The following is a 72089-nucleotide window of genomic DNA, read 5'->3' as shown; positions in this document are numbered from 1 at the left end:
CTAAAATTTATTTTAGATTTGAAGATGTCATGTGGGGTTTGATTTGGATCTAGATTTGTTGTAGAATTTAATTCACATATATGATTGCATGCATAGATGATTAGATCTAATATTTAATCTGATGCATATTTGATATGTTAGATTAGATCTCTTAGTAGTTTAGTACTCAGAATGGGATAATCACCATGGTCGTTCGATCATAAGAGGAAGTAGGGATTAAAGTCCCTCTCTTACCCAATCGATGGATTCTCTTATGACGTGTAGGGATGCCGCTTGTGATATTTTCCATAAAGAAGAACCACAAACAAAAAATTGTATATGATACATGTTTTAGATTTAGATCTTTTTATGCATGTATTATATATATATATATATATTTATTAGTTTTAAATCAAAAAATGATATATGTGATATATAATTTTTGGTAATTGATCTGAAACTTAATTTTCTATAAAATCCTAAATCCAATAATCTTAGGATCTATTTGCATGAAATCTTGAAATTATGGCAGCATGCCTATGGAGTCGACTTAATTTTTGTTTGAGTCGACTCGAGTCATTGGCGAGTTGACTCTAGTGTTGACTTGAGACCCTGGCAAGATGGCTCATTTGCAGATGAGCTGACTCAATTATGCAGGTCAGGCTTACAGGTTTCTGATCATCATAGGTGAGTCGACTCAGTCTCAATGTCGAACCAACTCACTGTGATGAGCTGACTCGAGTACCAGGATGAGTCGATTCGATTCTACAGACAGTAAATTGTATGAGATACAATTTAAATTAGTTTAGATTAAAAATTATTTTGACATCTAAACTAAAAATCTATGTTCATAATGCACTTAATTGAAAATTAAGATTTAAAATTAAAAGATCTAAAGTTGTAAATTTAAGATCTAAATTTTATTGCATAAAATATGAGATTTGGGTATGGGTTGAACAAATTAGGTCTAGTGACTTAACTACAATTAGGGTCATTAATTAGATCAGGCTAGTATCCTTGTCGATTTGAGCAGTTGATCGAACCTGATCAATTGTTAATCAGGATTAGGTCAAAGGAGTTCAAAATTGAGTTTAGTTATAGTTGGTCAAATTGATTCACATGTGATTTGAGTTGATTAAATCAAGATCAAATTTAGCTCAATGGTCCGAGCCTGAGTAACTAGGCTGACTTATTCAATTCTGATTAATCAATTAGTATTTAAGATAAGTTTGACAGCTCGATCGGTGGTTTTTAATTGAAAGCATGCTTATTTGATCATTTCAAAGGTATCTAAGGCAAGCATCGGCATACCCTCCCACTGATCTCACTTACTTGACCAATTTGATCAAGTATGAATTGAATAAGGTTGCTTGGTCATTCATGTTCACTCATACTGACTAGGTTAGTCAGACATGAGATTGTGCTGACCTGAACTTGCTCAATCAAACATCAGATGTGCTGACTTAGAAGAGATCTGAACTTAAATCTCCTCATTAATATTAAGTCTAGCAGTCTTCCACCATTGTAGAGATATGGGTGCCTTTTTCGGTGTTGATCGTTCTTGACTGGTCATAATGATTCGATTGTATCAAGAAGGTATAACCACTCTATTGGCATTAGATACCCCAAGGTAAAGATGGAGTTGGACCCAATAACTATTAGATGAGGGACTCAATGATGACTTTGCATCCGCTGGTGAACAGTGGGTCGGACTTAACTAAGGAGTATGGTCAATAACTGTTAGATGAGCCCACATGACTTAGAGATCAAGTCACTGCAATATGTTTAGAGAAGCATCTGGATAAAGAGTTATCCATGCACTAGTATACGTATTATCAATAATTGTTAGATGAGATGCTATATATCGATGGGACCGCAGCACTTACTAGAAGCCCAATTGTCGCATTTAGGTTTTCGTTTCTTCACCCAAAGAGTGTGAGAGACTTAAAAAATTAGTGAGAGCCTTTATTTATTTTTAAAATCCTTAAAATAAATTTTTACAAGTATAATCATCTAATTAAATCTTTACTCTATGGTTTATTGTATCAGCTTCTAACCCTCTAGCTCGAGTTCTAAATATCAATCGATTAATCGAAACCAATTACATACTCTGGCTCAGAAATCTAAAAATTATTCTATTTTCTAAAAAATTAAGCCATGTTCTTCACCAAATTATCCTCATGTCATCAGCTTGTCCGATCCATAGTCAACGACCTATACTTGACAAATGGCTGGACAATGACAATAAAATTATGCTATAAATTGGAGTCCATATTTGATGAACTCTAATGTGTGCATAAAGATATGTAATCTGCCAATGACTCACTCACTCATTTATGACAGTTGTGAGGTGATCAAAGTCACATGGTGCATGAGATGTGTGATGAAAAGTTTGTCCATGATCATTATTTGATAATGATCAAAGACATTGAGGAGCTTGAGAAGCTCGACATGACCATACATAAGGAATTGTTAGTTGATTTGATCTTGCAATCTCTTCTTATTTTATATAGATTATTTATGAAACTATTATATGAATAATCATTATAGCACCTTATCTGAATTGATCAATATATTGATAATCAAGGAACCTTAAAAAGTTCAAAAGTATATACCTGGACACATCTGAAAAAATAAGGACATGCCTTTGGAAGGCATGTCAAAATTACTCAAAATTGATCTTACGATTTTCTTTTCCCCCAGTCGAGTATTAGACTGTAGTGCTTGCTTATGCACTTCAGTATAGGGTCTAAGGGAAGGTAAAGGGCTAATGGAAGGTGAAGTAACCCTTCGAGTCGGCTATGGGGCAAGAGTTGCACTGTGATCATGGGCACTTTAACCTCTGCGACTATCGTTTGAATTTAGTTCTTAGAGAAAGTTTCTACTATTTACATGGTGATGCATCTGTGAACTTATTTAAGCAAACAGTAAATACCATTAGATTGGAAAGATCCAGAGATCAGACAAACCTGAAGTATATATATATGGTACCCAAGGCTAGATCATATAGGAGAAGAAATGATTTACCGACTGAAGAAATATGGGCTGTTGGGCTCATTGACTATTAAGTCATATATGATCAGTGAATCATTTCTTTGAGGATTAATAACCAAGCTGTCTTTTATGAGATAAGAGGATAGGACTGTTAAGATATTTATCCTGGTACATATTTGTACACATTCGATGTATGTGGCCCATTTGATGAGCCAAACAAGAGAGATTATCTCTATTTTATTACCTTTATCGATAATTAGTCATAATATGGGTGTGATGAGATACAAATTCGAAGCATTTAAAAAGTTTAAAGTAATCAGATGTGAAGTAGAGAAGTAAATCAAAAAAATCTTAAAGGTACTTTAATCAGATCGAGGAAGTAATATCAAATAAAAAATTTCTCAGTTATCTCAAGAAAATGGCATAGTTTCATGATGGAATCCTTCCTGTACACCTCAACTCAATGAGATATCTGAGAAGAGGAATAGCATTATATGAAATATGATCCGAACCATCATAAACATTACTAATTTAATCTTTATTTCTTTAGGTACATGCTTTGCTTTCTGAAATTTGAGTTAGGTTTCCTCTAAATCTATTCGTACCACATTATATGAGATAAGGCATAGTGGATAAGTTAGAGGCTAGATCTATAAGAGCTCGTTCCATGGGATATCCTAAGAGGTTTGGGATACCACTTTCTCTTTCTAATGGTTCACAATATGATTGTAAGCAATCATGATGTTTTCTTGAAAATAATGGTAGAATAAACTCAAAGAGAGAGCCTCTGAAGAGCAATGAGTCATAGAACCTATTCATGATGAGCTTGTACATGTAGTACCTCCTCCATCTTGTAGATCTAATAGGATCTTTCATTCTTCTGAAAGATAATTGGTATTCTTATAGAAGATCTAGAGAAAGTATTTCTCATGAGAGATGGGGAATATAGAGATGATCCCAAGACCTACAATGAGGTGATATTTAATGTCGACCCCGAGAATTGAAAGTATCGATAGCCCTCCTAAATGGATATCTTGGAAACATATCTATTTGGAGCGGTCTGTGGATTTCACTTCCTATGATGGAGATCATATTGCAAAGATCCATTTATGGATTTATGCAAGTATCTAAGAGTTGGAATACTTGTTCTAATGTTGTGATCAAATTATTTGATTTTATCAAAAATAAAGAAGAATATATAGTTACATGAACGTCAATGGGAGTGTCCCATGTTGACATCGATTAAAGTATGGCCGTATATAGAATTTTCATAAAAGTCCTAGGGCAAGCATCCCATATTCTAGAAATAAAGATCTATAGAGATAGATCCAATAGGGTGTTTGGGTTTTATAGAGAATTACATAGAAGAGGTGCTGAAAGAATTTAGTATAGAACCTCTAAGAGAGGTCTACCTCTTGGGCACAAAGTGTATGCCATGCTATGTACTTGACTTAATATATCTTTTGCTGTGCGAGTCACGAGCAAGTATCAATTGAATCTAGGCTAGGAGCATTGGATTACTGTGAAAACATCTATAGGTACTTGAGAAGCACTAAGGGCTTATTCCTGATCTTTGATAAAGGGTCAGAGCTAAGAGTGAGAGGATACATTGATGCTGATGGTAGAATATCTACATCAGTATGTACTCTTGAGTTATATTGGTATGGTATGTTGGAAGGATTTCAAGCAACCATCAATGGAAGCTGAGTATGATGTAGATATGCAGGATGTATTTTGGTTCTTATGATAGTTGCAGAACTGGATGTCGTGCCATCGGATGTCATGATACTGTACTACAAAGATGATGGTCCTATAGTCCTCACTAAGGAGCTAAGGTTTTATCAAAAATTCAAGCACATAGAGCAGGGATATATGCGATTACCTCGAGCAATAATTCATAGAGATATAGAGAATAGACTCCACATGAGATATAGTAGACCCAAGTCACTTAGCCAACCAAAGATTAAAGCCTGCCTTTAGAAGATGAGACTTAAGTAAATGGTAGATTAGCTTTAGTACAAGTGAAAGATTGTTAGATGTATACTCTAAAAGTCAATCTTGACTAATGCATACCTTTCTCTAGAATATATTTTTGTACTTGACAGATAGTTTTTGTAACCATTTATATTGTATGTGTCCATAAATTATCTTAAAAAATAATAAAGATAATTTTATATATTCTCAAGGTATTGAAAATTTGAGACATACATTATTAGTGGTTAATTTTTGAATGCTTCCGATCGGAGGATCATCACGAAAGATAGTGACCAATCCATTTAGATCGGTGCATGGATTATATCCCTTCTGGGTAGATGGATCTTGAGTCTGTAATATGGAGACACTGGGGTGAGAGTGTATGTGGTTGTTAGAGAATAACTTGCATTGGGCATGACCAGCATGAGAAACCACTTGGATGTCTACTTACTCATCAGTGGTTTTCTCGATGCTACAGTGGTATGACTGGTCCTTTGACCTATGATGTGTTGGTTATTCACAGTGAGGCTTAATTTGACTGCATATTTTTTTAGTCCCTAATCATTCAGATCCTTGCTATGTATGTTTGCTATTGTAGGTTCAAGTTTGCTATTTGAGTAGGATGCACCTAGATGAAATTTATCGATTTTGATAGAAAAGGAGTAGTCCTATGCAATTTACAAGATTGAGTTCAGAAATTCTTTGACCAGAGTAAGTGTGAATACTAAAAAAGAGTTTCTATGAAATTCATAAATGAACTCGAATCAAGCCAATCTGGTATATGACTGATGATGGGGTTTGATAAGTTCTTTATGACCACCATTTAGTTGGGACTCATGATAGAATGACTATATCACACAATAACTGCACCTAGAGGTTCATTCTTCTATTTTGCTAGGTTATCACTATATACTACTAGGTATCACCAGTGGAACATGAGAACTCATTAGAATTATTTTTGGATCAACAATCCTTGTTGGGATGAGTTGGAATCATTCCAACCCATTGAAAGGAGTTTCGATCATGTTATGATGAAGATCACAATATGTCTCACCATCGGACAGAATAAAATCTAAGAGGTCGCACACAAAAGAAGCATGACCTGATCAACAGCTTACATTACTTTTAAATTATCAATTGGATTGATGATTTGAATTTAAAAACTACTAATTTATAAGTATTACAGATGTAGCAACTGCTAATTATTAGTAGAGGGACTTAATTGTAATTATTATAATTTAATTGAGCTTGGTTAAATTATGGATCAAGTTCTAATTAATTTAAATTAAATTTAATTTAATTGAACTTGATTTAATTTAAAGCTAATTGGGTTTAATTATCCAAGTCAGACTTAGATTTTAATCCTAATTGGATCAGGGTTGATAACCCTTCGAATTGGATTTGAATCGGACTCAAATTGGGCTTGATTTAAATCCAGATTGAACTCAATTAATTCTATCCACCTGAGCCCATGTTTACTTGGGCTTCTCTCTCTTCTTGACTGACCAAGTTGGAAGGAAAGGCATGAGAAAGCATGTTGATTCCTCTTGTGCACTTGAAAGATGAGGAGGGCCTCCCCTTGGGCGTTTGGATAAGATTTGATCCTATTTAAGTTCAAATTTGATTTGAATTATTTTAGGATCAGGTTCTTATCTAGTTGGGCATTGGATAGGGAGTTGGTTTGGCATTTTGTTTTGTGCAACAAAACAAGGAAGGAAAGGAGGGGGCGCATGAGGTATTCTTCCATGGGGTTTTTTCTTCGTATTGCATGCATTCTTCTTTCTCATCACCATCCTTTCCAGATAAGGATCAATCAAATTCAAATTTGATTTGAATTAAACTAGATTAGATCCAATCTAGTTGGGGTAGTGGCAAGTGTTTTTTTTTGTGCGACAAAAATAAGAAGAGTGTGTGTGAGCATGTGCCAAGGTTTCTCCATGGGGGTTTTCATCTTGCCGCACCTCCTCTCTTCTGGACACCCTCTACTCCTTCTTCCTTCTATTTCCACACCCCTTGTTCCTCCTCCAGATAGGGATCTAAGAGAGGCTTTAGAGAGAGAAAGAAAATCAAGAAGGGGTTCTTGATTTTTCTTGATGATCAGGTTCAATCCCTAGAAACTACTATAGGGCTTCTTCAAGTAACATAAGGAAAAGGGCCCTGATCCAAAGCTAAGGAGCGAGACTTACAAGGTGCTAGCATATCGGTGGCCTCAATATTTCTATCGGACATCTTCATATAGATACCAGTAAAGATCGGATGCTTGCACGGCTCAGATGCGAACTCAGGACATCCACAGGATCCGATCAAGTATAAAGATTCAATCTCCTGTTCATCTTTTTATTTTAGATTTTAGATTTTAGATTTTGATGATATGTTCATATGAAGATCCTTGCATGGTTTATAGATGAGATCTGATATGTGATTTAAATTAGAAAGATTTTAATTTATTTTATTTTTACTGTACATGAACTATCATGCTTTGAAAATTTTAAAACGACACATATAAAACCATCGCTCTTTCTAATATAGTCAACAATTGGCTTTTTAGGTCATATATCTAATAGTTGGTTCGACCTATAGGATAAAATTTCTTAAGAAACTCATGCTACATTTTAGTCTAAGTTCGGATTGGTCTCTCCATTATGCCAAGCTAGTATTTGGCTTTGTCCTTAAGTGGGAAGGAGAATAGGGTCAGTCTAAGTGCATCATCAGTAAAGTTCTAAATATTTATAGCAGAATATATTTCTAAGAACTCATTCAGATATTTATAAGGATCTTTATTGGTGTTCCATAGAAAGATATGAGCATCTGGATTATGATCAACTTGATCTCATATTGACTCATTGGGATTTCAGATAAGTAGATACAAGTCGATGGGTTATAGGAGGAAGGAATAAAGTATTCCTTCATCTGTCTAGATAGTTCTTCAAAATTTTTAGCCATTTGATTATCAGATTTAATGTGTATTAGCTGTTCAATTTTAGGATTAGGTTCAATTAGGTTAGAAAAAAGTGATCTCCTACTGTGCATATACCAGTGCAATCTTAATGTGTGGTACAGATTTTTTTTAATATTTTTATTATATTTTTTTCAATCACAAGCAAATTAGCAAATAATTAAACCTAAGACACTTACGGGTTACTTAGATCTAATAGTTTGATGTAATGTGAATCAATCTGGATGCGAGTTAAGTTTAATCTCACTTCAACTAGCTAGGTAAGAGGTGGGGTCATGGGAAGCTCCCTATGCTTTCACAATAGACCTAATTAAATAACCACGAGTCTACTTAAGCTTAGTCTTTTTAACTTCTTGCTTTAGACATCAGTTTCAAGGGTGAGTCCAAACTTACTTTGCACTTGATTTCATCATAAAACTCAAACTGAACTTAATTGATCCTAAGGGTCAACTTCTACTTTGTTTTAATTAGGCTTAGGTTAATATGGGATGCTGGTTGGTTATTTTTGGACTAAGAAAGGATGATGAAATCCTCATCTTATTTTGTAATAGTGTTGTCCTTAAGATGATTTAAAATAAATATGCACAACCAATTTCAAACAAGGATTTCTATGCAACTAGATTATATGGATGAAACTACATGACTTGCAATGCTTATTTTGTCTCCAGCAATCATCAAAAATAAATAAAATAAAATAAATATAAATGATAAATACTCTAAGTAATTAGGATATCTACTCTTATCATAAAGTTTTTATTAGGTTCGAGTGGATTATTTCTAAGTTAATTTGAAAATAAAGCAACCAATACTAAAAATGAAAGCAGTTTAGAGTTAAGATTGATCTCATCAAACAAGATGGGCAACCTTTCCTTCTCCTTTTATTTTTTTCTTTTTCTTTCTTTTTTCTATAAGAAAAATAAGAAAAAGTTAGTAAGTTGTATTCATAATAAATTAAAGAAATTAAAAATTTTAGCGTTCATGCCTTCCTCGACAATGGTGCCAAAAACTTGATAGATTGCGATGTTGTCGTTAGGATACCATATTTATCAGTTTAAATATCTAAATTCTTAAAAAATTAAAAATAAGTAGAGAATAGTGAGTTGGGTCAAATCTGTAGAGAAGGCAATGGTTTGATTTGATAAATTTGACTTTTATAAAAAGAAAAAAAATTTGAAAATAAAATTATAAACAAAAGACAGGAATTAAATGATGCAGAAAGATAAATTCGATACTAAGATCTACTATTTATATCTTAGCTTCTACTTACAATAAAAATTAATTTTAAAAATTTAAATCTTATATTAATTAAAATCTAAATCTTATTGCAAGAATTTTAAAAGAAACACAGCAATCAAAAATTAAAAATGCATAAAAGAAAGTTTGGTACTAAATTCTACTAACTAGATCTTAGCATCTATGCGCAATAAAAATAAAATTTATAACTAAAAAGATAAAAATTTAAAGAACATAAAATTGACTTTTCATTAATTAAAATCAGAATTTAATTATAAAAAAATTAAAGGAACGTAAAAGCAAAGAACAGAAAATAAATAGAAAGCTTATAACAAAGATTCTTGAAGCAGATTCTGCAGCCTCATCGGAAAGATGGTTGATGACCTCCTTCTTTCTTCAAACTTTTTAAAGAATACTAATTTTCTCTCTTCTTTCTTTTTGAATCTTGATCTCATATCGATATTGGCATGGAGATGGCATAGGAGATAAAACTATTTTTCTCAGCACCTCTTGCCTTGAAGCAGCCTTCAACCCAAGCCTTGCACCCTGTCTCCTTGATGAGATCCAATTGCTAGTGTTTTGTGGTCTTTAAATAGAGCTAGGGTTATGGTTAAGGTGGTATTTTTTTCATGATTTTATTTCATATATAACTTTCTTTATTTGGTAGATTATTTCTCCTCCATTGGAATTATTTTTGCATGAAATCTTGCCTTCCTTGTGCTTGCTGCCTCCTTCTTGTTTTGCTACTCATGCTGAATCTTTTTGGACTCCCATTTGCTATCATTTATTCCTTTCCAGGTTATCTCCTTGCCACCCAAAAAATATCTTCCATTTTAGGTTACTGCGCTAAGAAGAAACTAGGAGGAATTTGGGTGTATCGGGTGTTTCTTATTTTATCCAACACTATTATCAATTTTAATTTGATGTAGCTATCTCATCTAAAATTTAAACTAAATTTTATAAATTATAATCTTCTTCTCTCAAGATTCTGTAGGATCTGATCTTGCTTAATTTGGAGTCCTGTAGCCTACCTTTCAGGGGTCCTTATGCCAAAGGTATCAGAATCAAGGGAGTCTGGCCAAAGAAGAGATTAACTGCCTTTTTCTTGCTTTCTATGCCTCCTAGCTCCTTTCCTGGCTGATGGCATCAATAAGAAGAAGGTGTGAGATTAGAGTTTCAAGTGGTGGTTGGCTGGCTAGGATTTCGAAGTCCCGAGGTTTTGAATGTCTCCCGCGATTTGAGTATACCTGCCAAATAAGGAAGAAATGTAAATTATTTTTCTTTTAAATCTCTAGTGAGTATGAAATTTTTTTGGTGCTTAGATCGATTAGTCAACTTGACATGTACTTTCCATAAAAGTGCTCTAATTTCATATTTTTCAAAAAATATTATTAAAAATATTTAATTTGCAAGAAAGTCCAACTTAGTTATGAAATTAGGATTTTTAGAAGATGTTAGCACCATTAACTACCTAAAATACTTAAAATAATTGTAAAAATATATGACTTATTAGGCAGCCATCAGATGGCACCACATGACCCAATTTGACATCAAATTGATAGAGTCCAAAGTGGAATGGACTCTATCTTATCTTGGTGCATATAATTGTGAGCGGCAGAACTTTTTGGCATGAAGGGGTTTGGAAAGTCCTTCTTAGTTGGGTTTAAGATCCATGTGGTCCTTATCCAACCAACCATCAGATTAGTATGAGTTTTATGGTATTTGATGGTTTGATATGGCATGGAAGAGGGAGATTGCAAGGCGTGCACACGTAGAACTTACAAAGAGTGACCTAAGAGTCCTTTTGCTTTAAGGCAGAAGGAGGCTCATCTCTAACTAATTTTAGGCATCCATTTATATCAGATAAAACTTTGAGAAACCTCCATTTGCATGTGGCAAAATCAGAGATTTTCTAATTTAAAATTGGGATGCCAAAGGTTTCTGTTCGTGGGCACGTGCGTTAGAAAGTTGTGAAGCATCATATAAATTTCGAAGAGGCCTTATCATATAGTCTCTTGGTTTTTAATATGCCTTTTGATGGGGCAATTGGAATTCATGAAGAGATATTTCGCACGCCTCCTCTTCAAAAATAAATAGGGGTCGGCAGATGGGAGGAGAGCATTGGAATCAAATCTTCTCTCTTATCTTGTTAAGACAAGGATTCCTCTCCCTCTCTCTCTTACACCCCTAGCCTTTTTAGGACAAGCTCTTCTAGCCTAATCTAAGCCTAATTAGATTTAGGACAAAGCTCTAGAGAGTCTTAAAAAGTACTAGACAAGTTGCCAAAAGCCAACCGAAGGTCCAAGTTAGGTTTGAGAAGTGGTTTGACCAAACCGAGTCAGGGTGCACTCGAGTCGGTGTTCAGGTTCAAAAGGAGCATCTCTTTGAACCAATTCTTGTGTGGATTACTAGTTGGAGGGTATACACTTGTGTACCTATGAAAATATTGAAAATAGTGATTGAGGTATTTATATGATTATATGCTTCATTTCATTATAGTTTATTAATTTGATTGAATGCATCAAGGGGATCCTAGGGTTTAGGGTTTTAGATGTTCTTGGATTTCATAAATGATTTTGAAATCCAACCTTCCGCTTCTTGATGTAAACCCAACATCGTCTAAAATCGAGTCGAATCATACTAAGACCAACTCGACTCAACAGCATATAGATCATAGATTTTCCAAAACACAGCTCTCTATTTGGCTGCTCCTCTGAGATCGAGCAACTCATACTGAGATCGAGTCAACTCGGCTACCCTGAAGCTGCTTCTTCCCTGCAGTCTTTATCCTTAGCTAGTTCCTTACTCCACCTTGTGTCTCTAAGTCTCCGAAGCACCAGCTAAGCCTCTCAAAGTCCTCAACACCCAGACCTCAAGCTCGTGAAGAGCTACATGCCTCCACCCTAGGACCACTCTTGTCCTAGCCCTAGGACCACATCTGTCCTAATCTCTCAAAGCCAATACCTAGACTCCTCTCTTGTGATCTCTCAAGGCTTGGGAGTACCACACCAACTCCTATAAAAGCTTGCACTTACTGAAATAGCAGGTGAAATTGCTCTGCGCTGACAGTGGCCATTTGATGGGGAGGGGGCTGTAGGATCTCCAGCAATGGTGATGCCAGAGTCTACTAGCCGATTGCATTTTCTATTGGTTGAGAAGCTGTAGTGGCTCTAGATTGCTGGGAGGATGTTCTACACGGTGCCATAATCTTAAGCCTATGCTCCTTCTCACACTTAGGTCAATAACCCCTTCCTCTAGCACCAATTTGTTATCGCTAAAATTCAGATCATGATCGAAGAAGCTAGAGCGGTGGTGCATCCTTTGAAAAAAAAATCTGCAAGCAAGTCTTGAGAAGAGTTGGCTCCGACGAGGACCTTCCGATGCTCAAGTTAGATCACAATGTAAACAAAGTGAGGAGGAGTATATGGAAGAATGGTCATACATACCTTGGGGGGTCCTCTGGAGAGCCTTTTGTAGACAAAGGTTGAATATCAATTTTAGAAAGGTTACATGGTCGATTAGGGTGCGATGTGGTGAGATTTTTGATCCAAATTTGTGAGGCGGTTATTGCACCTCTCTTTTCCATTTTGAAGCCGATTAAATATCATGGGTACTTTTGAATTCTGAAATAAGGATGCTGATGGAATCGACACTGATGGGATTGGACCAATTACACTTGTAGAAGCTTCATTGTGGTCTGAAGGAGACATATACCAAAGGAGGAAGATGCCTGAAAATGATTGGGTTTAGCAAAATAAGATCGATGGAGGATGAAGCAGGTTTCCGACTAGAGTCGGGGATCAGCTAATTTAGGTACTCATTCGTCTGCAGGTGTTGGATATATATCAGATGTCGGTTGTTAAGAAGATTGAGACAAGCATGAGGTCTAAGTCAAGATTAGGTCGGAGTTGGAATAAAGCTAAAGTTAGGATCGGTCGATACAATATTTAGCTTAGATGGGAGTGCTAGAAGCTGGGGATTGTTAGGAGTCGAAGCTAAAATTAAGTCAAAGTCATCTGCCCTTCTGCTAGTTTATGTCTTCGGCCCAAGGGGTAAATATCCCTCCAACACTTGCTAACAACAAGTCATAGAAAAATCAAGATAATGACATCAATCATTACATACTGATCTTGAAGAGATAGAGAGACCTTACAACATAGGAACAACATATTTTACATTATTGGAAAAAAGCTTCAAATTGATCATGACTTTTTCCTCGACCAGATGATTCTCTAAATTACTTGATCGTATATGAATGATCAGAACTATTAGATGATTTATGAGTTCTTTTAACTTATAAAAGAAACAATCATAAATTACAAATTGCTGATGGCGATGAATCAAAAATTGTTCACGACCTCTATAAAAATACTCATAGATTGGTGATAGTATATATTTCTATTAGTGATGTAGGTGTTCACTATAACTTTATCATCCTTGATTGTCTAATGCCTATTTTATATAAACTAGTGTATGAATCAGAGATCCAAACAAATTATGAAAACCTCGAGAAGAGAGAGGGAGAGGGTAATGGAAGAGGAAGAGGGATGCTTGCTTCACGGAAGTAGTGATTTCAAGGCCAACGCTGTGAAACCCAACCCTTTCGTGCCCATTTTGGGTTGAAGTCAGCAAGGTTTGCCAACTTCAGCTTAAAAATTCAAAAAATTTTGATCGAAATAGGAGAACCTTATCCCCTATCCGATCCCATTCCTTGGAGGAGTTAAGGCGGTGTGAATGGCTGCAATGGATGTTGTGGGCCAATGAGGAATGATCGTAGGCTGTTTAGAGTGGTTGCACCAACAAATGGTTAGACATATCTTCCATTGAACAGAGCCTCATTCCCTTCCAAGTCCCTCTATTTAAACCCCACTGCCTCTTGGTTAATCCACCACCAAAGCCCCTACCACCACCCTTTCCCTTCCTCACCTCCAATAGCCCCCGAGCCACCATAGCTAAGCACCGCCACCATTTCTCCTCTTAAAAGTTATTGATTTTTGATTTTTCTTCTCCTATTTCATCTTCGATCAACCTCTTTTGTCGCTGAAATTCTCCACCGTCGATCGTGACCCACCACTGCCATCACCTCTGGTAAGCTCTCCTCCCTTCCTTCCCTTCATTTTGACCTTGAGTGCTGAAGCCTTGGTAGTAAGGGGCAACATCTCTTTTCTCTCTCTCCACTCCCCTAGGCATGGTCGGACCATCAGCACTTCAGCCGCGCCACCATTGTCGGCCACCACCAACCCCACCCTCCGCCCCTTTGCTCTCCCTAAAGGAGTCTTAGTGAAACCCATGGATTAGCATGTGAAGAGAGGAAGTAAGAAAAGAAGGAAGAAAGAAAGAAAGAGGGAGGAGAGAGAAAGACAAGAAGAAGGAGAGAGGAAGAGAGAAAAAGAAGGATAGAGAGAGAAAGGAAGAGAAAGAGAGAGAGAGAGAAAGAGATCTAAAGTTTAAATCAAGCGGACTCGTGAATCAACCCCATGAAGCAAACTCCAATTCGATTGAGTTTAAATCAATCTAAACTGTATAGATCTGACTCACGAACCAACTCAAATCTTGATCTAGACCGGAGCTAGACTGAGAGTCTCTTTTTATTCATCTTAATTTTTTCTCGAATTGAAGGCTAATAAAACTTGAGAATTACTACAGTAAAGCTTGTATTGTCAGAAGAGCACTGAATCTAGAGATCGAACTGTGAATCGGAGAACATAAATTTCATATTTGATCAACTGTAAGTTTCATTTATCTTTGAAATTTTATTTACTATATTTCATGTATTTTTAAATTAAAAATTATATAAAAATTATTAAAATATATAGAAAATTAAAGTTTGAAAAAGTATGTATCTTATGTATAAAATAAATTAAAATCATAGATCAAGCATAGTGTTATCCTGGTATAATTGTAAAATTCTTTTAAATAGGATGATTCTTCTATGTTGCATGGTATTATACTTACATGAACTTCTGTATAGAAATTATTTTATTATTTTCAGAAGTGAAATGTGAAAATATATTTAAAAATATTATGGTTGTATATGTTGGTTATTATTAAAACTATGAAGAAAAAATTTCTAGTTAGACTATGATCTGGATCTGGCCAATGGGATGATTGTTGGCCACATGATTAGAAACTAGTTTCTTCTGGGCCTATCCAGTCAAGGCTCATTAGCATACTTAGTCCTTCTAGAAGTAGCCAGTTGGGGCTAATCACTGGCGCACATCGATGTATAGTATTTTTTTTTCAAGATTAATCTCTTTATCCTATTACGAGATTAATCATGGCCGTATGGATCAGAGCTAATTTTTTTCTGGGCCTAGCCAGTGGAGCTGATCACTGGTACATGTTGATGGATCGTGTATTTGTATTTTGGGCTACTCTCTTCTGAACCTTGTCATAGAGTTGACCATGGCCATAGTCATCAAAAATTGAGAGAGCATTTTATGATTTTTTATTATGCATGACATATTTTTAAAAATTAAGGTTATATGTATCTATTATTAATAATTACTATATTTAAAAAATTTAAAAAATAATTATGCTTAATTGCTCAAAAATATTGATAACTTATTGAGGCGTAAAGCTCACTCCTATTTTTTATTTTTTTTAGACCCAAAAGAGAATATGGGACTTGGTCCCGAGTAGTGAGGAGCATAGGACCTTAGTTGCATTTTATAATTTGATTTGGAATATTTGATGATTTACACTTACTAATCTTTGTGAACAATTTTTATTTGAATAAATATATATATAAGTTTGTTTTTATTATCACTACCAAAGATTATTATGAATGCATATGAATAAGAAGGCAGGCCTTGCATGTCCTATGGGTTTCAACTCTAGGGATGTACAACCATCTGTCACATATCTAGCTCGGCCCTCATGTCAAGGTATGATAGATCAAATGGTATTAGAGCTTACATTCAAGATCTTAGTATTTTGATCAGTAATGACAGAGCGATAGAATAAGGGTTTTGATTGCAATATTACAAATAGAAGTATTTTTCTTATTGACAGAATTAATCCTGCGGTGAAATCTTGAGAGCCTATGTCTTGGATTTTCTATTAAATCTTAGAACTAGACTTTTGTGTTGAATTATTTTAAAATTTAAAATTGAATTTATGAGTTGATCATGGATCTTTTACCATCATTGTTGACTGCTAGCAGGATTTCTTGAAATAATTTTGAGAGGCTTAAATGAGCTTGGCCTAGAAGAAGAAGAAGATTCTAAAGGGTTAAATATACTTACAAGCAAGTTGATTTGGGATCTTTTAATTCATTGGAATATAAAGATATTTTTTTCTCCAAAGAGAGAGATTGAGTGTAAATCATTTAATTACTTGGTCAAGGTAATCCAGAGTTGATCGGATCTGGAATTTAAAATCTTTTATGGAAATTATCTTGAGGGTTAATCAGGGTCCAGTATACTTAAAAAATAAGGATAAAATTTTTAGCTTGGATTTTAGAAAAAAATGGATTTGGGATCACAAAGAAATTTTGTAGAATATTGATTAGAGTTGCATAGCAGAAGTATGATGGATTGAATCATTCAAAAATTAATTAAAAATATTGATTATGATTTGAAATGTGTTATGGTAGAAGGTTTGATTTTTTAATAAAATAGAATTTTGATTCTTAGGCTAATTGTGATATAGTTAGGTTATACTCTCTGATATGGTTGCACAAAGGAAAACTCAGAGCACTTCATATCTTGGATTAGTTGTTTGTTAAATAAATTTGATCTATTTATCAAGTATCTGAATAAATCCAATGTGATTTGCTCTCTTCTTATGATCTCAACTCTAATATAGGAATTATGATATTGATACTTTATCTTCTCGAATTTACTTTTATGATTCAATTCTGAGATCATTTCCATATGATAGACTATTGTTGCCTAAAGCCATTTCCACATAATCATAATCACCTTCACAATTGTCTGATGATTTTATTTTAATTAAGGTGGGCCATTATTTTTTATGGGATCAAAACTTTACCACAGTATGTGTGCTAAATCAATGTCAAGTTCTACTCCAAATATAATTGATCTTCATCTATCTTGCCATGAGGACCCAACATCAAATTGATCCCAATCCAATCTTGTATAAATCTACACTCACATTAAGATGATGATTTTAATCTCAGACTCTTAGTCACTTAATCAATGCTAATCTCTATATCTCAATTTTAAATCTGATAGAAAACTTTTGATCTAGTAATCATATTGATTTTGATTGAGGAGAGATGAGATCTAGGATTGTATATCAAAGGGGAAAAATTCTAAAATTGATGTAGAGATGCCGAATTATGAAACATTCTTAAAAAGAGTCTGAGTTTTGGTATAGAAATGTGCATGAGCATTATAGTTGACCCGAGTGTTTGGATTGCTTGTAGACATTTGAGGAGGTCATATGAATTCAATTTGATAGAATTGTAAAGTAAGGGGCATGGAGGTGCATGTGAATTTTGGGTGAAATACTTTTAGCTTTGGAGGACCAAGATTTCTCAAATTTTGAGGACATTTTTTTTAAGGATGGGAGAATGTGAAATCCAACCCTTTTGTGCCTGTCTCAGGCTGTACTCGGCAAGGCTTACCAACTTCAGCCTAAAATTCAAAGAATTTTGATCAAAGTAGGGGAACCTTATCCTTCACCCGCTCCCATGCCTTAGAGGAGTTAAGGCCGCATGAACGGCTGGAAGGGATGTCAGTGGGCCGGTGAGGAATGATTGGAGGCCATTTGGAGTGGTTGCACCGACGAATGGCTGGACTTATTTGCTGTTGAATCACGCCTTATCTCCTTCCAGTTTTCCTCTATTAAACCCCTCCCCCTCTTGTTTGATCTGCCACCTAAGCCCCTATTACCTCTCTCTCACTTCTTCGTCACCTGGCAACCACCAAGCTACCATAGCCATGCACTGCCACCATTTCTCCTCCTAAAAACCATTGATTCTCAATTTTTTTTTTCTTGTTTCATGTTTGATCATCCTCTCTTGCCACCAAATTCTCCACTGTCAATTGTGACCACCGCTGCCACCACCACCTCCAATAAGTTCTCCTTCCTCCCTTCCCTTTAATTTGGCCTTGAATGCCAAAGCCTTGGCAACAAGGGGCAGCACTCCTTTTCCCTTTCTTGGCTCTCCTATGCATGGCCAGACTGCCGGCACTTCGGCTGTGCCACCACCATTGGCCACCGCCGACCCCACCCCTCCTCCCATCTGGTCCCCTAAAGGAGTCCCAGTGAAACCCATAGATCGGCATGTGAAGAGAGGAAGAAAGAAAAGAAGAAAGAAAGAAAGGAAGAGGGAGCAGAGAGAAAGAGAGGAAGAGAGAGAAAGGAAGAAAGAGAGAGAAAGGAAGAGAGAGAGGGAAAGGAAAGAGATTGAATCATTCAGTGAACCCACCTTATGAAGCAAACCCCAATTCGATTGAGTTTAGATCAACCTAAACCATATAGATCTGACTCATGAATCGATCCAGACCTTAATTGACCTAGATCGGGTTTAGACTAGGCTTTCTATTCATCTTAATTTTTTCTCAAATTGAAGGCTAATAAAATTTATAAATTGCTTGTGCTAGAGCTTTCATCACTAGAGAAGCACCAGATCTAGAGAGCAGGCTATGAGTAGAACGTAAATTTCAGATTTGATCGACTGTCAGTTCCATTTATCTCCGAGTTTTTATTTAATAAATTTCATGCATTCGTAAATTAGAAATTATACAATAATTATTAAAATATCAAAAAGTTAAAAGTTTGGAAAGTATGTATCTTATGCATAAAAAAAAATTTAAAATTATGAATCAAATATAGTGTTACCCTAGCATGATTGTAAATTTTTTTTTAAATAGGATGATTCCTCCATGTTGCATGGTATTATGCTTGCATGAACTTTTAAATAAAAATTATTTTATTATTTTTAGAAGTATGTGAAAATATATTGAAAAATATTATGGAAGTAAGGATGTTGGTTATTATGAAAATTTTGAGAAAAACTCTCAAGTTAGAATATAATCCGGATCTAGCCAATGGGACAGATTGTTGGCCACACAATTATAAATTAGTTTCTACTGGACCTAGCCAATCGGGGCTGATCGATGGTAAAGCTAGTCTTTCTGGATCTTGCCAATCGGAACTGATCACTAGCATATGCTAATGCAACATATATTTATTTTCAAAATTAATCTCTTTGTCCTGTTATAGGGTTAATAATGTCTGTGTGAATCAGACATAGTTTCTTTCTGAGTCTAGATAGTGATGCTGATCACTAGTACATATTGATGGATCGCATGTTTATATACAGAGGCTAATTTTTTTAGGCATTATCATAAGATTGATCATGGCCATAGTCATCAAAAATTGAAAGTGCAATTTGTGATTTATTATTATGCATGGCATGCTTTGAAAATTAAAGTTATATGTATCTATTATTGTCAATTATTGTATTTGAAAAAAATAATTTAATTATACTGGATCTCTCAAAGATATTGGTAACTTACTTCCACAAAGCTCACTCCCATTTTCTATTTCTTTAATTTTCAGAAGAGTATGTGGGGCTTGGGGCCGAGTAGTGAGGAGCATTAGATCTTAGTTGCAATTTGCTTAATTTAATTTGGAATAAATATTGATTTATCCTTATTAATCTTTGTGAACCATTTTTATTGGAACAAATGTATGAAAATTTTAATTTTTATTACTACTGTCTGAGATTGATATGAATACATATGAATAAGAAGGTAGGTCTTATATGTCTTGTGGGCTTAAATGCTAGGGATGTGCAGTCATTTGTCATATGGCTGGCTCAGCCCTTAAGTCGGGGTGTGACAAAGGCTGTTACCATGGAAGAGGATGGCTTACAATTTGGATGAGGAGGAGGGGAGAAGAGAGAGAGAGAGAGTAGGGACTGCAATGATGATGATGAGGAGGAGGATGAGGAGGAGGAAGCTAATATCGAAGAAGAAAAAGACCAATGGAAGAGTTGGGGACAGTAGGAGGAGGAGGATGCTGGCGAATGTCACCGACGGAGGGGATCAAAAGAGGAGGAGGACATTAGTGAGAAGCAATGAAGCTGGGGGAGGAGAAGGAGGTTGATGGAGTAGAGATGTCATGTTGTCGAGATCAAGGGAGGAAGAGGAGCAAAATTAGGGATTTAGGGCATGGTTAGTGGATTGGGGTGGATGGATCGTAATAGTAATGGTTTGTTTAACATCCAACGATGCTTGTTAGCAATTAGCATCGTCATCTAACAATGCTAATTAGCATCATTTTATTTTAGTTATCACATGACACTAACTAGAAAAATATCGTATGAGACCAGCCTAATCTTGCCGACACTTTTAAATGTTGTTAATCATCAATACTTTTAAAAAGTATCATGATATATGGGGGCATGATAGGAAAACTGCCAACGCTTGACCCTAGTGTCAGCAAATTAGAGTCAACAAAAGCCCATTTTACTATACTGATTTAAACTGTTTCAAAAGAGAGAAATAAAAAGGAATAACATTCTTTCATCTTATTCTTGCATCAAAAGCACTTGTACTATGGATTTCTAGCTGTTCTTTCCGTCGTGATTGCACATATAACTTAGAGTGCCTTATAGGAGTGGGAAAACACATGCTTTAGCCTCTCAGATCCTAGGAGTTCCATTTTTGCATATTTTTTTAAAGTTAATTCATAAAAAATTCAAATTTATACTAACGACTTCTTATTATAATTAGCATTAGAGCAGCAATAGTTGAATTCATGATTATATTTGACATTTAATATGCTATAGAAGTATCATTGTTGGCTATTATATTAGTTTTTCTTTTATTTGCAAAGCTAGGTTTCTTAAAACCTAATTAATGGCAACTTTTTATATATCTTGTGTTAGGTAGAGATTTTGTACGAGTATGTACTCTCATATGAGTTCTTTTAATTTGAAAAATCTCATGGCCTAACATTCTTTATAGTGACAGATATTACTTAGATTAAAAAGCCAAATTTTTGATTTAATCTATCTCTTTATATAATATTTTTTTATGTTTGAATGTTTGAATCTTAGTATCATTGGAAAGCTGTTAAAACAAGTTTTCAAATGATATATAATATGCATTTTTTAGATCTTTGTAGTGAAAGATATTGCCTCCAAAACTTTAATTTCAAAACTTCCCCAAGGTAGGGGATGATCTCATGCATGGTGTGTGATTACGTGTCAGCGAGGCAGGCTGAGCAAAACTCAAGCGGGCCAGGAGCCCATCCAAAAGGGTGGGTCATCACGATGGAAGCCCATCAGCTGCGGGGATGTGGTGGGTTAGGTGGGGGCCGATTCACTTGCTCCCACCAGCTCGGAGAATGAGTCCCCAGCTAGCACATCCGGGGAGGGCCCTCGCTGGGGCCTTGCCTCACCAGAGGGAGGAGAATCCCTAGGAGGGAAGGATGGCCAGATGGAGGGTTTGCTTCCTCTCTCATCTTCGAAAGCTCTCTTATGCCGATCGGCGAGCACAGGTGGCCCTATGTCTCGACATCCGATGGAGTAGAGTCTGGCGGCCACAGTGGACTCTGATGGGATGGTTGAGGGTGGCGGGATGGATCGGATACCTTCAGGAGGGCGGAGTGCTGATGATGCCCCAGGTTTTCGCGTTGCTTGGGGCCCATTGATGGGTGGGGAGTCACGAAGTGAGGAGGAGGGGGGGCGACAGAAATGGTGGGCTGGGCCGTGATGATGTTGAGAGCCATGCTGCTGTTGTATCCAAATTGAAGATAGTCTTGATGGAGGGGAGCTCAGATTCAGGGATTGCAGAGCCAACGGCAGCGGTTGAAGCCAAGGAGTGCACCAGGGATAGTGGCACCCAGAGCATTCACCATGGATGTTTTCATGAAGATTCTCACATGGAACACCTCGGGGTCGGGCAAGCCCTCATTTGCATCCACCTTCAGAAGGATGGTGCAGCAGTACAATTTGGATCTTTGCATTTTATTGGAGACTCGGCTCTCTAGAGATAGTCTCATCAGAGTTAGGTGCAGACTACTAGCAAACTAGAGGTTTTATGCCATTAAATCTCATGGACTGTCTGGAAGAATCACTGTGATATGGAGGGAGGATGCAGTTGACATCGATGTTTTTCATAATTGCACCCAACATATTGTTATTGTTATCTTTGAAAACAATGGATCCACTTGGCTCTTATCTAATATTTACACCAGCACCGAATATAGAGAGAGATGGGTGGTGTAGAATGAGGTGACGAGACTGATTGATTAGGATGTCCCCTCCTTAGTGGTGGGGGATTTCAATTTATTGACAATGCCTAGGAGAAGAGAGGAGGAAGGCCCTTTACCAAGGATATTGAGTTGTGGGAGTTCCGAAACTTCATCACGAATACTGGGCTAGTGGATTTGGAGTTCTCTAGGCCTAAATTTACTAAGTGCAACAACAGATAGGGAGCCATGAAAGTTTGAGAGTGCATTGATAGGGCTTTCGCTATGCTAGCTAGATCTAGATGTTCCTAAACCATCAGGTGTACCACCTCCTCAGGATTGCTTTGGATGACAGCCCACTGCTAATTGTTATGGACATCGAGCTCTCTTGTCGGAGTCCTTTCCAGTTTGAAAAATTTTGGCTCTCCTACCGACGATCATAAGGTATTGTGAGGGAGGACTGGAGGTTGTCGGTCTAGGGCAATGTGATGTACCAGGTTATTTGTAGGCTCGAGTTGAAAAGGAGTGGCTTCAGAGGTGGAACCGAGTGAAGGTTGGTGATATATTCAGGAGGTTGGAGGATACTAAGGTTGTTATTGTCGAGCTCTAGTGGAGAAAGGATCAAGAGGGAGGCCTTACTAAGTAGGATTGATTTTGTAGAGCTTTGAAGCGAGTTGACCATGCACCACTCTCTACTATGCTAGTAGGAGACCCTATAGTGGTAGAATTCCAAAGTCTAGTGGATCAGAGAAGGGGATAGGAATATTAGATTATTCTACAAGTCGATAGTCATCTGGAGGTAGAGGAATTGGATCAGGATGCTTCATGATTAGTCTGGGGCTTGGATTGAGGGCAAGGAGGAGATCAAACAATAGATCCTTCATTTCTTCCAGGGGTGTTGGACCGATCGACTAGATGAAGGTGAGCTCTCTACTTTTCCTATTTTGATTGATAGGGTTCCGATCTAGGAGAATGATGTTTTAACAGATCTAATCCTGGTAGAGGAGGTCGAGAGAGTTGTGTGTTCCATGGCATAGGATAAGGCTCCTAGACTATATGGCTTCCCATCGCTCTTTTTTAGGAGATATTAGGCAATTGTGAGGAAGGAGGTGATTGAGGCTATCTAGCTCTTTTTCATGTCAGGGTCGATGCCATAGACATGGAAGTGGACCTTCATTGTTCTTATCCCTAAAAGACTGGATGCCTTAGAGTCGAGTCACTTCAGACCCATTCGGCTATGCACCACCCTGTACAAGATCTATACAAAGATCATGGTTGGGAGATTGAAGCCCATCCTTTTCGTTTGACCAGTGCTGAGCAATGGGCCTTTTTGGGTGGTCAAAGTATTTCAGACAATATGTTGATCGCACAGGAGTTTTGGCATGGCCTTTATAGATTCCCAGTCTGACATTATCTCATGGCCATTAAGCTTGATATTAGAGAGGGTGTACGATCAGATAAGTTGGCAGTGTCTCATTTACACTCTGGAGAGCTTTGGCTTCCATCCGAGCTAAATCAGATGGATTATGGGCTGCATGGGGTCTCCATCTTTTGCCATTCTGGTTAATGGTACCCTGATGGAGTACTTTCAGTCTACCATGGGTCAGCACCAAGGTTGTTCTCTATCTCTATATCTCTTTCTATCATGTGCTGATGCTCTTTCTAGGGCCTTACAAGTAGCCACCTTAGATCAGACCTTGGATCCCTATGTGCCTGCCCAAAGAGCTAGGCCACTCTTGAGTCTTTTATTTATAGATGATTGTCTACTGGTGAGGTGGGCATCTATTCAGAACAACAACTCCTTCAGCCGGATCCTGGAGAGATATTGTAGTGCTATGGGGTAGAAGATGAACCTTTTCAAATCGGCCCTATACTTCATTCTGAAGACCAAGGTCCAATTGAGGCAAACTATCAGAGCCTGGCTAGGGATTGCTGAGCAGATGATAGCTCACGATATTATTGTTAAGATATCATGATTATCAATTTAATTTTAATTTTTAAAAAAATTAAAAATATATAGAAAGCAGTGAGATGGATTGAATCCACAAAGAAGGCAGTGCTTTTTTTGAAATCTTTGATTTTATAAAAGAAAAGAAAAATTTGAGAAAGTAATTTAAGTTGAAAAATAAAACTCAAAAGTGCATAAAAGAAGCTTGGTACTAAGATCTATTATCTAGATCTTAGCTTCTACTTGCAGTAAAAGTAAATAACGAAAATTAAAAGTGCATAACAATAATTTGGTACTAAGATCTACTAACTAGATCTTAACATCTACTTGTAATAAAAATAAAGAGTAAAAATTTAAAAATATATGAAAATAATTTTTTATATTAATTTAAAATTAAAATTTAATTATAAAAATTTATATGAATAAGTAAATAAAGTAAAGAAAAACTGTAATAAAGATTCTGAAGTCGATTGATGCAGTCTCATCGAGAAAATAGTTGCTGACCTCTTCTTCTTCCTTCAAACTTCTTAAAGCAAACTAGGCTTCCTTTTTTTTTCTCTTTGGATCTGATCTTCGAGATGATATAGGCATGGAGATGGTGTAGGAACAAAGCTCTCTTCTAAGAACCTCCTTCTTAGAAGCCTTCTCTATAATCCAAAGCTATGCTTGCTGCCTCCTCTCTATGCCTTCCCCTCTCTTGGATGGATTTTTCTATTCTCCCTGGGGTCCTCTTTATAGATGTTAGGAGGGGAGGATCCTTTTGATTTCATGATATGGGACTATAGGAATAGTGCTGGACGTCATGTTCTGTGAAAAGGAGGAATTCTACTAGAATTTGGTATTTAAATCTCAATTAAAATCAGACTTTGGACTACTTTAAAATACTTAAAATAGCTTCCAAACCTGCCTGCCCATTGGATCTTGATCTAACGATCAAAATCCAGCTCAAAACAGCCTAGGTTGAAGTTGGGAGCCCTCTGAACCATCGGATCAGCCCTCAAATCAAATAAGGACCATTGGATGGTGCAAAACAATCCTTCGAAACTCTTTTCCTAGCTGGATTCCACCTCAGCCATCCGCTCAAACATGTGAAATGATTTGGGCTGTTGGATCACATAGTTGATGTGGGCCACCATCGCCAAATATGGGTAAGAGTGTTCTGGACCATCTGATGCAGTGTGTGATTGCATCTCAGCCATCGATCATCGCAAAACTCATCCTGCCTCTACATGGACCGTGACAATAGATCGAAAAATTTTTCTGTGAACCGTAGACATGGATTTTGTGGATGAGCGGTTGGTCCACCATACATCGAAGGATTAAAAATGGATTTTTGGGCTGATTTTTCATTGATTTTTGGGCAGATTTTTGGGCTTCTTGGCTTGTTCTCCATTCTCAACATTTCTTGCTATGTGTGTGACAAAATTGAGCTTGAATTTGGACTTAATTGGGCTTAATATGATAAAATCTTCATGATGAATAATTTTAAAAAAATAGCATAATAAATATCAACTATAAAATAATAAAGACTAAATATCTAATATTTTAATACTTTTTATACCAAATTTAATATATTGATCACACCCTCTAATTTGAACTTTGCTTGTCCTCGAGTAAAGAAAGAATTTATAGTTAAGTACCATTTAACTTAAAGTTTTGAATTTCATCAGATAATTTTTAAAAGAGTCACTAATGTTCAGTAAAGCATGAGTGAGGTACGTCATTTGGATATTAATACTAATTAATGTGAAAGTTAAGCTAAAAATACTAAATCTTCTTTGAACTTTTTCTAAATTATTCCTATCTTTATCTCCAAATCATCTGACTTTCATATGGACGAGTGTATTGTTACTTCCGTTCTTCATGTATTATAAAAAATATCTTCATATTGTCCACTTTTTGATTTGAACCATAACACTTACTTAGGCGAAGGGATTCAGTTACTCGATTGAGACCAATGTTTAGACTTTGCCCTTTTTTTTTTATATTTCTTTAATATTGTACCATTATTAAGTATCTTAATCCATTAAGCTTTCTATCTGACCTATGTAGCAAGTTTTCAATCAATGACTTTCGAACTATATGGCTTTAGGACACTAGATATAAAATATTTTTCGAACTTACTTGCTCAAATCAAATAGGCTACAAGTTAAAACTAGCTTTACAGCAGAGTTTCTTTGCCTTTCATATTTTTTGATGTGAAACTCAATATTTGCTTAGGTAAAGAGGTCCAGTTACTTAGCATGAAGTTCTTGGAAGATTTTTTTATTGAGTATGAAGAAACGTTTAGTTATCCTACACAAATCCATAGGAAGTAAACTCTTCTTTGATGCTAGTAGGAGGATTTAAAAATACTCAAGAAAAAAAATATTTATATTTTAAACTTAACTTTTTATTAAATTTTCTTAATACTTGATCCTTCGATATCTCACAAATTTTTTGATCTATGCATGAATTTATTATTTTAAAAAAAAATACTTAGTTCAACTTGATTCTTAAGCATAATCAAATGCTTAAACGTTAAATACTAACTTTTTTGAGGACTTAATTTTTTTTTTATTATCCCTCCAACTTGATCAACATTGTCCTTAATGGAGTAAAAAAAATAAAAGGGTGTAGATAAAGAGAGAGAAAAGGAGAGATGTCACCTGACCTAAATTTTTTTTCAAAAATGGTTCTCTTCCCAACTTAGCCAATGTTGTCTTCAAATCCCTACAAAAGATACTAAATAACATTCAATTAATTTAAATAAAATATAAAAGATATCAAAAAGCAAAAACTGGATTGCCTCTTAGAAAATATTAAGTTTACCATCTTCAGTCAGACCATACAGATTCTGCTTATCTTGCATCAAATATTATATTGATAAATTTCAATAATTTTAGATTGTCAATCTTAGAAAGATGACAAATGATCTCTTTATTGATAAATTTTAGTATTTTGTTGTCAATCTCCAAAAAGTAGTTCACAACCCCATTCTGAGTCAATTTTATCTTTCTAAGAAGATAATTTACAAACCCATTTATAGACCTTTATTTGTTGAGAATTTTTTTTATTTGTTCTTTTAAAATACTCATGAATTGAGTTTTCATGTTAGGAGTTGAGTTCGATGCAATGGGTACCGAAAGGTGTCACTTGATTTGTTGCATGCTCCTTGCTTTTCGCAAGAAGAACAAACTTTTAGGATTGAAGAGAATAGGATTTTAGGTTTATATATCTTGGATAACTCATCCATTTTCTTCTTCTCTTTATCTTTCTCACTCAAATTGGAACTAGTATCAGTACCAATTTCGGGCTCAGGTTCTTCTATGTGGTTGTCTCAGTACTAACCTTCTCTTCTAAATTCATATTTTGACTAGCATCAGTACTAGCCTCTCTCACCTGATCTTAGTATGGATCCTTAAAAATTTTATCATTTCTAAGCTTAGAAATTATTTTGGCATTCTCAAATTGGAGATTCTTAAGTAGGATATTGGATTGATAACTAGGTTTAGGTGGTTGGTGGACATTGGGTAGATTGTTCTTGAGATTTGTTATCGATTAGTTCGGTAATTGACCTAGTTCTCTCCTTATAGTGGACTCAGCTAACTATCCTATTTATGCTTCTAACCTAATGATGGATTATTATTGGGCCATAATCATTTGTTGAAGTTGGTTAAACCTATCATCAGCTAGAGGAGTTTGTTGAGGAGGTGGGTATGAAGGTTGATTGTAATAGGATGGCTAGGTAGGTTGACTAGACTGACCTTTATTATAGGCATAGTTTTGATATTGGAGCTTATTTTGAAAGTTATGTATAGATGTCATTTGAGTTTGAGCCTTGTCTGTTACAATCTCCAAGAAAAATTAGGGTAGTTTCTTCAATCTTGGTTATATGAGTTTAAAAATAGGTCATTAACCAATTTGAAGTAGCCTTGAGCAGTTTGAATTTATTCTTGGATGAAAGGTAGAAACTGTACAACCATGGAATATTCACTCATATGATGGGTTGGGCTAGCATAGATAGAATAAATCTTCTGATAATTGGGAGGTGATGTGTATTGTACAAGAGATTATTGACATAGAGTTATGAATTTATCTATAAAAAAGTTGACTTTATTTAATTTTTGGACTATCAAGTTTAATCAACCTTAATACTAGAGTCTGAATATTTAATCCCATAGAATGATAGAAATATTGATGGGTTATAGATGGAAGGAATAAAATATTTTTTCATCTATCTTGATGGCTCTCTAGGATTTTCAGCCATTTGATTATCAGATTTAACATGGATTAGCCTTTCAATTTTAGAATTGGATTCAACTAGGTCAGAAAAAAGAGATATCCTACTATGCATCTACCAGTACAAACCCTAATATGTGTGGTTCAGATTTTTTTAATATTTTTTATTTTTTTTCAATTACAAGCAAGTGAGCAAATAATTAAATTTAGACACCTACAAATTTCTTAGATCTAACAGTTTGATGTAGAGTGGCTCAACCTAGATACAAGTTGGGTCTGTTCTCACTTCCTTCAACTAGCCAAGTAAGAGATAAGATCGTGAGAGTCCCCCCACTACTTGCCTTAGACGCCAATTGGATTGGCCAGGTAAACTAACAAAACTAATTAAATAATCAGGAGTCCACTTAAGCTTAGTCTTTTTAACTTCTTACCTTAGATACCAGTTTCGGAGGTGAGTGCAAACTTATTTTGCACTTGACTTCACCACAATACTCGAATTGACCTCAATTGATCTTAGGGGTCAACATCTACTGAATTTTAATTAGGCTTACGTTAATGCGGGATGCTGGTTGATTATTTTTGGTTAAAGAAAGATGATGAAATCTTCATCTTATCTTATTAATGGATATTTTTCTTAAGTTGATTTGAGATAAATATGCATAATCAATTTCAAACAAGAGATTCTATGCAACTAAATTAGATGCATGAAATTGATTAAACTTGAAAAGCTTACCTTATCTCCAGCAATCATTAAAAAAAAAAAATCTAAATGATGGATGTTCTAACCAATTAGGATTTCTACTCTTGTGATGAAGTTTTAATTAGGTTTAAGTGTGTTATTTTTAAGTTAATTTGAAAAAAAAATAATTAATACTAAAAAAAAAAATATAGGGATAGAATTGATCTCACCAAGTAAAATTAGAAGCTTTCTTTCTTCCCCCCTTTTTTTTCTGTAAGAAAAATAAAAAAAAGTTAGCAAACTGTATTCACAAAAAAAATTAAAGAACTCAAAAATCTTAGCATTCGAGCCTTTTTCGATAATGGCATAAAAAATTGATAGCTCACGATGTTGTCGTTAGGATACTGTGATTATCAATTTAAATTTATTTTTTAAAAAAAAATAATAATATATAGAAAATAATGAATCAGATCGAATTCATAGAGAAGGCAGTGCTTTTTTTGAAATCTTTGATTTTATAAAAGAAAAAAAATTGAGAAAGCAATTTAGGTCGAAAAATAAAAATCAAAAGTGCGTAAAAAAAACTTGGTACTAAGATCTACTATCTAGATCTTAGCTTCTACTTGTAATAAAAGTAAATAACAAAAATTAAAAGTACATAAAAATAACTTAGTACTAAAATTTACTAACTAGATCTTAGTATTTACTTTCAATAAAAATAAAGAGTAAAAATTTAAAATTACATGAAAATAAATTTTTATATTAATTTAACATTAAAATTTAATTATAAAAAATTTAAAAGAACAAGTAAATAAAGCAAAAAAAAACTATAACAAAGATTTTGAAGTCAATTGGTGCAGCATCATCGAAAAGATTGTTGATGATCTCTCCTTCTTCCTTCAAACTCCTTAGAGCAAACTAGGCTTCCTCTTCTTTTTTCTCTTTGGATCTGATCTTCGAGATGATGTAGATGTGGAGATGGCGTAGGAACAAAGCTCTTTTCTAAGCATCTCCTTCTTAGAAGCCTTCTCCGCAATTAAAAGCTATGCTTGCTGCCCCCTCTATGCCTTCCCTTCTCTTGGATGGATTTTTCTATTCTCCTTAGGGTCCTCTTTATAGGTATTAGGAGGGGAGAATCCTTTTGATTTCATGGTATGGGACTAACAGAATAGTGCTGGACATCATGTTCTTTGAAGAGAAATTTCACTAGAATTCGACATTTAAATCTTAGTCAAAATCAAACTTTGGACTACTTTAAAACACTTAAAATAGCTTCCAAACCTGCCTGGCCATCAGATCTTGATCTAACGGTCAAAATCCAGCTCAAAAAAGCCTAGGTTGAAGTTGAGAGCCCTCTGAGCCGTCGGATTAGCCCCCAGATCAAACGAGGATCATTGGATGGTGCAAAACAATCCTTCAAAACTCTTTTCCCAACCAAATTCCACCTCAGTCGTTCGATCAAATGCATGGTCTGGGCCATCGGATCATGCAATTGATGTGGGCCACCATCGCTAGATATGGATAGGAGTGTTCTAAACCATCAGATACAGTGTTTGATCGCATCTCAGCCATCGATCAATGCAAAACTCAACCTGCCTCTCCATGAATTGCAACAGTAGATCAATGAATTTTTTTGTGAACTACGACATGGATTTTGTGGCCCAAGCGATCGGTCCACCATATATCGGAGGATTAAAATGGTTTTTTGGGCTGATTTTTCATTGATTTTTGGGCTTCTTGGCTTGTTCTCCATTCCCAACATTTTTAGCTATTTGTGTGATGAAATTGAGCTTGAATTTAGACTTAATTGGGCTTAATGTGATAAAATCTTCATGATGAATAATTTTTGAAAAATAGCATAACAAATATCAAATATAAAATAATAAATACTAAATATCCAATATTTTAATACTTCTTATACCAAATTTAATACACTGATCAGTAGACGCGTGTCTGTCACTACCTAGATGTGCCCATCACAGGATGGAGACCCCCGAAAGTGGATTGCTCTAGGTTGGAGGAGTCCATCCAGAGATGTTTGGAAGGATGGTAGATTAGATGCTTATCCGTGATGCATAGGGTTACCTTGGTGAGATCGGTGCGAGTTTGGTTCCTATCTATATGATGTTCAACACCATCATTCCAAGAGTAGTGGTGGTAAGGATCGAGTAGTAGTTTAGGTGCTTCCTGTAGGGATCACACCAGGGTGGGATGCAGTTCACCTACTAGCTTGGGATGTAGTCTGTCAGCTAGTGGGTGAGGAGGGTTTGGGCATTCAGTCCCTTGTGGTGAGATGGGAGGTCCTGATTGCTCAACGTGCAGTTAGACTCTTGCTTCAACCAACCTGCATCTGGAGTGAGGTGATGAAAGCTAGATATGGCGACATTAACACCCATGCTAGCTGAAAGGACTCCTTTATGTAGAAGGAGATCTGTCTGTAGGCCTAGACGGTCTGAGACCATATCAGATGGATTGTGGGGGATGGATAAGATATCGACCTTATTCATGATCCTTGGATTGCTAATATGTCGATGGATCACTGGCCGACTTACATCAGCATGGAGACTTCAGACTTGATGCAGGTTGCAGATCTCCTCTAGTTGGGAGGAGATGGTTGCAAGTTGATGTGGTATCCCAGCTTTTTGGTCCTGGCCATTGTTATCTCTATCTTCGATGGTCTAGACGTCAGAGTCTAGAGCTCTGCTTCCACTTCAAGGGTCGTGACAAGAGACCTCTATGAGGTGTACAAGGGGGAGGCAGTTAGAAGGATAGATAAAGTATGGATCTGGAGGCTTCGTGTCCACCTGAGGATCCAGCTTTCTTTGAAAGGTGGCCTGAAACCGACTTTCGATCAGGGCGATCCTGCAAGCTAGGGGTATGGATATTCTGTTGTCTTGCCTGAGCGGATGTATTGATGATAAGTCATTGGACCATGCTTTATTTTTGTGCTCCAGGGCCTGACATGTTTGGACTCTAGCGAGGCTCTCCTAGATGGCGAGTGCCTCCATAGAGCCAGCTTAGCATTTTTTGGAGGGCCTTCAAGAGCTTGTAGGCTGACTTTTTCAGGGGTTTGGGAATTAAAGTGATGTACATAGCTTATCATATTTTGCTTGTCAGGAATAGGAGTACTTTTTATCGATCAACACCATCCTGGCACCACCTAGTTTTGATACCAATTGTCGAAGATTTGATACCACTTGTTATAGTAGAAAGAAAGAAGAAATAAAATAGAATATAATCAAATACATAGATCAGCCTAAGGCTTACCTCTACAGGGCATACAAGTTTCATTTATGAGAAAAAAATAAATACAAGAGGAGAACACACACTCTCAATGAAGGAAAAAATCATCTTTTTCCTTGTAGGATATTCCAGATCTAATGAGATCTAGGACGGAATATTTAAAAAAAAAAATTATCCTACTTTATTTCAGATCTAAGTTCTATTAGATTTGATTCTTATTATCTAATATTTAATCTAAAATTAAATATAAAACTTGAGGATTAGAGAAATAGCTCTAGGGTAACTAGATTATCCTGTAGATGATCGCAGCAATGCCCGAGGTTCTAAAATAGCCATGCAGTCGCTTGGTCTCTACCAATATCCACTCAAGTAGGATCTGGATCATTTTTTTCTCACAAATCTTTGCTCCAAAAATTAGATCTAGATCTGATCTACAAGATCTTCAAAAGATCTTCTGAAGCTGGAGCAGCAGCTTCTCGACAAATTCCTGCAGCCTTCTATTCAGAGAGCTACCACGCCTTGGACAAGCACCTGATGGATGTCCAACTTCTTGGACGTGAAGAGGGGAGAGAGAGGAGTAGAGGGGATGTGGAGAAGTGGAGGAAAATCTCGTTTTTGCTAGGTATTGAGCAGAATCACACAACTAGACGCAGACAGAGTTTAAATAGACCCTACAGTGCCATGCAGTGCCACATCATTCGACCAATCAAAAAATTTCAATTAATTTTGAAAAAATTCTGATTGATGGAGTGATATCATCTGATCATATCAGATAAGAATATTCTTAATTTTCACTATTGTTGGTGCCAACACTGGATAAGCACAGTGAGATTGGCGCCCCACAGTCCAAGTCGATCAAGGGATCAGAGTCCTCATCTCATGGGACTCTATCCCTCATCTCATGGGACTCTATCTTTATCCACTTGGGGCGCACGCCCAATCTGATCTTGGTGCCCACTTTGAGGCCTAATTTAGCAGGTGGATACTCCACAAAAACTCTCCAATAATCTCTTGCCAAGTGGCCTTCAGTTTAAGATCCATAAGTCAATATTTGACCGATGTCCTAAAACAGAAATGGCAGGTGATAGGAATTAGCAGGTGTTATCTTAAATTCATCTCATGAATTAAGACAAGGCTTTTCTAAACTGGACTGACTCTAGTTAGACTGAGAGAAACCTTCTTAAGGTTCTCTGGGTGAATCAAATCATATTTGGCTCAGTCGAGATGAAAAAGATTGCACGAGGAGAAAGTTAGGCTCAATCGTGTGCTAGCACGATTTCCTTGAACCTAATTGGATCTAATCTAAATTAATCGAACTGGGCTAGCTCAATTGATGACATCCAGACCCTAACTCTTATTTGTGTGACCTAGTTAGGTTTATTTTCGTATGATAATGAGACATGTCATGATCTCATCATCGACATCATCGAAACTTCTTTCGATGGACCAGAACTCTTCTGATTTAGATAATTAGAATGATCGATCATCAAGATCATTCTAATTGCTCCCAAAATCCATCAGTGACACCTATCAGTATATGGTGGTAACCCATCAGAAATGAAGATGAACCTCTCGGTGCAGCTACTGTGTGATTGAGTTCTTCTATCATGAGTCCCGACTGAATTAGAGTTAAGGTGAACTCGTCGAACTCAACATCAGTCATATGAATCAATCGATCAATCCAAGTTCGATGTGAAACCTTAATGGAAAACTCTTTTCCATTATTTTACTCTGCCATGGCCATGGGCTTAAGGACTCAATCTTTCAATCATCATAGGACTACTCCTCTCATCTACCAAGGTTGATAGATCCCATCTTGGTGCAATCTGGTTCCTACAATGAATATGCTATAGCCAACATACACCTCAGGATTCTGAATGGCTAGGAGACCGAGTTATGGTGTAGTCAAACTATAATACACTCAAAATGAACTATCGATGCACCTCAGATCAAAGAACTAGACACACAACTGCAGCATCGAGCTAGTCATCGACGAGAAGGTAGACTTCCTTATGACTGCTCGAGGTGGTCACACTTAGTACTCTCGTTCTCAATGAATACCTGTACTCTCGCTCTGATGTCTTTACACCGTAGACTCAAGACACATCTATCCTAAAGAAGTGATCGTACACCAATCTTCCGGATCGATCACCATCCTCGTGATGATCCTATGGTCAGGAGCTGTTTATGAGTTAGTTATGTAAATTCATGCCTTAAATTTTCAACTCTTGAAAATATGAATTAACATTCCTACCAACTCAAAGGATGTATCACAGATATAATGTACACAATGTGATATTAGAATAACCCTTTTATTCATTTATAGTCAAAATTATAAATTTATCCTTACATTTATACAGGAATGTGTCAGCCAATCTGGCATCTAGGGCACATATCTAACAAACTCCCACTTAACCTAATGCCAATTGGCAACATATCTAAGTCCCATCTTCTCAAAGTGGGCTTCAATCTTCTGCTGGCCTAATGGCTTTGTCAGTGGATCTGCCATATTGTCCGTGGAGTCGACTCTCTTAACCTCGATATAATCTTTTTCGAGGTAATCACGGATCAGATAGAATCGCTGCTCGATATGCTTGGACTTCTGGTGAGACCTTGGCTCCTTAGCTAGGGCTATGGCATTATTATTGTCACAGTAAAGAGGGATGGCATCCGATGACATCACTCCAAGCTTTGCGGCAAACTTCTTATACCAGAATGCCTCCTTCGCAGCTTTCGATGCAGCAATATACTCTACCTCCATGGTGGAATCAGCAATCACCGTCTGCTTGGAACTCTTCCAGCTGACTACACCACCATTGCAAATGAACAGACTCCCAGATGTCGACTTTCGATCATCTATATCAGACATAAAGTCTGAGTCTGTAAATCTCTGAACCTCGAGTTCTCCATTCCCAAAGACTAGAAACATATCCTTAGTCCTTCTCAAGTACCTAAGGATACATTTCACAGAAGTCTAGTGCTCTTCGCCTGGATTCGATTGATATCTGCTTGTGACACTCACAACATGAGCTATATCAGACCGTGTACATAGCATGGCATACATGAGACTCCCTATTGCGGAAGCATAAGGAATCTTGCTCATGCATTCAATCTCCTCAGGTGTGCTAGGGCACATCTTCTTGGAGAGATGAATGCCATGTCTAAAAGGTACTAAATCTCTTTTAGAGTTTTTCATGCTAAACCTTTTTAGCACCTCCTCTATGTACATCTTCTGTGAAAGTCCCAGCATCCTATTTGGTCTATTTCTATAGACCTTAATACCCAGTATAAAGGATGCCTCTTCTAGATCTTTCATAGAGAACTCCTTAGACAACCATTTTTTGACTGAGGTCAACATGAAAATATCATTTTTAATTAGGATGATGTCATCTATGTACAATATGAGGAAGACAACTGCACTCCCACTAACCTTCTTGAACACACATGGTTCCTCCTCATTCTTGATGAAACCAAATATTTTGATCATATCATTGAAATGAGTATTTCAGCTCCGAGATGCTTGCTTAAGTCCATAAATGGATCTTTGCAGCTTGCAGACCTTGTGATCATCATCACTGGATGTGAAACCAAGCGACTGTTTCATATAGATATCTTTCTCAAGATATCCATTTAAGAATGTCATTTTCACGTCCATCTGCCATATTTCATAATCGAAATAGGCTGCAACAGCAAGCAATGTGCGGATGGATTTTAGCATGGCTACAGGCGAGAAGGTATCCTGATAGTCAATGTCTTCGCACTGACTATAACCTTTCGCTACGAATCTAGCCTTAAATGTCTCCACATTTTCATCTACACTTGTCTTTCTCTTGAAGATCCATTTACACCTAATAGGTACAATACCTTCAGGTGGATCTACCAAGGTCCAAACTTGGTTTGAGTGCATCGAGTCAATTTCTGATCTCATTGCCTCTAACCATTTTTTGGAGTCGATATCTGATATCGCCTTGTCATAGGTCTTGGGGTCATCACCATGAGCCCCATTTTTCATGAGGAACATTTCCTCTACATCCTCTTGTATGGTACCTAAGTACCTTTCAGGAGGATAGAAAACCCTAGTCGATCTACGAGGTGAAAGAAGTTGTGTTAGGACTGGTTCTAATTGATTGGGTTCCTCAGGTTCTTTAGCTCATTGCTCTTGGGAGACATTCTCCTTGAGCTTAATTATTCTTCCGATGCCACCATCTTGAATAAACTATTTTTCAAGAAATATAGCATGTCGATTTACAATCACATTATGATCTTCCAGAATATAGAAATAGTATCCTAATGACTCTTTAGGATATCCTATGAATCGAGCTCTAAAAGACCTGGACTCTAACTTGTTCGCCTGCTATCTCTTGACATGAGCCGGACAACCCAAATTCTGAGATGACTCAGACTTGGCTCTTACCATGCCATATCTCATACGGTGTGGTAGGAACAGTTTTAGAGGAAATCCTATTCAATACATATATTGATGTCGTGAGACAATATCCCCAAAGAAACTCAGGGAGGTCCGTGAAGCTCATCATGGAATGGACCATATCTAATAGGGTCCGATTTCTCCATTCTGAAATCTCATTGAGTTGTGGTGTTCCAAATAGAGTCCATTAAGAGACTATCCCATTATCCTTAAGATAGTCTAGGAACTTCTGACTAAGGTATTTACCTCCTCGATCTGATTGAAGAACCTTAATGGGCTTTTTTGTTTGTTTTTCTACTTCATGTCTGAATTCTTTAAACTTTTCAAAGGATTTAGACTTGTGTTTCATTAGAAACATATTTTTGTACCTAAACATATCATCGGTGAAGGTAATGAAGTAGACATAGTTGCCTCTAGCCGGCACATCAAATGGGCTGCACACATCCGTATGTACTAGGGCAAGTAGGTCTGTGGCCCTTTCTCCATGTCCCACAAAAGGGAGCTTGGTCATTTTGCCTTGAAGGCATGATTCACAAACTAGATATGACTCGAAAGTCAACGGACTCAATAGCCTGGATTTCTCCAATTTGTTAACCTTGTCTTCCGCTATATGACCTAGCCTTAGATGCCGTAGATACCTATCATTTAAACTATCTCTAGGCCTTTTAATTCCTATGATATTCATATTTTACTCGATATTAAATACAGATACATCAATATATAGCTGATAGAGACCATTAATAAGAAAATCATTTGCAACTTTATTATTTTCATAAAATATGTTACAATGGTTCTTATGAAAGCTAATCACATAGCCTTCTTGTGCTAAACATGAAACATAAATCAAATTTCTGCTTGCTGCAGGCACATAATAACAGTCTCTAAGAACTAAATCTAATCCTAACGGTAATCACAGAGGGTAGGTTCCTACGGCTACAGCAGCAACTCTTGCTTTATTTTCGATGTGTAGGATCATATCCCCATCCCTCAGCCTCCTACTCTCCTCAAGATCCTGCATAGAAGTGCACAAATGAGCACTTGAATCAGAGTCAAGTATCCAACTGGATGCAGAGAAAATCATAAGATTAGATTCTATAACGAGCATACCTCCAGAAGGACCATCCTTCTTGTTCTTTAGGATGGTCAGGTACTGAGGACAGTTCCACTTCCAATGGCTGTCTGAATTGTAGTGGAAATATTTTTTCTTTTCAGCAGCCTTCTTCTTCGGTTCCATCTTCTTCCTTTTCCAATCCACCTTCTACTTTTTCACAAACTTCTTCTTCTTTCCAAAAGACTTTCTGTTGGAAGAAGTCCATTCCACAGTAAGGATGAGCCTTTTGAACCCTTCAAAGAAAGCTCAGTCGTAACCAACATGTTCATTAACTCAGTCAAGATACACTGCATCTTATGCATATGAAAGTTCATGATGAACTGACCATATGCATCAGACAAAGATTGAAGGATCACATCAATCTGAAAATCTTTGTCTAAGATGATACCGAGCTTCTCAAGCTCCTCAAGATCCTTGATCATTGTCAAATAATGATCTTGGACTGACTGTCCATCACGTATTTTAGCCTTAAAAAGCATTTGGCAGACTTGATACTTGGCTGCATGACTTTGTTCACCAAACAACTCTTGTAGGTGAGCCAACATTTGGCGGATAGTCATAATGTTCTCATGCTGGTGCTGCAAGTCATCAGACATGGCACCCAACATATAGTACCTGGCTTTGTTATCGTCATCCATCCACTTTTCCAGAGACGCTCTCTGTTCAGTAGTCGGACGTGCTGGATGGCAGGTGGGTCCTGATCCAAGACATGAGTCAGTTTCTCGAAACCCAAAATAATTCTATAGTTTCTCAACCAGTCCTTGAAATTAGGTCCAGTCAATCTATGGGTATCTAATATTTTGGTCAAGGGGTTGGATGCAGACATGTTTCCTGTAGAGAGTCAAAAGTTTCTAGTTAGATTTTGTAATCAGACTTAACCGATTTATTTAGGAGTTTTATTTTTAAACAAATTAGGCTCCCACTATTTTCTCAGATCTCTACACTCCCTAGGTAGAGATGTGAAAATCTCTGTGGTTAGTGATTTCTAGTGGGTGGTACGGTCTCACCGACTGGCTCACCACCTCACCTAACAGTTATTGATGATGGGTCAACTGATGAGTGGACAACTCTTGTCCAATGATTCTCTAATCATGGTGCATCCAAAACTTGGTCTCTAATTCATGAAGCTCACCATGCCCGAAATATTGCTCCAATCTTTAGTTAAGTCAGACCCACCATTTGTATGAATTAGATTCCTGATTAGGTCTCTCATCGTATCCAAAATATTGAGCACAACCCATCCTCTAATTCATAGCATCCAATGCCTAATGGACATGGTTGCATCTTTTCGATGCAACTGAACCACTGTAACCAGCCGAGAACAATCAACCCCGGGAAGGGCCCGTACATCCACAATGGTGGAAGACCTTAGACTTAATATTTTTTTAGAGAGATTTGATTTAGGTCTCATTAAACTTGACTTGACATAGTCATAACACTTATGAATAACCTAGTGACATGGGCTAGCTCGAATTGTTAGCCACCTCAAATCAAACTGGATCGACACATATAGCCAGGTAAGTGAGACCGGTGGGAGGGATATGCCATTAACTTGACAAAAATGCATTCGAGTCGAGTAGCTCCCAATTAAAAACCAGTCGGTCGCATCTGCCCAACTTACCTTAGACACCAAATTGTCGAACCAGAACCAATTGGGTTAGCCTACAATCTAGGCTCTAACCATAGGTGCTAAAGCATGAATGTTTTGTACCCATTGAGAAAAGGAAATGAATTCCATGGGCTGCTTCTATCCGATGCAAGGAATTTAAGCGGGAGAGGAAACTATCTCCTACCAAAATGGGGGGTAGCGGGAAAGAAATTCATGGATGAATGAGTTAAGGAATGAAAGGGAGAGGTGCATATTCAGAGAATGAAACTAAGAAAGAAGTTTACGCCTGAGAGATAGAACCAGGTTGGGAAATAGGTTTATCACCTTCGGAATAACAAAACCAAAACCAGGTGTTTGACTTCTCCAATCACATGTCTTATTAAGCATATGAAAAGTGAACCTGTTTGCCCAACAAGATATCTGGCCAATAAGATATATGTGGTGGAGGGGAAGCACTGACTGGAGCAGAAGGATAGAGTTTGGCTAGGGACCGCCCGGATCCCATGAGTGAATAGAAAGTGAGATCTACATTGGATCTCACCTGAATCGCCCCATCTATCCTCCTGAGGATAAGTTTGGTTTCAAACTCCGATTCGAACAGTGAGAAATCCGCTGGATTGCTGCCTAGTGTTCCTCCGCAAGGTTCATCCACGGAGGGTGAGACAGGGCCTAAGATCTCGAGATAGGTTCCTATAGGATTGGATTTCTCACTGCTACTTAGTATCGGCGATGGGTCTGAAAAAGTATCTAAAAGGGTCAAATTTAGATATTTGCACATTCTCGGAGTTTTTCAGAAAAGGTTTGTTTGCTCCCCACAACCTTAAATTAGGTCTTAACTTGATCGAGTCACATCTAAATGTGATTCGACCTTGACCTAGACTTAATCCTATTAGGCTGGTCAATTATTTGCTTTCATGATCCCACCTAACCAACTTTTGATTCGGTTTGATCCACCGCTAGATCTAATTGAGCTATCCAAACCCGAACCCAATTTTATGAAAATGACTTAGATCTGAAATTCTCAATTTTAGACCTAATTTAATTTCATAAGCTTAATTCATTAATTAAGTCTTGGGTTCATAAATAAAATATGTAAAATAAATTCTAGAGTTTCAGGATCTAGGGTTTTGCAGAAAAGTAAGTCTGATTTATGATTAAGGATAACGCGCAGCACCCCTACACGCCATAAGAACACCCCATTGAATGGAAAGAGAGGGTCTTAAATCCTACTTTGTTCTTATGATCGGACGACCATGAGGAACACCTTAATCAGAAATATTGATTTAACTACAAAACTAGTTAGATCTAAGTTACATATCAAATATATAATTTCAGATCTAACTTATACATGCTTTGCATACATCTTATGTATTAAAATCTGATCTAATTAGCATGCTTTCAGATATGATACATCAAATATAATATCTAAAAAATAAGATTTAAATTAAACTATTTAATATAAAATCTATTCTAGACAGTTACTAGAACAATTCTACAACTAGTCTAGGCATGTAGCAGATCAATCTTATGAATTAATTAAATTTTATTTTCTATTTTTTGATCTAAATATAATATTTATAACATCAAAAAATTATAAAATAAATTAAATTAAATTTATATTTTAATCATATTAAAATATAAAATTTTAAGACTGTTCATAGTTTAAACTATTCCTAGTCTAGTCATGCATCTCATACATGTTAGATCTGCTTAGATTTAATTTTAAATTTTTTGATTTCAGATCCAATCACATCTGATTTGACATCTAAAATTTATTAATAATAGATAAATAAAAATAAAAAATAGATCTAAATTAGATCTAAAATAGAGCCATAAACCTGGCTCTGATACCAGTTGAAGGAAAAAACTGGCTTTTTCCTTGTAGGATCTTCCAGATCTAATGAGATCTGGGATGAAATATTTAAAAAAAAAAAAATTATCCTACTTGAGATATAAATCTAAGGTCTATTAGATCTAAGGTCTATTAGATCTGATTCTTATTATCTGATATTTAATATAAAATTAAATCTAAAACTTGAGGATTAGAGAAATACTTTAGGGTAACTAGATTACCCTGTAGATGATCGCAGCAATGCCCGAGGTTCTAAAACAGCCACGCAGTCGCCTAGTCTCTATCAGTATCCACTTGAGTAGAATCTAGATTATCTTCTCCTCATGAATCTTTTCTCTAAAAATCAGATCTAGATATGATCTGCAAGATCTTTGAAGTTGGAGTAGTAGCTTCTTGATAAATCCCTGCAGCCTTCTGTTCAGAGAGCCACCACGCCTTGGACAAGCACCAGATGGATGTCCAACTTCTTAGATGTGAAGAGGGGAGAGAGAGAAGTAGAGGGGATATAGAGAAGTAGAGGGGAATGTCATTTTTGCTGGGTATTGAGCAGAATCACACAACTAGAGCAGACAGGGTTTAAATAGACCCTGCAGCACCATGCAGTGCCACATCATTCGACCAATCAAAAAATTTCAATTAATTCTGAAAAAATTTAATTGGTGGAATGATATCATCTGATCATATCAGATAAAAATCTTCTCAATTTTCACCACTGTTGGCACCAACACTGGATAAGCACAGTGAGATTGGCGCCCCACAGTCCAAGTCGATCAAGAGATCAGAGTCCTCATCTCATGGGACTCTATCCTTATCCACTTGGGGTGCACGCCCAATCTGATCTTGGCACCCACTTTGAGGCCTAATTTAGTAGGTGGATACTCCATAAAAACTCTCCAATAACCTCTTGCGAAATGGCCTTCAGTTTAAGATCCATAAGTCAATGTTTAACAGATATCCTAAAACAGAAATGGCAGGTGACAGGAATTAGCAGGTGTTGTCTTAAATTCATCTCATGAATTAAGACAAAGCTTTTCTGAACTAGACTGGCTCTAGTCAGACTGAGAGAAATCTTCTTAAGATTCTCTAGGTGAGTCAAATTATATTTGGCTCAGTCGAGATGAAAAAGATTGCACGAGGAGAAAGTTAGGCTCAATCGTGTGCTAGCATGATTTTCTTGAACCTAATTGGATCTAATCCAAATCAATCGAACTGGACTAGCTCAATTGATAACATTCAGACCCTAACTCTTGTTTGTGTGATCCAGTTAGATTCATTTTCGTATGGTAATGAGACATGTCGTGATCTCATCATCGACATCATTGAAACTCCTTTCGATGGACCAGAACTCTTTTGATTCAGACAATTAAAATGATCGATCATCAAGATCATTCTAATTGCTCTCAAAATCCATCAGTGACATCTAGCAGTATATGATGGTAACCCATCACAAATGAAGATGAACCTCTCGGTGCAGCTATCTGTGTGATTGAGTTCTTCTATCATGAGTCCCGAATGAATTAGGGTTAAGGTGAACTCGTCAAATCCAACATCAGTCATATGAATCAATCGATCGATCCAAGTCCGATGTGAAATCTTAATGAAAAATTCTTTTCCATTATTTCACTCTGCCTTGGCCATGGGCTTAAGGACTCAATCTTTCAATCATCATAGGACTACTTCTCTCATCTACCGAGGTTGATAGATCCCATCTTGGTGCAATCTGGTTCCTACAATGAATATGCTACAGCCAACATATACCTCAGAATTTTGAATGGCTAGGAGATCGAGTTATGGTGTAGTCAAACTATAACATACTCAAGATGAACTGTCGATGCATCTCAGGTCAAAGAACTAGACACACAGCTGCAGCATCGAGCTAGTCATCGACGAGTAGGTAGACTTCCTTATGACTGCTCGAGGTGGTCACGCTCAGTACTCTCATTCTCAATGAATACCTGTACTCTCACTCTGATGTCTCTAAACCGTAGAGTCAAGATACATCTACCCTAAGAAAGCGATCATACACCAACCTTCCAGATCGATCACCATCCTCGTGATGATCTTATGGTCAGAAGCTGTTTATAAGTTAGTTATGTAAATTCATGCCTTAAATTTTCAACTCTTGAAAATATGAATTAACATTCCTACTAACTCAAAGAATGTATCACAGATATAATGTACACAATGTGATAGTAGAATAACCCTTTTCTTCATTTATAGTCAAAATTACAAATTTGTCCTTACATTTGTACAGGAATGTGTTAGCCAATCTGGTATCTAGGGCACACATCTAACACTCAACTCTCATATACCAATCCTCTTTCTCAATCTAAAAGTACTCACCCATACAATATTCTCACAAGATAACCCAAAGAGATTCTCTCATAGGCCTGTCGATCCAAGATCTTCGATGCTCCTGGATGCTTCTTGTGATGCTCTCAGCCACTACATCATACCGCAACCTCTATCCCTACACTTATGGCCACTCCCACAGTCATTCCAGAACACTTGTAGTTGGTGTTAATGCCCCACCATAGCTGCTCATGCCAAGCTGCTCTTGACTGGTCTATCTATTGCTTACGTCAAGCAGCTCTTCAGCTTCTACCATAGCTACTCACACCAAGCTACTCATCCCTGCTCCACAGTCTCTCAGACCTCTTTTATAGGCTAGAAACCCAACATGGATCGAAATTCAACCTTCTGAAGGACTCAAATTTTCTTCTTGGCTATTGGATCTTGACCGCTCACATCCCTGGTCGAACAATCGCACAATATAGTGTTCGATCGCACCCTCTTGCCGTTGGATCATCCAAGATCATTGTACAATCTTATCGTGGCCGTCTGATGCATAGAAGGTGCTGTAAACCATGATTTTCAACTTGTGGATTGTGTCGGTCCATGGTGCTCGTGTGGACCACACCATCCCATGCGATCCACCATTGACCATAACAACTCCCGCACATAGGGCATGCCGCATGGGTGCGTGCGCATCCTAGGCCGCATGCCTGTGCACCCGCCTGGGCCATGCACCTATGCTTGGGCCACACATCCGTGCTGTTAGATGTATGCCCTAGAAGCTAATCTTAGCTGACACATTTCATATTTCTAGGAGATGATTTTATATTTATTGGGCAGTTATATTACCATTCATGTCTATATGTCTATGAATCATCCAAGAGATTAATAAGATGATGACACATATTCTCAAAGAGTTGAGAATTTGAGGCATATATCATTAATGGTTGATTCCTAAATTACTCCTGATCATAGGATCATTATGGGGATGGTAATTGATTCGGATAGACCAGTGCACAGATCGCTTCCATCGGATAGATGGGTCACGAGTCTGCAGTGTAGAGACACTGGAGCGAGAGTGTAGGTGATTGTTAGAGAACAACTAGCACTAGCATGACCAATACGAGAAGTCACATAGATGTTTGCTCACTTGTTAGTGACTTTCTCGATGCTGTAGTTGTATGACTGATCCTTTGACCTAAAATGACACTACTGCTCACAGTGAGGCTATTAAAATTTGACTGACACATCAATATGGGTCTCAAAGAGCCATTGTAGTGCATGTTGGCGACAGTTGATCCACTGTAGGAGTGGGGTGTGCATCAAGATGGGATTTATCGATCCTAACAGAAGGAAGTAGTCCTATGAGATTTAAGAGACTGAGTCCTTAAGTCTATGGCCATAGTAGTATAATTGATGGAAAAGAGTTTTTATAGAATCACATATGAACTTAAGCTGATTGAATCTATCTTATAATCGGTGTTGAGGTTTGACGATTTATCCATGATCTGCTATCTAATCAAGACTCACGATAGAGGGACTGAATCACACATTAACTACACCTAGAGGTTCATTTCAGTTCTACTGGATTGTCACTATATACTGCTAGGTATCACTAGTAGATTGTGAGAGCTCACTAGGATTATTTTGGATCGACAATCCTTATTGAGTTAGAGTAAAATTATTCTGATCCATTGAAAAGAGTTTCAATGATACGATAATAGAGATTATTGTATGTCTCACTATCAGATAGAATTGAACCTATGAGGTCACACAATAAAAGAATTTGGTCTGAAATAAGTAATTGAGCTTATGAAGTGTCAATTGGGTTTAGAGAAATCCATTGAATTCATGATAACCTTGCGAGCATATGGTTGGACCCAATTTCTTTTTTCGTTGGGATTACTTATTTGATAAGTTAATTCTAACTTAATTACCTGCTAATAACCTACATGAATAAAATTTATGAGACTTCAATTATTGGGTGTCTAAGGTTATGGATCACATAAATTAAGGGTGCAAGTCCCTTATGAATCTCCTTGATAGTTATTATGGGCTTTTATTTTCATATAGGCATCTCTTGGGTGTATTTTGGGGTGTCTAATTATGGGTGCAAGAGATCCAATTGTTGGTGCCTAATGGACTTCCTAATGTAAGTTGGATAACTTAAGTTAATAAGTATCCTAATGCAAGTTAGACTTGTATTATGAGATTGAATAGAATTCAATTCTTATGCCTATTTAAAGAGACCTCCCCTAAGATCTCTGGAGCATCTAAATCAGTAGCCCCTCACACCCAAAGGCTCTCCCCATGTCCTTTCTTCCTCCCCTTTTCTCTTCTCTTAGGCATTCTACACACCCTTCCCTTGGGACGCACGTCCCAAGGTGTTTCATGCCCAAAGAAGTTGGGGTGCCTCTTCCTTACTGATTTTTAGTATCTGGTAGTACCACATAGTAAGAAAAAATTCTAGAGAAGAGGAGAAGAAGAAGATCAAGGAGAAAGATCAAGTATTGATCACGGTCTAGGCTTCGTTTAGATTCAGTAGACTGAATTTTGGAGATTCAAAATTTAGATTATAGAGGGCTGTTCCAAACTAATCCTAAGTGGATACTCGTAGAAGCCAAATACTTGTGTAGCTAACAAAGAGCCTTGTCTCTTTCAGATCCAGATTTGAAGAAAGAGATTGCGAAACAGGTATGTGATTTGATCATAATCTAAATTTCAGTATATATTAATTTCAGCATATGAAATAGATCCATGTGGTTTTATATTTTTATGCATACAAAATTTAGATAAAATTATTTTAATCTTATTCTCTATTATGATATTTAGAAAATTAAGTTTTGAAACATATATGTATGCTTCAAACCCAGAATTCCAATAGTAGTATTAGAGCCACGGATTTTCATATACTGAATTTTAATATGCATATTTTGAAAAAATTTTAAAATTAATTTTTTCTTGATACATGAGATGTATGGATAGATCTTCAAATATAGAATTTAATTTTAGATTTAATTCTAGAATATATAGTTGATATGTTGATGCATGCACAGATCTGAAAATTGATGTAGAAGGAGTTCTAGTTCATATGAAATAGATACATACATGAAATCTAAAATTTTTTTATGATCTAAATTTTGATTTATATGTATGATATATGATTACATATTTAGATCATAAATTTGATTTTAATATGATCTATGATTAGTATATAAGATATATGATATCATATTTAGATCTGAAATTTTATTTAAGATCTGATTTTACATGAATATATATGATATATGTTTGTATGTTAGAACTTAAAAATTATTTTCATATTTTAATACTTACTTTTATGTAAGTATTTAGATTTAAAATATAATTTTAGAATCTAAAATTTATATTTGTGTATGAGAGTTTTAGTCATGAAAAAATCAAAAATTAGGTCAAGTAATAGGATTGCATCTAAGATTTTTGATTTGGGACATATGGGTCTAATTCGATTAAGTAATTGATTAAACTGAGTCAAGTGTTGAATTGAGTTAGATCAATTAAGTTAATGATCATACAATTATTGTTGATCAAATCGATTGAGTCCCATATGTAAAATCGATTAACCTAAAGACCTAATTTGGCTTGTTGATTTGAGCCCGATTCACTTGAGCTAACCAATTTTGATCAATTATCCAATTAGTTTTGTTCGCTTACCTAATCAATTTATTGGTGTCTAAAGAAAGCAACGGGAGGACCCCCATTAATCTTCACTTATCTGGTCAATTTGAAAGATTGAGTCACAAATATGGTTGCTTGATGGTTTGATTTAGCGTATGTCAATTACATCAGTCATATGATGACTGATTAGATAAGATCTAAACTTAAATCTCTCTACAAAATATTAAGTCCAAGGTCTTCCACCGTTGTAGATGTGCGGACGTGGTACCGATGTTGATTGTTCTCGACTGATCACAGTGGTTCAGTTACATCGAGAACATGCAACTACTCTATTTGCAAAGAGTTGTAACGGAGTAAAGATGGGGTTGGACCCAATAACTATTAGGTGAGGGACCCAATGATGACTTTACATCTGCTTGTAAATAGTGGGTCTGACTTAACTAAGAAGTATGGACAATAACTGTTAGATGAGCCCACATGATTTAGAGACCAAGTGGCTGCAATATGCTTAGAAAAGCATCTGGGCAAAGAGTTGTCTACGTATCGATATTTATTCATGTTATCAATAATTGTTAGGTGAGGTGCACAGTATCGATGGGACCGCAACACCCATTAAAAATTCAATTATCGCGTTAGGATTTTCGTTTCTCTACTCGGAGAGTATGGGAGTTCTGATAAAATAGTGAGAATCTCTTTTTGCATCTAAAAGTTCTTAGAGTAAAATTATAAAATAAATATAAACACTCAATTAGAATCTTAGCTCTTTGTTGTTCATTGTGTCAGCTTCCAACCTTCTAGCTTGAATTCTAGATATCAATCGATTAACCAAAATCAAGTACATAGACTGGCTTACAAATTTAAGAATTATTTTTAATTTTAAAAAATTAAGTAATATTCTCTATCAGGTTATTCTAATATTAACAACCCATCCAACCCATAATCAACGAGCTATACTTGATGAGTAAATGGACAATGATAATAAAGATAGGTGCTATGCATGAGTACATGTACACTGCCAACGATATGTTGATTCATCTACAAGTATTATGATCAGAGTTGCACAGTGCATATGATGCATAATGGGCAGTCAGTCTATCATCATTATTTGATAATGATCGAGGACATTAAAGAGTTTAAAAGGCTGGACATGACCATGCATAAGGAATTACTTATAGATTTGATCTTGTGATAAGTGACATATTTTTATATTTATTGTAGATATTTTTGATAATTTATGGTGCTAACATCTTCTTAAAAATCTAATTTCATTAATAAATTAGATTTTCTTACAAAAATAAATAATTTTTAAAAAATATAAAATTAGAGCATATTTATGAAAAATAAATGTTAATTCAATTGAGCAATTTAAGCATCAAAATGATGAAAAATTTTTGAAAAATTTAATGTATATTTTTTTCAATTTTTCAGGCAAAAATTAGAGTAAAAATGAGCCAAAATACCCTTAAAAAAGCTTAAAAAAGATCTTCGGTGCATGGTGGACCAGTCGATCGGTCCATAGAAATAGGGTGCAGTCCACGGGAAACTTCACGTGATCCACAGGTGCGGCTCACAATGAGAGAAGGATTCTGGACACGATCCAATGGCTGACATTCATCCCGATCCAGATATGATGGTTAGCATCCATTGCCAATTTATAAGAGGGGTTTTTGCATGATCCGACGGCCCAGAAGCGATCCATCAAGTGATTGGATGGCTGAGGATGTTTCCGACTTTGAATAGGAGATCTTTTGCATGATCCGACAGCCAGAACTTCATCAGAACCCAGATCGGATGGCTGAGAATGAATCCGACTGAGAGATGGATTAAAATTATGGATTTTGATCAGATCTGGGTGGTTCAAGCTTGATCCGATGGCCAGAAATATTTTTAAGGGGATTAATATGATTTCTAAAGATTTTAGGACTCCTTTTCCTACCAAAAAAATATAAAAAATTCATCTATATATAGGAGGTCCGGGAATAAGTCTAGGGAGTAGAAAACATCAGTAGAAAGTGAGAAAAAAATAGAGAAAAAAATAAAATAGCTTTAGAAATCCAAAAAAAAGAAGGAGAAAAGCCGGTTCGCTCTACGGAGTACAACGGAAGGTGGAGAGGACATCAACTATCTTTTCGATGAGGCTGGGCTGATCAACTTTGGATTCTTATTATAGTTTATTTTTATTTTATTTTATTAATATTTTTAAATTCTTTGTACTTGAATTTTAATTCTAGTTAATGAAAAATTTATTTATTTTTTACTTTAAATTTCTGTCTTTTATTTTTTTGTATGTAGATGCTAGGATCTAATTAGTAGATCTTAGTACCAATTTATTTTTATGCTCTTTAAATTTTTATTATTTATTTTATCGTAAGTAGATGCTAGGATCTAGTTAGTAGATCTTAGTACCGGATTTATTTTTTGCACTTTTAATTTTTATTTTCTGACTTAAATTACTTTCTTCAAAATTTTATTTTTTTTGCAAAATCAAAGATTTCAAATCAAAATCCTGCCTTCTCTATGGATTCAACCTGACTCATTACTTTCTATATATTTTTAATTTTTATTAAAATCAGAATTTGATTGATAATCATGGTGTCCTAACGACAGCATCACGATCCTATCAATTTTTGGTGCCGTTATCAGGGAAGGCAATAATTTTAATTTTTGATTTTTTTGATTTTTTTATAAATTTAACTTATTAATTTTTTTATTTTTTTATCTTTGTGTAAAAAAAAATTCAAAAATTCAAAAATAAAGGTAGAAAGCTTCAAATTTTATTTGATGAGATCAATCCTAATCCTCATCATAGCTATTTTTTTAGTATTAATTAATATATTTTTTAAATTAACCTAAAATTTATCCACATAAACTTAATAAAAATTGCATGACAAGATTAGAAACTTAATTGTTAAAAGCATTCATTATCTTAGATTTTTTTTGGGTGATCGTTGGAGACAAGGTAAGCTTTCAAGTTTAATTAATTTTATGCATCTAATTTAGTTGCATAGAACCCCTTGTTTGAAATTGATTGTGCATATTCATTTCAAATCAATTTAAGGGCAACACCCATAACAAGATAAGGTGGAGATCTCATCACTCTTTTTGAGCCAAAAACAATCAACCAGCATCCCGTATTAACCCAAACCTAACTAAAATCAAGTAGACATGGGTCCCTAGGATTAATTGAGTTCAGTTTGAGTATTATGGTCAAGTCAAGTACAAAGTAAGTTTGGACTCACCCCTGAAACTAGTGTCTAAGGCTAGAGGTTACAAAGGCTCTGCCTAAGTGGACTCGTGGTTATTTAATTGGTTCTGTTAGCTTACCTGGCCAATTCAATTGATGTCTAAGGCAAGCAACGGGAAGACCCCCATGACCTCACCTCTTACCTGGCTAGTTGAAGGAAGTGAGAACAAACCCAATTTGTATCTAGACTAAGCTACTCTACATCGAACTATTAGGTCTAAGAAACCCGTAGGTGTCTAGGTTTAACTATTTGCTAACTTGATTGTAATTAACACTTAACCACAACTAATTCTTCTCATCTTACGTCTTTAGGTCTAAGACTTTTCTTAAAGATCTCACCTTTAGAACTTTTCTCTTTCTTTCTTTTCTCTTCTTTTTCTCCTCCTTCTTCTTAAAAAAAAAAATATCTTAACAACACACGTATTAGGGTTTGCACTAATACATGCACGGTATAATTTTTTTTGACCTAGTTGAACCTAATCTTAAAATTGAATGACTGATTCATGCTAAACATGATAATCAAACGACTAGAAATTTTAAGAACTACCTAGACAGATGAAGAAATATTTTATTTTTTCCACCTATAATCCATCAATATTTCCATCATTCTATGGGATCAAATATTCTGACTCTAGTCCTGAGGTTGATTTGAACCTGCTAGCCTAAAAATTAGATAAAATCGATCTTCTTATAGATAAATGCCTAACCTTAGATCTACAATCTCCTGTGCAATACACATAACCTTCTAATTATCAGAAGATTTATTCTATCTGTGCTAGTCTAGCCCATCATGTTAGTAAATATCCTACGCTGCACAGTTTTCACCTTTCATCCAAGAATAAGTTCAAACTACTCAAGGTTACTACAATCCTATCAATGACCTATTCTTAAATACATATAACCAAGATTGGAGGAACCACCCTAATTTTTCTTAGAGACCCCAACAGACTCAGGCTCAGACCCAAATTTTTTCTGTGCAAAACTTTCAGAATAGGCCCCAATATCAAAATTATGCTTATAATAGAGGTCAACCTACTCAGCCTACTCAACCATCCTATTACAATCAGTCTTCATACCTACCTCCTCAATAGACTCCTCTAGCTGATGATAGATTTAGCCAACTTCAACAAATGATTATGACCCAACAGCAATCCCTCACCAGGCTAGAAGTACAAATAAGTTAATTAGCTAAATCTTCTATGAGGAGAGAACTAGATCAATTGCCAAATGAACCAATACCAAATTTTGAAAATAACCTAACCACCTACCAACCACCTGGACCTAGTCAACAATCCAATGTCCCATCTAAGAATCCTCAATTTAAAAATGACAAAGTAATTTTTGAGCTTAAAAGTGATAGGATTCTTAAGGACTCATATCTAGACCAGGTGAAAGAGGCTAATATTGATGCTAGCCAAAAAAAAATTTAGAAGAGGAGATTAGTACTAAGACTAACCCAATAGAAGAACCTGCGTCTGACATTTTTATTAATCTAAGTGAAAAAGATAAAGAAGAGAAGAGAATGAATGAGTTACCTGAGATATATTCACTAAGAGTCCCATTTTCTTCAGCCCTAAAAATCGATTCTTCCACTTTAGAATCACCATCTCCTTCAGAACTGAAATTGCCCTTGGTCACATCTGAGTACACATGTTTAAAATCAACTGACACCCTTTCGCATCCATTACTTTAAACTCAACTCCTAACCTAAAAACTCAATTCATGAGTATTTTAGAAGAACAAATAGGAGAAATTCTCGATAAACAAAGGTTTGTGAATGGGTTTGTAAAGTATCTTTCTAAAATTAAGAATGGAGATGTGAACTATTTTTTAAAGATTGATAACAAAATATTAAAATTTATTTTAGACCATTTTTCTGATATTGGCAATTCAAAATCATTAGAATTTATCAATTCGGTATCCGACACGGGATAGGTGAGAGAATCAGCATAGTCTGGCTGAAGATGGTAAACTTAGCACTTTCTGAGAAGCAACCAGTTTTTATTTTTTAGTTTTGTATATTTTGCTATCTTTTGTATTATATTTAGGTTAATCAAGTCTTACTTAGTGTCTTTTGTAGGGATCTGAAGATAATCTTGACTAAGTTAGGGGAGAATCAATTTTAAAAAGATTTTTGGATTAGGTGACATCTCTCTTTTTCTTTCTCTTTGCATGCACCCTTCATTTTTTTCTACTCCATTGAGGACAATGTTGATTAAATTGGGGAAGAGAATAATAAAAATTTTTAAATTTTTAAAATCCTCAAGTAAGTTAGTATTTAGTATTTAAGCATCTGATTATACTTAAGAATCAAGTTAAACCAAGTATTTTAAAAGAAAATTGATACACAGACCAGAGAGTTTGTGATATATTGAGGGATCAAGTATTAAGAAAACTCAATAAAGAGTTAAGTTTAGAACTTAAAAAGTTTTTTTTGGTATTTTTAAATATTTCTACCAGCATCAAAGAAAAGTTAACTTCTTATGGGCTTGTGTAAAGTAACTATACGTTTTTTCATATATTCAAAAAAAAAAATTCAAATACTTCATGCTGAGTAATCGGGCCTCTTTGCCTAAGCAAGTATTGAGTTTCGCATCAAAAAGTATGAAGGCAAAGAAGCTTTGTTGTAAAGCTAGTTTTAACTCGTAGCCTGTTTGATTCGAGCAAGTAGATTCGAGGGGTATTCTATACCTAGTACCTAAAGTCGTCTGGTTTGAAAGTCACTGGCTGAAAACTCACTACATGGGTCAAACAGAAAGCTTAAGGGGTTAAGACACTCAATACCAATATAATATTAAAAAAAAAATCAATCAATAAATAAAGAATGGAAGTAACAATATACTTGTCCATATGAAGGTTAATAATTTAGAGATAAAGGTAGGAATAATTTAAAAAAGTTCAAAAAAAATTTATGTTCTTAGTTTAACTTCCACATTGATTAGTATTAATACCCCCATGACATATCTCACTCATGCTCTACAGAATATCAATGGTCTTTTGAAAATTATTAGATAAAATTCAAAATTTTAAGTTAAATGATACTTAATTCTAAATTCTTTTTTTATTCAAGGATAAGCAAAGTTCAAGTTGGGAGGTGTGATAAGTGATATATTTTTATATTTATTGTACGTATTTTTGATAATTTATGGTGCTAACATCTTCTTAAAAACCTAATTTTATTAATAAATTAGATTTTTTTATAAAAATAAATAATTTTAAAAAAAATATAAAATTAGAGCATATTTATGAAAAATAGATGTTAATTTAATTGAGTAATTTAAACATCAAAATGATGAAAAATTTTTAAAAAATTTAATGTATATTTTTTTTAATTTTTTAGGCAAAAATCAAAGCAAAAATAAGCTAAAATACCCTTAAAAAAGCTTAAAAAAGATCTCCGATGCACGATGGACCGATCGGTCAGTCCACAGAAATAGGATGCAGTCCACAAGAAACTTCATGCGGTCCACAGATGCGGCTCACAGTGAGAGAAGGATTCTGGATGCGATCCAACGGCTGATATTCATCTTGACCCAATTCGATGGTCAGCATCCATTGTCAATTTATAAAAGGGGTTTTTACGCGATCCGATGGCCCAGAAGTGATCCATCAAGCGATCGGATGGCTGAGGGCATTTCTGACTTTGAATAGGTGATCTTTTGTACAATCTGACAGTCAAAACTTCATCAAAACCTAGATTGAACGATTGAGAACGAATCCAACTGAGAGAAGGATTAAAACTTGGATTTTGATCAGATCTGGGTGGTTCAAGCCTGATCCGATGGCCAGAAATATTCTTAAGGAGATTAATATGATTTATAAGGGTTTTAGGACTCCTTTTTCTATCAAAAAAATATGAAAAATTCATCTATAAATAGAAGATCCAGGAATAAGTCTAGGGAGTAGAAAAAATTAGTAGAAAGTGAGGAAAAAAAATAGAAAAAAAAATAAAATAGCTTTAGAAACTCAAGAAAAAGAAGGAGAAAAGTCAGTTCGCTTTACAGAGTACGACGGAAGGTGGAGAAGACATCAACCATCTTCCCGATGAGGCTGGACTGATCAACTTCGGATCTTTATTATAGTTTATTTTTATTTTATTTTATTTTATTATTATTTTTAAATTCTCTGTACTTGAATTTTAATTCTAGTTAATGAAAAAATTATTTTTCTACACTTTAAATTTCTATCTTTTATTTTTTTACATGTAGATGCTAGGATCTAATTAGTAGATCTTAGTATCAATTTATTTTTATGCTCTTTAAATTTTTATTATTTATTTTATTGCAAGTAGATACTAAGATCTAGTTAGTAGATCTTAGTACCGAATTTATTTTTCATACTTTTAATTTTTATTTTCTGACTTAAATTATTTTCTTCAAAATTTTATTTTTTTTTGTAAAATTAAAGATTTTAAATCAAAATTTTGCCTTCTCTATGGATTCAACCCAACTCACTACTTTCTATGTATTTTTAATTTTTATTGAAGTCAGAATTTGATTGATAATCACAGTGTTCTAACGACAGCATCGCGATCCTATCATCCTACAATCCCTGATTAGTTTATATGGATAGTTTATGGTAAACTACCATATGAAAGATCATCATGGCATTTTATCTGAATTGGTCAAAGTGTTGATAACAAAAAAATCTTAAAAGAGTTCAGAGGTAAATACTTAGAGAGCTTAAAAAAATAAAGACACACTTAAAGTAGGTATGTCGAAATTACTCAATACTGTTCTTACAATTTTTTCTTCTCTTAGTTGAGTTACAGACCCTAGAGTAGAGTCGATGGGAAGGTAGAGGGCTGAGAAAGTAACCCTTGAATTGGCTATAGGATAACAGTTACTACTACGACCATGGGTATCTATCCTTTGTGATCATCATTTAGATTTAGTTCTTAGAGACAGTCTCTATCATTTGCATGTTGATACATATGTGAACTTAATTGAGCAATCAGTGAATGCCATTGGATTTGAAAGATCTAAAATTAAGATAAAATTTAAAGTATATGTAGAACCTATAGCTAAGTCATATTGGAGAAGAAATGATTAACAAATTGAAAAAATATGAGCTTGGGCTCATTGACTATTGAGTCAAATCTAGTTTGTACATCATCTCTTCGAGAAAATATGATCAAGCTACTCTTGTGGGACAAAGAGAAAAGGACCACTGAGATACTTATTCTGGTACACATTTGATGTGTGCAGCCCATGTGATGTGCTAACCAAGGAGTTATCTCTACTTTGTATATGAGATATAAATCTAAAATTTTTGAAAGGTTCAAAGAATTCAGATGTTAGTAGAGAAATAAATCAAAAAATTTTTGAAGGTACTTCGATCGGATTGAGGATGCAATACCATTGAAAGAAATTTTTTGATTATCTCATAAAATGATATTGTTTCATATTGGACCCTTATTAGTAAATCTCAGCTCAATGAGATAAGAAGAGTCATGGGACTATATGAGATATGATCTAGTCCATAATAAAATTTATTGATTTATTTATATTTTTTTAGGGATATGCTTTATTTCTATGAAATTAGGTTCTCTCTAAACCTGTTACTACCACACCATATAAGATATGACATAGTGAGAACTGAATCTTGATTATTTTGAGATTCAAGAATGTCCAGCCTGTGTCTAGGACAGCAGGTGGATATGTTAGAGGATAGGTCTATAAAGCTCTTCCTAAAAGAGTTTGGAATATTACTTTTCGATGGGATTACAATGTGATTGTGACTCAATGCTATCTTCTTAAAAAACTGTTTAACCAAGATGAAGCAGTGGGAGAAAAGTTAAGATCTAAGAGAGTGTCTCTGAAGAATAGGAAGCTTTGGGACCTTAAGAATATGTTAATGATGAGCTAGTAGACCTGTATTCCTCCTCCATCTTGTAGACATAGTAGGATCTCCATTTCTCTCAAAAGGTACTTAAGTATATTTAACAGAGGATGTAGAGAAAATCATTTCTTATGAGAGATAGGGAATATAGAGATGATCCCAGAACCTACAACGAGGTGATGTGAGATATCGATTCCAAAAAAGGATGTGAAATAGCTTTTCTAAGTAGAGATCTTTTGAAGATTTCTATATAGAATAGCCTATAGATTTGACTTCTTGTGATAGGTGATCACAAAGACCATAATACCCTTGGAGTTGGAACATTCATTTCAATGATATGATCAAATTATTTGATCAGATATGAAGAATTATGGGTTTCAAAAGAGTCAGTGGGAATGTCCAATACTGATATCGATTAAAATATGGTTGAATATAGATTTCTCCATGAAAGACAAAAAGTGAGCATCCTAAAGATCTATAGAGATAGATGTAATTGGATGCTTATATTTTCACAGATAAAGTACAGAGATCGGATATTAAAAATATTCAGTATAAAAATCTCAGAGAGGGGTCTGCTATCCTCTCGGGCATAGTCATATGCTATAAAGTACTTGAACTGATTATACCGTGATTGTCACAAGTAGATATCAGTTGTATCCAGATTGTGAGTGCTGAATTATTGTGAAAATATCTTTAAGCTCTTAAAAAGAACTGAGAATATGTTCGGAGAAGGATCAAAGCTAGGAGTGGGAAATATATCAATTGAGACTTTATGTCTGATGTTGATGATAGAATATCTACATCATGGATGTGTTCCTATGTCGATATCTTGGAAGGATTCCAAATAATCGATCAATAAAAGTTGAGTACACTGTAGATGTGTAGGATGCATTCTGGTTGTAATGTTAGTTGCAGAATTAGTTGTCATACCATCAGATGCCGTGATACTGTACTACAAAGACAATGACACCATAGTCTTTGTTAAGGAGCCTAAGTCTCACTAGATATCTAAGTATATAGAACAACAGAATATGTGACTACCTCGAGTAGAAATATATAGAGGTGTAGAGAGAAAACTTCACATGTGATGTGGGTGACCCACTGGTAAGTCACCTGGTTAGCTTAAAACTATAGCCTGTCTTGTGAAGATAGGACTTGGTACATGACAGATTGACTTTAGTGCAAGTAGAAGATTGTTGGATGTATGTCCTAGAAGCCAATATTGGCTGACACATTTCATGTCTTTGGAACATGATTTTATACTTGCAGTTATATTACCATTCATGTCTATATGTCCATGAATCATACAACGGATTAACAAGATGATGACACATATTCTCAAAGAGTTGAGAATTTGAGGCATATGTCATTGATGGTTGATTCCTAAATTTCTCTTGATCATAGGATCATCATGGGGATGGTGATTGATCCGGATAGATCAGTGCATGGATTGCTTCCTTCAGATAGATGGGTCTTGAGTCTGCAGTGTAGAGACACTGGAGCGAGAGTGCATGTGATTGTTAGAGAACAACAAGCACGAGCATGATCAACACGAGAAGTCATATGGATGTCTGCCCACTCGTTAGTGACTTTCTCGATGCTGCATTTGTATGACTGATCTTTTGACCTGAGATGATACTACTGCTTACAGTGAGGCTGCTGGAGTTTGACTGACACATCAACATGGGTCTCAAGGAGCCCTTGTAGTGGATGTTGGTAACAATTAGTCCACTATAGGAGTGAGGTGTGCATCAAGATGAGATCTATCGATCCTAGCAAAAGAGAGTAGTCCTATGAGATTTAAGTGGCTGAGTCCTTAAATCTATAGCCATAGCAGTGTGATTGATGGAAAATTTTTTTTATAGAATCATCATATGATCGATGTTGAGGTTTGACGATTTATCCATGATCTGCTATCTAGTCAGAACTCACGATAGAGAGACTGAATCACATGTTAACTATACCTAGAAGTTTATTTCAATTTTACTGGGTTGCTACTACATATTGCTAGGTGTCATTAGTGAATTGTGAGAGCTTACTAGGGTTGTTCTGGATCAACAATCCTTGTTGAGTTAGAGTGAAATTATTCCGACCCATTAAAAAGAGTTTCAATAATATGATGATAGAGATTATTGTATATCTCACTATCAGATAAAATTAAATGTATGAGGTTACACAATAAAGAGATTAGATCTGAAATAAGTAATTGAGCTTATAAAGTGTCAATTGGGTTTAGAGAAACCCATTGGGTTCATGGTAACCTTGCTAGCACATGGTTGGACTCAATTCTTCTTTCCGTTGGGATTACTTATTTGATAAGTTAATTCTAACTTAATTACCTGCTAATAACCTACATGAATAAGATTCATGAGACTTCAGTTATTGGGTGTCTAAGGTTGTGGATCACATAAATTAGGGGTGCAAGTCCCTTATGAATCTTCTTGATAGTTATTATGGGGTGCCACCTTGATTTGATCAATTTGGGTGTGTCTATTGATTAGAAGATCTTTTATTTTTATCTAGGGTATCTCTTAGATTTATTTTGGGGTATCTAATTATGGGTGCAAGGGCTCCAATTGTTGGCGTCTAATGGGCTTCCTAATATAAATTGGATAACTTAGGTTAATAGAAATCCTAATACAAGTAGGACTTATATTATGAGATTAAATAAGATTCAATCCTTATACTTATTTAAAGGGATCTCTCCTAAGGTCCCTAGAGCATCTAAACTAGCAACCCCTCACCCTCAAAGGCTCTCCCCACACCCTCTCTTCCTCTCCTTTTCTTTTCTCTTGGGCGTTCTACACGCCCTTCCCTTGGGACGCATGTCCCAAGGTATTCCATGCCCAAAAGAGTTTGGATGCCTCTTTCTTACTGATTTCTAGTGTCTGGTAGCAGTACGTAGTAAGTAAAAACTCTAGAGAAGTGGAGAAGAAGAAGATCAAAGAGAAAGATCAAGTGTTGATCGCAATCCAGGCTTCGTTTAGATTCAGCAGGCTGAATTTTGGAGAATCAAAATTCAGGTTATAGAGGACTGTTTCAAGCTGATCCCAAGTGGATACTTATAGAGATCAGATACTTGTGTGGCTAACAGAAAGCCTCATCTCTTCTAGATCCAGATTTGAAGAAAGAAATTATGAAACAGGTATATGATTTGATCACAATCTAAATTTCAGTATATATCAATTTCAGCATATAAAATAGATCCATTTGGTTTTATATTTTTATGCATACAAAATTCAGATTAAAATTATTTTAATCTTATTCTTTACTACGGTGTTTAGAAAATTAAGTTTTGAAGCACATATGCATGCTTCAAACTCTGAATTCCAACACGTGCCTAGGTTGTGCTCACACTGGGTCATGCGCCTGTGTCTCGATCGTGCACCAGCGGACCTTGCATGCCTGTAGGATGCATCTTTGAGCTCCTGTGATGTACTATTTGAGCTGAGCTTCTCCACATCTGAATTTTTACTATTGTGAGTCAAATTTGAGGTGCCAAAATCCCAACAATCTCTACCTCGAGTTGATATTTGGCCTCCACTTGACTTTGAGAGTTTTTGGATCTTCTCGTCCCCATATCATAGGGCATATGCCTGCGATTCATGGATGGACAAATATGAGAGTCGAGCCAGGCTGTTTGATCCCATCTCCATCCTGCATGACTTGAGACCTGCTCAAGGTAGCCTTCGAATGATGTCGCATATCATCCTCCTAAGTCTCTTATCGCGTGTTCGATCCATCTCCACCTAGAGCTTTACCTTGCACTAGACTCTAATCGACATCCGGTAGATGGCTTCTCTTTGCATAAGAGAGCATCGATCAACCCTTCATGGTTGATCTCCACTTTGATTGCATCTGTCTTCTCCATCTCCTTCAATCTCGATAAACACCATCAAAATCTGGTGCTCTGGTATCACCTGACTCTGATACCAATTATCAATCAACACTATCCTGGCACCACCTAGCTCTGATACTAATTATCAAAGATTTGATACCACTTGTTATAACAAAGAGAAAAAAAAATAAAATAGAACATAATTAAATATATGGATCAGTCTAAAGCTTACCTCCACGGGGCACGCAAGCTTTACTTATGAGAAAGAAATAAATACAAGAGAAGAATACATACTCTCAACTCTTATATCTCAACCTTCTTTCTTAACCTAGAAGCACTCATCCATACAATGCTTTCATAAGATAACCCAACGAGACCCTCTCACAGACTTGCCAATCCAGAGTTCTCGATACCTCTGGATGCTCCCAGTGATGCTTTCAACTGCTACATCATATCACAGCCTCTGTTCCCATACTCATGGCCACTCCCATGATCATTCCAGGATACTCACGACTGGTGTTGATGTCCTACCACAGCTGCTTATGCCAAGCTGCTCTCGATTGGTCTGCCTACTGCTTACGCCAAGCCGCTTCTCAACCTCTGCCATAGCTACTCATGCCAAGCTATCATCTTTACTCCACAGCCTCTTAGACCCAACCTGGATAGAAATCCTGAAAGCTAGGTGCCCTAAAGCCAATTGAATTTGTATTTCTATGGCACTTATCTTTGTAAAATCCCAACTCATGTATTGACATTTATATATTAACAATGACATTCTTTGATTCATCATTTACAGTTATGTCTTTTTATGTTTAAAAGATAATGATGAACCTCATAGATTAGGGCAATGATTTTGGGGTCATGAAGTGGTTATGCCTATGAGATCCAAAACCCTAAAATCTTAATCTAAAATCATTTCTAGTCATATGAGCATTGAGTCAGAGATCAATGTTCCAGATAGACTGACACATCCTATATATGCTCAATAGAGAGGGTGGCTGATCTTACAAACTACTTGTGTGAGACACTAATACAAGGATGTGGGTACTTATTAGGTAATGAGTTCATTGAATTAACCTACTAAAAGAGAACTCTTATGGAAGCCTTACATACATGTCAAAAGAAGGTTCTTTAAGTGAGAGTTGTGTAACTGGTCCTTAAATTAGAGACCATCATGAGATCTTATTCATATGAATTCATATTTTAGTTCATACTCACTCATGACTAAGTCATAAATGGGGTGTTTCAGCTATAGTGAATTGTATATGAAGATCATGAGTTCGGTTAATAAGAAATCGATCACTCCTGGTAAGAGGAGTTATCATCCTAAACTATCTCATCAAATGATGACTCAAAAAGTCATTGATCAAAGTAAAAAAAGATTAAAAATAATTTTTAATACTTTTTTAATCGAGTCTTCATTAGTAGGATGAGAGCTATATGAATAAGTGTTAGGATTTGACTTAATTCCATACCCATCGCTTATTCGGGATGAAGGTTGATCGACGAATTGAATTGCATGGTAAGTAACCACTGAAGGATATTTTTAAAATTTTTATCAAATTTTACATCTTCTGAGTAGGCATAATACATTGCAAGACATATTTTATCTTGTAGATTTTCATAAATTAAAAAATTTAATTCATGAGTCAATTAGAAAGAATTCTAATAGGATAACTTGGGTCAGCATGCAATTTGACCTAAGTTGATTAAATCAACTCTAATCTAACTTGGTCAGCATACACCTAGACCTACTATCAGCTAGATGTAGAACTCAATGGGTCACATATATCAAAAAATTAATCAAAGAATTAATTAGATTCATTTTATGGGTCAATTGAACCTAATTGGGTGGCTAATTAACAAGCCAGCACTTATTGGCTAACTTAAGTTCCTAGCCAAATTAGATTTGACTTAAATCTTATTTAATTGAACTTACCTATTTATCTAGGACCCTGATTGGATCGAGCTTAAAGAAGATAGCTAATTTTGGGTGTCCCCAAGCCTTATCCATGCCTATATCAAAGAGTCCAAAGGGGATTGGACTCTGGGCGCATCGAGTTTGTGTGACAAACATTTGTAGCATGCGAAAGGGATCAAGAATCCTTCTACACATTAGTCACTTTTTTTGGATAAATATTAGATAGATAAGGAAGCCTTCCTTGCCCCTTAAATTCTGATAAGATCAGGATTCAATTTTTTAAATTGGCATGGATTCTTTGTATGGATGCCAAAACATGGAAGGATGCCACAAAATACAACCCTATATTGTTTTGTTCGGTTAAGAGATTTTGAAAATTTTTTTAATCTAAAACTAAAACTCATGTGGAGCCCTCTCAGCCCTTTATCTAAGTGGTACAAACTTTAAAGTTTGTTATGGCCAGATGGGGTGTCAAGCACCCCAAAATTCTTGGCACACACGGGATGAAGCAACACAAGGAGTCACGACTTCATGCCAAATTCCTTCTCATTGGGATGTAGTCATGCCTCAAAATTTATACCATCAGAAGCCTTGTTCAAAGAGCTTTCTAGGTGGGAAAATAAAAACTTTTTTGATTTAAAAAGGAGCACTGAAAGCTTATCTGATTGCAGGTGAATGCAAGAAAAATCTAAATCAATGTATCTAAAAATTAAGAGTCCTTCTCAAAGAAGTATCTTAATTTTCTGATACACTGATTTGAGAGACACGTGAAGTAACATATTTGAGCCCTTTTCTATGCCCCTTTTGCTCCTATAAATAGGACTCGTATCGAGAGTCTAAGGTACTCAAGCTCTCAGACAAATCAATCCCTCTCACTTCCTTATCTTGTTAGGATATAGTTCTTCTATTAAGACAAGTCCATTGAGTTTAAGGCAAGGCTTAGGAAGAGAGTAGGAGGTAATTTAGAAAGTAGAGAGAGTGAGAAAGAAAGGCTAAGGGTTCATTTGAGAGGGGTCTTGGTTCGGGTTAGGCTAAGAGGCTCAATTGGTGAAGCAGTTCATAGATAAGGTTCTGTCAGAGTAATTCTTTGATCAACTTTCTGTATGGATCAACATTGGAGAACCACACTTGAGGGTCTTGCAAAATCAATTATTGGCTTCTTCCCTTTCTTCATCGACTTAATAGGTATGAGTTCTATACCTTTTAGTTATTTTTGACTGCATGGTTAAGGGGGTCCTAGGATTTTTGAATTTTTAAGAGACTTGAGTTTCAAAAAAAATTTTGAAATCTATTTTTCATTGTGCTTCCCAGATCCCAACAAATCCTCTCTTCTGAAGGACTCAAATTTCTTTTCTGGCCATTGGATCTTGATCGCTTGCATCCCTGGCTACATGATCGCACAATACAGCACCCAATTGTACCCTCCTACTGTTGGATTGTGCAAGGTCACTGTTTGATCACATCGTGGCCGTCCGATTGTGCAAAAAGGGCTGTAAACCATGATTTTTAGCTTAAGGACTGTGTTGGTCCATGGTGCCTGCATGGACCGCACCATCCCATGCAATCCATCATGGGCCGCACCAACTCCTGCACACAGGGCACGCCGCGTGGGCACTGTGTGGGTGCAAAAGCATCCTGGGTCGTGCACCCACGCTTGGCTATGCACCTGCACCAGAACTTGCATGCCCATGGGCCATGCCTACAGGCCTTGCATGCCTGTGGGTTGCATCTGTGGGCTCCTCGCGACTTGCTCTTCGAGCTAGGCTTCTCCGCATTTGGGTTTTTACTATTATGGGTCAAATTCGAGGCACCAAAATCTCAACACTTTTAAGGCATCTTGGCAGCTGACGAGATTTACTCTAAGGAGGGCATTGGTGCAGGCTCAAGAGATCATGAACATGCTATTGTGTGACTTGACCTTGGATACTTGGGACACCTAGGACTCTCCTGTCACTCAAGCGACAACCCATGTGGTGCTTATTACTTGGGAACCCCCACCCCCAAGTTTCTTTAAGGTCAACTTTGATGGCAGTGTACGTGGCTTTAGAGATGGTGCTGGATTCATCATCCGTGGTCCTAATTTCAGACTTATGATAGCTGGTGGGTGTCACCTCTTGGATAGTACCATCCCTACTGTGGAGTTGTGAGCAGCATGAGCTAGTATAACTTTTGCGAGGCTGTGATTCAGGTGGAGAGGTTGGTGGTGGAGGATGACTCGATTACAGTTATTGGTTGGCTATAGAGGTAGTAGAGGATTTGTGCTACCCACCCCCTACTCAGTGATACTTGACAGCTTCCACAAGGATGCTCCTCGATCGAGATCAGACACGTCTACCATGAGGCCAATAGTGAAAGAGGAAAACTGCTTTTCCTCGTAGGATCTTTCAGTTTTCATCAAATATGGGATGGAATAATTTAAAAAAAAAAATTATCCTACATATATTTCAGATCTAAGTCTCTAGATCTAATCTTCATATCTGACATTAAGTCTAAAATAAATCTAAAAGGGATGAGGAAATAAGTAATACCTCAAGGGTAATCTGATTACCCTGTAGATGATCTCTGCACAGTTCGAGGTTCTGATATAGCCACGCAAGCACTTGGCCTCTACCAGTATCCACTTGGGTAGGACCTAGAATGTCTTCTCCTTGTGAATCTATGCTCCAAAAATTAGATCTAAATCTGATTAGAAAGATCTTCAAAAGTCTTCCTGAAGTTGGAGCAGCAGCTTGTCGAAGAAGTCCTGCAGCCTTCTGTTCCAGACATCACCACGCCTTGGATCTTTGCCAGATGGACATCCAACTCTTTGGACATGAAGAGGGGAGAAAGAAAAGTAGGGAGGATATAGAGAAGAGGGGAGGGGGTGGCAGCTATTGGGTTTTGTTTATAAACAACTTCTACCTCGAAACCCTAGGCGCAGCAGGGTTTATATAGACCCTGTATGCTGCGTAGTACCACATCATTCAACCAATCAAAAAATTCCAATAAATTTTGAAAAAATTTTGATTGGTGGAGTGATGTCATCTAATCATATCAGATAAGAACCCCATCTTATCTCCAAAAGATGGCACCAACATTGGATAAGCACAAATAGAGATGGCGCCCAAGAGTTTAAATTGACCAGGACTCTCCAATCCTTATCCACTTGGGGTGCCCACTTTAATCCAATTGGGCTCACACCATAATCTGATTATGGTGCCCAGTTTGATGTGGCTTGACTTATGGACACTCCACAAAAATCTTCCAATGAGTCCTCTTCAGTTTAAGACTCATATGTCAATTTTTGACAGATGTCCTAAAATGAAATTGGCAGGTGCTAGGAATTAGTAGGTGTTGTCTTAAATTCATCTCATAAATTAAGACAAGCCTTTTTTAAGCTGGACAAGCTTTATTTAGATTGAGAAAAATCTTTCTAAGGTTCTCTAGATGAGTCAAATCACATTTGGCTCAGTAGAGATAGAAAAGATTACACGAGGAGAAAGTTAGGCTCAATCGTGTGCTAGCACGATTTCCTTGAACCTAATTGGATCTTATCCAAATCAATTGGGTTAGCCCAATTGATGACATCCAGATCCTAACCCTTATTTGTATGATCCAGTTAGGTTCAATTCTATATGATAATGAGACATGTCATGATCTCATCATCGACATCATTGAAACTCCTTTCGGTGGACCAGAACTCTTCTGATTCAGACAATTAGAATGATTGATCATCAATATCATTCTAATTGCTCCCAAAATCTACCAGTGACACCTAGCAGTATGTGATGGCAACCCATCAGAACTAAAGATGAACCTTTCAATGTAGCTACCTGTGTGATTGAGTTCCTCTATCATGAGTCCCGACTGAATTAGGGTTATGGTGAACTCATCAAATCCAACATCAGTCATATGAGTTAATCGATCGATCTGAGTCTGATGTGAAACTTTAATGGAAAACTCTTTTTCATTATTTCACTCTACCATGGACATAGGCTTAAGGACTCGATCTTTCAATTATCATAGGACTACTCCTCTCATCTACCGAGGTTGATAGATCCCATCTTGGTGCGACCTAGTTCCTACAATGAATATGCTACAGCTAACATACACCTCAAGATTTCGAATAGCTAGGAGATCGAGTATGGTGTAGTCAAACTATAACACACTCAAGGTGAACTGTCGATGCACCTCAGGTCAAAGAACTAGACATACAACTACAGCATCGAGCTAGTCATTGACGAGAAGATAGACTTCCTTATGACTGCTCGAAGTGGTCACGCTCAGTACTCTCATTCTCAATGAATACCTGTACTCTCGCTCCGATGTCTCCACACCGTAGACTCAAGATACATCTACCCTAAGAAAATGATCGTACACCAACCTTCCAGATCGATCATCATCCTCATGATGATCCTATGGTCAGTAGCTGTTTATGAGTTAGTTATGTAAATTCATGCCTTAAATTTTCAACTCTTGAAAATATGAATTTACATTCCTACTAACTCAAAGGATGTATCACAGACACAATGTACACAATGTGATAGAAGAATAATCTTTTTATTCATTTATAGTCAAAATTATAAATTTGCCCTTAGATCTGTACAGGAATGTGTCAGTCGATCTGGTATCTAGGGCACACATCTAACAAACTCCTACTTGACCTAATGCCAATTGGCTACATATCTAAGTCCCATCTTCTCAAAGTGGGCTTTGATCTTCTGTTGGCCCAATGGCTTAGTCAGCGGGTCTGCCACTTTATCTGTGGAGTCGACTCTCTTGACCTCGACATAACCCTTTTCGAGGTAATCACGGATCAAATGGAATCACCGCTCGATGTGCTTGGACTTTTGGAGAGATTTTGGCTCTTTAGCTAGGGCTATGGTACCATTATTATCGTAGTAAAGAGGTATGGCATCCGATGATATCACTCCAAGCTCTATGGCAAACTTCTTGTACTAGAATGCCTCCTTCGCAGCTTCCGATGCAGCAATATACTCTACCTCCATGGTGGAATCAGCAATCACCGTCTGCTTGGAACTCTTCCAGCTGACTGCACCACCATTGCAAATGAACAGCTCCCAGATGTCGACTTTCGATCATCTATATCAGACATAAAGTCTGAGTATGTATATCCCTGAATCTAGAGTTCTCCATTTTCAAAGACTAGAAACATATCCTTAGTCCTTCTCAAGTACTTAAGGATACATTTCACAGAAGTCTAGTGCTCTTTGTCTGGATTCGACTGATATCTACTTGTGACACTCTCAGCATGGGCTATATCAGGTTGTGTACATAGCATGACATACATGAGGCTCCCTATTGCCAAAGCATAAGAGATCTTGCTCATGCGTTCAATCTCCTCAGGTGTGCTAGGGCACATCTTCTTGGAGAGATGAATGCCATGTCTAAAAGGTAATAAACCTCTTTTGTAGTTTTCCATACTAAACTTTTTTAACACCTCCTCTATGTAAATCTTCTGTGAAAGTTCCAGCATCCTATTTGGTCTATCTCTATAGACCTTAATACCCAGTATAAAGGATGCCTCTCCTAGATCTTTTATAGAGAACTCCTTAGACAACCATACTTTGACTGAGGTCAACATGGGAATGTCATTTCCAATTAGGAGGATGTCATCTACGTACAATATGAGGATGACAACTGTGCTCCCACTGACCTTTTTGAACACACATGGTTCCTCTTCATTCTTGATGAAACAAAATATTTTGATCACATCATTGAAACGAGTATTCCAACTCCAAGATGCTTGCTTAAGTCCATAAATGGACCTTTACAGCTTGCAGATCTTGTAATCATCATCACTGGATGTGAAATCAAGCGACTATTCCATATAGATATCTTCCTCAAGATGTCCATTTAAGAATGCCGTTTTCACGTCCATCTGTCATATTTCATAATTGAAATAGGCTACAACATCAAGCAATGTGTGGATGGATTTTAGCATGGCTACGAGCGAGAAGGTATCCTGATAGTCAATGCCTTCATGCTGACTATAATCTTTCACTATGAGCCTAGCCTTGAATGTCTCTACATTTCCATCTGCACCTATCTTTCTCTTGAAGATTCATTTACACCCAATAGGTACAATACCTTCAGGTGGATCTATCAAGGTCCAGACTTGGTTTGAGTGCATCGAGTCAATTTCTGATCTCATTGCCTCTAACCATTTCTCAGAGTCGATATTTGATATCACCTTGTCATAGGTCTTGGGGTCATCACCATGAGCCCCATTTCTCGTGAGGAATATTTTCTCTACATCTTCTTGTATGGTACCTAAGTACCTTTCAAGAGGATGAAAAACCCTAGTCAATCTACGAAGTGGAAGAGATTGTGTTAAGACTGGTTCTGATTGATTAGGTTCCTTAGGTTCTTCAGGTCGTTGCTCTTGGGAGACATTCTCCTTGAGCTTAATTATTCTTCTGATGCCACCATCTTGAATAAACTATTTTTCAAGAAAAATAGCATTTTGACTCACAATCACATTGTGGTTTTCTGGAATATAGAAATAGTATCCTAATGACTCTTTAGGATATCCTATGAACCGAGCTCTAAAAGACCTGAACTCTAGCTTGTCCGTCTGCTGTCTCTTGACATGAACCGGACAACCCCAAATTCTGAGATGATTCAGACTTGGCTTCTTACCATGCCATATCTCATATGGTGTGGTCGGAACAGTTTTAGAAAAAATCTTATTCAATACATAAATTGTTGTCATGAGATAATGTCTCCAAAGAAATTTGGAGAGGTCCGTGAAGCTCATAATGGAACGGACCATATCTAATAGGGTCTGATTTCTCCATTCTGAAACCCCATTGAGTTGAGACGTTCCAGGTGGAGTCCATTGAGAGACTATGCCATTGTCCTTAAGATAGTCTAGGAACTCCCGACTAAGGTATTCACCTCCTCGATCTGATCGAAGAACCTTAAAGGGCTTTTCTGTTTGTTTTTCTACCTCATGTCTGAATTCTTTGAACATTTCAAAAATTTCAGACTTGTGTTTCATTAGAAATACATATCCGTACCTAGACATATCATCGATAAAGGTAATAAAGTAGATGTAGTTGCCTCTAGCCGGCACATCAAATGGGCTGCACACATCCGTATATACTAGGGCAAGTAGGTTTTGGCTCTTTCCCTATGTCCCACAAAAGGAAGCTTGGTCATTTTGCCTTGAAGGTATGATTCACAAACTGGATATGACTCTGAAGTCAATGGACTCAATAGTCCGAATTTCTTCAATTTGTTAATCCTATCTTCATTATATGACCTAGCCTTACGTGCCACAGATACTTATCATTTAGACTATCTCTAGGCCTTTTAATTCTTATGGCATTCATATTTTGCTTAATATTAAATACAGATACATCAATATATAGCTGATAGAGACCGTTAATAAGAAAACCATCTGCAACTTTATTATTTTCATAAAAAATATTACAATGGTCCTTATGAAAGCTAATCACATAGCCTTCTTGTGCTAAACATGAAACAGAAATCAAATTTCTACTTGCTGCAGGCACATAATAACAATCTCTAAGAAATAAATCTAATCCTAACGGTAATCGTAGAGGGTAGGTTTTCACAGCCACAACAGCAACTCTTGCTCTGTTCTCGATGCGTAGGATCATCTCCCATCCCTCAGCCTCTTGCTCTCCTCAAGACCCTGCATAGAAGTATACAAATGAGCACTAGAACCAGAGTCAAGCACTCAACTGGATGCAGAAGAAACCGTAAGATTAGACTCTAAAATGAGCATACCTCCAGAAGGACCATTGTTTTTCAGGGTGGCCAGGTACTGAGGACAGTTTCGCTTCTAATGGCCGTCTGATTGGCAGTAGAAATATTTTCCCTTATCAGTAGTCTTTTTCTTCGATTCTGTCTTCTTCTTCTTGCCATCCACCTTCTGCTTCTTCGCAGACTTCTTTTTCTTTCCAAAAATTTTCTCTTGGAAGAAGTCTGCTCCACAGTAAGAACTGAGCCTTTTGAACCCTTCATAGAAAGCTCAGCCGTAACCAGCAAGTTTATTAACTCGGTCAAGGTACATTGCATCTTATGCATATGAAAGTTCATGATAAACTGACCATATGCATCGGACAAGGACTGAAGGATCACATCAATCTAAAAGTCCTTGTCTAAGATGATACCGAGCTTCTCAAGCTCCTCAAGATCCTTGATCATTGTCAAACAATGATTTTGGACTGACTGCCCATCATGCATCTTGGCCTTAAAAAATCTTTGACAGACTTGATACTTGACCGTGCGACTCTGTTCACCAAACAACTCTTGCAGGTGAGCCAACATTTGGTGAGTAGTCAAAATATTCTCATGTTGGCGCTGTAAGTCATCAGACATTGCATCCAACATGTAGTACCTTGCTTTGTTATCATCATCCGTCCACCTTTTTAGAGACGCTCTCTGTTTAGCAGTCAGATGTGCTGGCATGGCAGGTGGGTCCTGGTCCAAGATATGAGTCAATTTTTTTGAAATCCAGAATAATTCTGTAGTTCATCAACCAGTCTTTGAAATTGGATCCAGTCAATCTGTGGGTGTCTAGTATTTTGGTCAGGGGGTTGGAGGTAGACATGTTTCCTGTAGAGAGTCAAAAGTTTCTAATTAGATTTTGTAATCAGACTTAACCAATTTGTTTAGGAGTTTCATTTTTAAAATAAATTAGGCTCCCACTATTTTCTCAGATCCCTACACTCCCTTGGTAGAGATGTAAAAATCTTCGTGATCAGTGATTTTTAGTAGGTGGTGCGGTCTCACCGACTGGCTCACCACCTCACCTAACAGTTATTGATGATGGGTCAATCGATGAGTGGACAACTCTTGTCCAATGATTCTCTAATCATGGTGCACCCAAAACTTGGTCTCTAATTCATGAAGCTCACCGTGTCCAGGATATTGCTCCAATCCTTAGTTAAGTCAGACCCACCATTTGCACGAACTAGATTCCTGATTGGGTCCCTCATCGTATCCAAAATATTGAGCCCAATCCATCCTCTAATTCATAGCATCCAATGCCTAATGGACATGGTTGCGTCTTTCCGGTGCAACTGAGCCACTGTAACCAGTCAAGAACAATCAACCCCGGAAAGGACCCGCACATCCACAATGGTGGAAGACCTAGACTTAATATTTTCTTAGGAAGATTTAATTTAGGTCTCATTAAACTTGACTTGACATAGTCATAACAATTATGACTAACCTAGTGGCATGGGTTAGCTCAAATTGTTAGCCACCTCTAATCAGAACTGAGTCGACACATATGGTCAGGTAAGTGAGACCGATGGGAGGGATATGCCATTAACTCGATAAGAATGCATTCGAGTTGAGTAGCTCCCAATTAAAAACCAGTCAGTCCATCTGTCCAACTTACCTTAGACACCAAATTATCGAACCAGAACTAATTGGGTTAGCCTACAATCCAGGCTCTAACCACTAAGCCAAATTAGTTCTTAACTTGATCGGATCACATCTAAATGTGATTCGACCTTGACCCAGACTTAATCCCATTAGGCTGGTCAATTATTAGCTTTCATGATCTCACCTAACCAACTCTTGATTCGGTTTGATCAACCACTAGACCTAATTGAGCTACCCAAGTCCGAACCCAATTTTATGAAAATGTCTTAGATCTAAAATTCTTAATTTTAGACCTAACTTAATTTCATAAGCTTAATTCATTAATTAAGTTTGGGTTCATAAACAAAGCACGTAAAATAAATCCTAAGGTTTTAGGATCTAGGATTTATAGAAAAGTAAGTTTTGATTTCTGATTAAGGATGAACGCGCGGTATCCCTACACGTCATATGAACACCCCATTGAATGGGATGAGAGGGTTTTAAAACTCTACTTTATTCTTATGATCGGACGGCCATGAGGAACACC

The sequence above is a fragment of the Elaeis guineensis genome, chromosome 2 (genome assembly GCF_000442705.2).
Source record: "Elaeis guineensis isolate ETL-2024a chromosome 2, EG11, whole genome shotgun sequence".
In the NCBI taxonomy this organism is placed as follows: Eukaryota; Viridiplantae; Streptophyta; class Magnoliopsida; order Arecales; family Arecaceae; genus Elaeis; species Elaeis guineensis.
Note: the sequence above shows the minus strand (reverse complement) of the source record.